Source organism: Anguilla rostrata, chromosome 3 (assembly GCF_018555375.3).
Source record: "Anguilla rostrata isolate EN2019 chromosome 3, ASM1855537v3, whole genome shotgun sequence".
NCBI lineage: Eukaryota > Metazoa > Chordata > Actinopteri > Anguilliformes > Anguillidae > Anguilla > Anguilla rostrata.
The window spans coordinates 52,399,730-52,460,677 of record NC_057935.1 but is presented as its reverse complement, the minus strand read 5'-3'; the positions used below and the strand labels follow the sequence as shown (position 1 = coordinate 52,460,677).

The 60,948-nt window shown below is 41.8% G+C and overlaps 1 protein-coding gene across 1 annotated transcript; it reads left to right on the top strand.

Moving 5' to 3' along the window:
- Window positions 1-263: 263 nt before the first annotated feature.
- Window positions 264-47,897, top strand: tsc22d3 (TSC22 domain family, member 3). The gene is made up of 3 exons (XM_064328157.1): window positions 264-1,003; window positions 45,503-45,554; window positions 46,279-47,897. The coding sequence occupies exons 1-3, from the start codon at window positions 693-695 to the stop codon at window positions 46,528-46,530; spliced, it is 615 nt and encodes a 204-aa protein (XP_064184227.1). The 5' UTR covers window positions 264-692; the 3' UTR covers window positions 46,531-47,897.
- The last annotated feature ends 13,051 nt before the right edge of the window (window positions 47,898-60,948 follow it).

The following is a 60,948-nucleotide window of genomic DNA, read 5'->3' as shown; positions in this document are numbered from 1 at the left end:
CTCGATCCCTCCCCTCGGTGTGAGGTAGAGGCTCGGAGAACGGGGATAGAGGAGAAAAAAGGAGGGCCCGCCCTGTCAACTAGACCAAACCTCTTACCAATCACAGGGGTTTCCCCACCTCCTCTCTGTCTGCCTGCCACTCTCCCTCCCTCCCTCCCTCCCTCCCTCTCTCTCTCTCTCTCTCTCTCCCTCCCTGTGCATGCACACACAGACAGAGGGAAAAAAAGGGCTGGGCTAAAAAATTGATAAGCTGCTTCCGACTTCCCCGTCAAACGGCTGCTGTACCGCTGTACAGAGCTACGCACACTGCTGCTGCTCCCCACACACAAAACAGAGACAAAGACACTAAGAAGAACTCACGAGAGAGAGAGAGAGAGAGAAAGAGTCAGAGAGAAAGAGCGAGAGCGAGAGAGAGGCGGGTGGATGGCTTGAAGGTGGGTGTCACTGCGGGTGCGGGACGCTGGTGTTTCCTACAAAGCGCGGAACAGCACCTGGACAGTGGCCACAGGCAGACACACGCGTGCTCTCACACGCGCGCTCCCACACACGCACACGCAAGCACGAGAGGACGGGCAGGAGTGCCGGAACATACTCCGGAGGCTTAGTGGAGCCAGAAGCCTGCCCGCTCTGCAATCAGCCTCGCGCACTTCGCCACCTGTTTCTCCACAGTGCAGGCTCGGAGCGGACCCCCCATGTCGGACGAGGAGTGCCGGTCTCCCATTGGCCTGGACTGCTGCAGCTGCTGCCTGGACCTGGCAAACGGCTGCGACGCAGTGCCCGGCCGCCCGGGCCTCAACGCCATGGGCAGCCCCACCGTCACCCACTTTCGGCAGCTCCGGGACCAGCTGATGTTCCCGAACCTCAACACGGACAAGCTGAACAACATCATGCGGCAGGACTCCCTGGAGTCGGTGGTGCGGGACCCCTGCTTCCTACTCAACGAGGGCATCTGCAACAGCAACATCGACCAGACCATGCTGTCCATTCTGCTCTTCTTCCACAGGTAAAGACTCACCTGCAACCGAGTGCAGAGGCTTCAATTCCTCTCTCCTACCTCTGTGTAGCCTTTGTGTGTAGTACTGTGGTGTTCTTTACCTGTTCCTTTCGGTAAGCTAGGTCAGGTATCCATGTCTTAAATACAATAGCAATAGTGAGGTACTTTACTGAATAAACTCACTCTTTTAAAATGCACCAAAGTAAATTTTTGAATCCCTTTTTGGCTGAAATATAAACTGTTTTAGAGCTGAAATAATACTGAGCATTATACTGTGTACAGTTTCAACTGCTTTCCCTGACTCACTCAAAACATTGAATTGTCAGAATATTTCTGTTCCAAATTAAAGTTAAAGTAGATATGACTGAAACTAGTTATAAAGGAGTTTTCACTTTTGAAAAAGTTTAAAGTGAGTTGGTCTGTTGTAGTCAGTGATTGGAATAATCACCCTTCATTAAAGCTGAATGACAGCTAGCTCTAAAGATTCCATGACCAGCCTATTAGTTGGTTTACAAGTTTTTGTTTAAATATATGAGTGTGAATCAATGTTTCATTTTGAGTTAAATACTACATGTTTGTTTACAACAAGATGACCAGAAAAAAAAAAAAAAACTTACAAACAGTATGGTTTCATTACTGGTGCACTCATATTGATTAAAAAAACAACAACTCTAACTGCTGTCACCAATTCATAGCAAATTAAATGCAAATTAAATCTATTTTCATCATAACACTGTTCCTTTCACTAAAACTGATTTGATTCCAGATTGACTAAAATAGATTTACTAACAGCAGTATCTTTCAGACTACAAAATATAAGTGCTAAGGTTCATATTTGTCATGGGATACCAATCATAGTGTCTCACTGTGAGACGGTAAGGCCTTATGATGAGTTGGGAATGTCTCTTATGAAATTGTTGTACTGGTAGGTAGCTATCAATCCTTTAATTAATTGCAACATAGGACTTGTGTTTCATGCCACATATAAAATTCACGCCATTATACAAAAGGAGCAGCATGTGGTGTTAGTGATTACTTCTGGCAGATCACTTTTATTAGCAAGCACTGCACCTTGGAACTATGCATGCCTGAGAACTGATTGCTGTTCTGTTAACCTTGCATAGATATAGGTTAAAAATTCATGGCACACATGTTTACCGTGCAACACGTAACATTTCACATCAAAGGTCCTTTTTAGCCTCATTCCCACAGCTGTTCTTGTCATGACATCACTGGTTTCTGATTATGTCATCTTAACCCCCGCCACCCAACCACCACAGACCACCATGTCATCTCACATTCAACATATATAATCGAGTGAAATTGCAGCACCTGATTTTAACCTTGAAACCACGGCCTGGAGCACAGAGAATTTATTTGAGTCCGAACTATCACACACAATATTTGTGTTATTATGTATTGCCTTTTTATTTTCTATTATTTTGATGTACTTCTCACTGTAGCTTAATTTTATTTAGGTTTTGTTTGTACTGTTATTTTTTTGTTTTGTTTAGTTTTGGTTTTTTGTGCTGCCACTTTGTAATTATGCATCCAGTGTACACTGTAGTTTAACTTTTTATGCACTAAAAATAAAAAAAGACAAGAAGGCTCTTTTTCCTGTGGTAAAAGCGAAAGCGTCCGATCTCCTAAACAAAAGTAATTTGACCCATCAATTCAGTTTATTCTCTGGTGAGCTGTTTTTATGACGGAATGTTCTGATTATATCGATAGCTTTGCTGGTGATAAGGGTGCCGAACGTTCGATTGCACTGCACTGTTATCAGTGGCTGCAGCCATTTCTTTACAGCTGCTTAAGCTGCTGCCATGCATCTTGTTCTGCACAGGTACAGGGAGACAATCTCCAGCCGCTTGAGTTAAAATGTAATCCTGCTTATCCTGCTTTGCGCACTTCCATACGTGGCACCGGCAGGTAACAGTCTAGATTTTGATTATTCGTGTCATAATATGGATCTCTTCTTTCTAGGAAAAGGCAGAGGATTATAGCCACTTCAATGTTGGCTACAATGTTTATGTGCCACATTAAAATTTGCAGTTGTCTTATGACAGCTTTTTTGACTTCCAGGAATGAACTGAGTGTCTACATTTCGTTATCACGCAATAAAATTTTACTGTCATTGAGGTGAAAGTAGCTAAATATTCTTTAAGTGGTTTGATAGATGGAAATCCTGAATGTCCTGAATTTCTAAATCAATGTTAAGCTCTTTATGACATTGTCGGCTTAGTGCAACTAGGGAACAGTTTGTAATAGCTATCAAAATCAATGATGCAGTTTAAAGATGACCACCCTGAGAATGAAAGAGAAAATAATTACTAGCGTCTGTCCTCTCTCACCACAGTTGCACCATAAAAAATATCAGGTGTGGATATTCTTTACTGAGAAAACAGTGTTCAGCATTGTATATTAGCTGTGTCGTGGATATTGGTAAAATGCTGATTCATGGCTGTGTCAGTGCAGGCTGACAGCTCTGCAGGGTGACACCACAGGGTTGGGAGGGTTGTAGTCGGTAGGACTGCCTCCATCTCAACGCACAGAACTGACTGTGCCTGCAGGCGTACTCAGATGCAATCCCTGTACAGAAAAGGGTTAAAAGATATGAGGATTTTTAGCATGCGCTTTTGAGGAACTCGTTTTGCTTGTCTCCTACGTTGAGAGAAGACATTGTGGCGCTTGGACAGTGCGTTCCAAATGGGGGGGGGGGGGGGGGGGGGACAGAAATTACACCAGTTCAACAACAAAAAAAGAAGCTTGGATCTGGTAAAGTATGAAACGTTTATGTTTCATCCATTGGTTTCTCTCAAACCTGAGCAAAATTCATTTTTTTATAATTCAGTATTTGAAATTCGGTATTCAAGAGAGCAAGGAAGGATTGAAAATGGTGGTTTGTGCGACCAGTGTTAGCACAGGAGTGACACTGACCTCAGGCATTTAGCTGTGAGATGGCAATTCGTGACTGTGCCCACATTATATAACATATCACATTTCGTTTAGCATTCCCTGCAATGGCCGCCCGCCCCCTCCCCTGCATTTTATTCGTGCTCCGTGTTACAGACGACAGTCTGTCCTCTCCAGGTCCACCACCTCTCATTTCTGCAACGAGAACACTGTGTGTTTGTTTTTCTTTGTGGCAAAATGGGTGTGGCTGGCTAATAATATAAAAAGTAGAACAGGGAGTATTGGAGCTTGCTGGCAACATGTAGCCACTGTTGTCATTTCAGCCCTTCAACACCCCATAGGAACTCAGTGACTTCTGGCACAAATCAGGCCTGTGGTTCAGTGTGATGAAATATCTTGCAGCTATTTTGTTTTGATGGCTAATCATGGTGCTAATGATCCAGACACGTTATTCTCTCCTTTTGTTTGCTGCTGGACGGATAAACTTGTTGCAGTAGCTTGAGGGTGTCGACTGTTTGGCAGTCGCCCGGCCAAATTCCGTCCCTTCATCTCTGGCCCAGGTTTTTGTGTACACCGTCTGCCCATAACATTTTTTTTTAGGTCTGTCTGAGAAGGCGATTAAACACAATCTATTTACGTCTGCTCAGGCAAGGACGTTACACTTCAGTGTGAGGATCTATTTTCATTTTGTAACCCTCCTCCCCCACCCCCTTTAATAAAAGCAGTAGTAGATTAAATGAGTTAGTTTCTCAAGAAAGGAACTGGAAAAATGACAGAATGAAGATTTTTTTTTACATGGTGCTGGATTGAAAAAAATATAATTTTGTTCGTGTGACAACAGGATACAGGAGCATTTACAGCCCTGAATACATGTTAACTTTTCCAAACTTTTAGAAGCACATTTCTTGTCAATTAAATGTGGAACAATACAATAGTTGCCTCGGGTGGTGAGGCTAACTGCCAAACAGACAAACTGCTAATAACACATCGTGAAACCCCACAGGAGAGGACCCAGCCTAGTGAAGGATACCTACGATATAAAGTATGTACACTGCAACAATATGCAGGGATTAAATTAGCGATTTTTTATTAAGGACACTCACTCAGTCACATGTGGTACGTGAACTGCTTGATTTTACTAAGCAAAACGGCCCTTTTTTGGCTAAGTCACATGTGAAGCATTTTGTTCAAACCTAAAAGTAGACGGTAGTTGTACAGTAAATCAGGTAACGGTATTAAATTGTTGCGTATTGACATGGCAGGCAATTTAACTTTTTTGCCATAGATCACATGTACTAATTGCATTGTGATTAGTTTTGATTGCCTCCTGGGTATGCATACCATGCTGTCATTGATATTTATCCACAGTTGTGTCATGCACTGCAGTGATTGATGACTTGTGGGGCGTGTATTCACGGCTGCGCTGTAGAATGTCACACATCTTAAACTTCAGATTCATTTGCAGTCAGATTTTGGAATGAACAAAGTGTTTTTTTACAACGGTGTTTTAACTGTTGATGCTTTTTTGTCAAATCCTGCACATCAAAGTCATGTCAACTAATACATTGGCAGTAAAAGCCTTCATCTCCATTGTGTGGCGGAACTGTCACATAGGCGTTCTGAAGGAGAGTTTCCTTCATCTCAAGTAATCTCATGTTCTGAAAGCAAATTTCCTCCACGCCACCACATCAAAAGCCAGATGTTTCCATTAGAAATTAGCTTTTCCTCCATGCAGATCAAAACACTGACCCTTCTCAAATGTAATGGGAAACTTATGTAAGTCGTCTTCAAGACGTTGAGCACTGAACTGCAGAGGATCGTTCTGAATTATGCTTATCAGAATAGTGCATTTTTTCAAACAGTAATATTCATTATTATACCATTGCAAATGAACCCCTAATAATATAAGAATATAGCTGTGAAGAGTGTATGTGATCAGAGTGTTGTTAAAGCTATTGTGTGAAGTTATGTGAAGCTGAGGATAAAAGACATGATTCGATTCTAATGCACATATTCACCTGATTCGATTCTAATGCACGGCAGAGGTAGTGTGAATCTAATGTCAAATATACTGTATGACTCTCCTCTCCCCAGTGGAGCTCACACCCGCCCATTTCCCTGCACTTGGCAGACTTTCAGCTCGTTTCACAAACAAATGTTGAAGCTGGAACAATTTGTCCCCGTTTCTCTTTTGTGAATTGTGGATGGCTTTAATGTTAAATATTGGTTCAGAGGCCAGACAGAGAGGGCCCGGGCAGAGATTTGCAAATGCATGCAAACACGCCGCGTGCACAAGTATGCCGAATGTGTGAGGAAAAGGCCTTCCCGGGAATCCTCTGCGCAGGGGGGGGCACGGACAGGCGAGCGGGACTCCAGGGAGCCGACTGCTGCAGTGAGGAGGGTGTTTTTCGGGCGCTGGTACGCCGTGTTATTTTCAGCCACCATTGTGAAACTGCACCGCCTGTCTAGGTGAGGCGTGCAGGCAGGGCGTTTCCCCTTTGGGTGCCGGAGACCGTCTGTTTATAAATATTCAAGCATTCAGCCAGTATGCGCCCTCGCTATCTTTCCAAAACATTCCTTAGTCCCTGCTGATAATATATATTTTATTTTGCAACGGAAACCACGGGTGGGCTGATTGCATAATTCTTCCGGGGTCAAGGAAGGCAGCTGGTAATTTCCCTTCTCTTTGAAATTTGTCCTTGAAATGGGGTCACCGGTCGCCTGGATAGCTGTGAGGATATGGCTGGCTTCTAGGAGCTTGTGATCTGAACCCCGGTTCTGGCAGCCAGGAGAATGCCTTTTACCCTATATGATATCCGGCAGTTTTGGCAAAGAATTTGTGGGACTCTTCGCCTCTCAGTCCACCTGGTGGGAGGTGTGCCTGCTCAGCTTGATCCTGCTTGTGGTGTCACACCCTTCAGCCATGTTGTTCACTTTGCTGGGATTTAGGCAACATCTCCCATGCCCTGAGGGTTACAGTGCAAGAACACTGGGCAAGGCGAACAGCTGCCAAGGCAAGACCTTTCATGTTGGGCTGTGACAATAAAAATAGAGCACTGCACTATGGTGTACAGCCTTGCTGCTCAGGATGAACATGGAAGGGGCACTAGTCCAGCAGGTTTACAAACTCCTTCATAAACAGATTAGATTTCAACAAAATTATTGAACATTATTTATGGAGTTTGAATATTATTTAAGATAGATATGTGTGCTTTGAATAAGAGTCATGTCAACACAGAGATTTTCCTTGTTTTTATGGTCTGTATGGGTTATGCTGCCAATACCTTCTTCATTTATTATAAAGGATTTTTTTAATGACAATTTTTACATGGATTAAGAGCCCTGGCTCAAAAATGGTTAAGAATATTCTTGGTTGTATCAGCAAATTTTGTCGTAAATACGTAAAATGTTTAATAGATTAGTAATTTAGTGAAGCCAGTTATGTGGCAGTAGTTTAAGTGTATACATAAATATATTTATATTCCTTTTCTCATATTTGATCTCAGCAATTAGAAGCTAAAGATTTGCAATACGGGGGCTTGTCATTGGATTCCTCAGCCATTTTCAAATGGTGTTACAAAACAAGATTCCTATGATTTAGTGCAAATATCCAGAGTTTAGGCCGTTATACATTATACATGGTCGTTTGAAACTTTTCAAATTGAACCTACTAGAGAAAGAATGAATGTGTTCTGACTCTGTGCTGAAATTTACACAAAAATGTATCTGGGACTCTTACAGTAGCTTTTTATATAGCATGCCTAAATAATCATTCAGGTCAAGATCAAACTTGAAAGATTCTTCAGTGACTTTTTGGCATCATAACTCCTCCACACATTGATATCTAGAATCTGTGCCTTCTGCCCAGCACTGCACTGATGTCTAGTATGTTATGCATAGACTAAAAAATGTACTTAATTAAACAGAATTGTCTCTCTAGCAAAGAGACAATTCCACCTTTGAACTGAATTGAATTCTTTTTTTACCAATCAAGCCGCCTACATTTTTATTACTTTTTTAGTTCATTAGGATCACAACCGAGTGTAGCCGTTGGTACATACATAACTGAATTATAAGTATCAAATGGATAAACCTACAGCATCCAGTTAAGTACCATATTAGGTACAAGAGGGTAACTGAAAATTTTTTGTGAAGTAGAAAATGGGTTTGAGGACATAGGCTTCAATGCAGCACAGGTAACTGCGGGTCTTGTGAAGCTATGAAAAATGTTAAGTATGCTATGCTTTTAACACAAGGTGTTGCAGCTACCATTTTCTTTTTTCTTACATACACAAATGTAAAACATTCAGAGCTTTCTGAAATGAGAACATGTATGTGTTGTATAAAACTGTTGTATAGCTGTTGTCTTAATTAGTTAATATTCGTCAAAAGTTTAAATATTGATTTATGCAAACAATTCGCTGAACGGAAGGATTCTGTGCTCCTGTGTTGGTTCTGAGACACAGTGTGACTAATGCAGTGCAGGCGTGACCCAATGTTTCCCAGCCTTAAACAACACCCTGACTAATCTGGTCTGACATGGGCAATGAGGCTGCCTGTTAAACAACAGAACAGCACAGGTTCCGACAGATGCAAATATTTTTTGTATATATCATAGGATAAAAGCCCTATATCTGGAAGTACATAAGAAAAAGAGGAGTTTTAATTGACAGCAGTACGGCCAAAATTTATAAGTGCTATTATTATTATTATTATTATTATTATTATTATTTGAAACACCATTACTTTAATGGAAGACATTACTGTGTTGTGCAAATGAATTAAGTTTTTCTTGCCTCATTCCCAGAGCTGGCTGGTGGCTGGATCTTTGTTGTGCGCGAGGTTCCACTGTTCCCTGACGGGCACAGTCAGTGTGGGTGTTGGGCCCATTGGGTGTTGGCATTCTAAAAGTGGATGCCTGGGGCCATGCCTCAGCTTTCAGGCTGGCCTGAAGACTTAGAAGCATGGTGCCACCCTACTGACACCCAACTCACAGCTATATAGTGACGCAGGCACAAATGCGTGCTATAAACTTCACTAAGAAGGCATTTGTCATCGGGTGTCACTGCCACTGCAAGCACTTTATATGATACATTTAAACTGCCAGGAATTTTAAGAGGATATCTTCACTCGGGGTGCAGCTGCGAGTGTCCAATCAGGGATTCAAGCTCCATAACCACTGCCCCTTACCACCATCACGTACATAAATATGTGCTCTTTATAAATCTGTCTATCTGTCTACCAACACATTTTCTTACAGAAACAACAGTTTTAAAGGTAGGGAAGGCAGTGCATGTGTAGCTACAGTAGGCAGTGACACTTAGGAAGGTGCAAGAATGTGTTGGCGTATTGTTCTATGCGGAGATCAATGCAAACAATTTGCACAATAACGTTTCCTCTGTGGTTCAAAGGCCAGATAGCATGAGACAAATTGATAAAGGAAAGACAATAGCCCCTCTAATAAGTCATGATAAAATACTGTCCATAATTTATCCTGAATATTGGATGTGAATTTGGTTAGAATTCTTATTAAAGGTAGCCTCAGAATAAGGGCTATATATATTGATAAAAAAACATAAATGACAAGCTATTCTATTCTGAAAGGCAGATATGTTATCGAATAAACAGGGAGATAGTTGTTTCACAAAAATATACTTACACAGGAAAACTGCAACCCAGTATAAATGCTTCTCAGATGTTCTAATGCCTCCAAGTTATATAAATTTTAAAACTACTCTTCAGCTCAGCTCAGCTCAGTGAGTAACTCTGGATCAGATCAAAGTAAAAATTCAGAGAAGGTTATGCCTTGTAGAGGCATATTTGAGTAACCTTGAGGGGATATCACATGTGTATTTATATACCATTGGGTAATATTTCTTTTCATTGTCAACAAAAAAACTCTTTCACTTTGTGCTTTTATAGTTGGCACTGGACTTTGTTGCATAACGGCATGTTGTGGGCAAAGGGTGAAGGTTGGAGATCTTACCCATGGTATTATCTGGTCTATCTCAGGCAATGGCTTCTATTAAGATTGTAAAGCCTGCACTAGACACGCTCTCTTCCCGGAACAGACCATCATTTGCATGGTTCTATCCCCTTTTATATGAGGGTCAAACAAGCCAATCCAAGCAACAGCGGATTTACCCGTTTGTCGGAGCACAGTTCATCAGTAAGCATTATAAAGGGCAGCGTTATCACACATGAGACAAATGCTGTGGATGCTTGTAATAGTAAACTACATATGTTTTTTTATTGTTGTTGAGGTTGCTCTTTTTATTTTTGGAATTGAGCTATTGTTGAAACAATACACATTTTATTTAATTTTATGTTACATTTTTAACTGTGGAACACAAAATGTGTTCATCATGTAATAAGTGGAAGGGGGCATTCTTCCCATTGAAATCCAGACCAAACCGATCTGCTGAACCTTCTCGCTGTGATATAGCCTACTTTAGCAACCAGGTCCTGTGGCCAATAGGAGCACTGGAGTGTCCCCAAGCCTTCTCCCTCTCCTGCCACAGCCCCACAAGGGCTGACTTTTTCTCCGAAGTGAGGCAGTGCTTCAGCATCTCCTGGGGTGATTCTGCTCATGCAAGGCTGGGCGTGACCTCTCCTCTTGCTTCAGCACAGTTTGGGGTGAATGTTCCCCTCCCCCTTGGCTGTGCCTGGCGTTGTACGTGCTGGTGGAAGGAGAGGAAGGAGACAGGCCAGTGTGGGCTTATCTCTATCTCGCTCAGCGGCTTGTAGAAACATGGTGACCTCAGCATACCCTTGCTGGGAGTCTGTTTTTTTTTTCACTCGCCGGACCCTGTCAGCTGCAAACGTGCATTAATCCCGCTATTGTGTTACACAGCAGGGCGGGGATCTTACCTGCTGGCTTTTGTGTCTTCCAAGACTTAATCGCCATAGCACCCTTGAATGTGCGTATAAAAATAATAAAATTCCCAGAAGTGGCTATTCGCTCTATGAGTGAATTACAGGGAACTGGAATCTTAGTCATTATTTGTATAGTTTAGTATAGTTGAGCCCTGTACTTCATTATTGCTCAGTGCTCTACTTATTCTCAGGTGCATCACACCCATTTTAGAAAATGTCCCACCCATTTTAGGTGGAGCAATGTCATGTTGTGTTCATTGGTCATGTGGAATCATACCACTTTGCTGTTTAAAATGTTTTTTTTTTTTTTTTTTTGCGTGTGTGTGTGGAAGGTTATACCAGTAGATATTTAGAGGCATTTGCAGATCACACACAAGGCATCGTGCCTTAATGAGATTGTTTACATGTTGATCAAGAGAACAGCTTTGGAATCCTGTGTCCTATATGCAACCACATCTACATTCACAAACAGGATGACCACACTGTACCATGACATTTAGAAGATGAAAATGTCTTCAAGATGAAGGTGATTACATTGTCCTTGAGTTGTTCTGTAAAGAATGTAGCATAAGTTTGCTTCAGTAAACAAAAGTGAACTGCACAAAGGCTGCTGGGAAAAACAGTATTATGAACTGCTTTACTCCTCAGATTTTTGCATTTTAAAATCTTTCTTGAGAAATAAAATTCTATATTACTTTAATGCTACTCATTTTATTAAAAAAAAAACATTAAATAGATCTAGAAAGCCAGGGCATGTATTTGGGATGTGCTCCTTGATATGTTTGTATCTTGGCCATGCTGTATAATAGGACACTCTCTAGATAGTAGGCTTCCCCATTTAAATACTTTGAGTCCAAACACCCTAAAACATTGTTATGTAACACAACTTTTAAAAATCAGAGAACTTTCTAGAGTACACAATGACCAACACATTTAAAAACATTAGAAAGCATCCAACTCAAGTTGGCCTTTAGTGTCCTGGATGTTTAATTACTGTACTGCACTAGCTTCAAAATTCCATTTTCTTCCCACCACTTGAAAGCAGCAAGCAGAGATGTAAAAAAAAAATGTTTTAACTCCTTCAAAGATTTGTTCTCATAAAGGCAAGGGGTTGCCTCCAGATGTGCTGGCACATGTCCGGTCTGTGGTTCCAGGCACCGGAGTAAAAGCTTTCACTGGCAGAAAACCTGTGCTCTCTGTACTCTCCCTGTATTCTCTACCCAGACGAGCCCACTGAAAGCAATCACGGTAATCATAACAAAACCATGGGAAAATGTGTATCTGAGTAAATCAATGTATACAGTTTTAAATGTATAAATTCTAATATATGATGTATAAGTTTATGCACACATGCAGAGACATGCGCACTTGTGCATGCACACACATATACGCACACACTGTATATTGATACACACACATGCATACATATTAATATGCATAATTTTGAAAAAGGCATTACAATGCAAGGGTGTTGGCATCACAGGTGACAAGGTACACAGTTAAATGTTCAGAGTTAAAATGAACTCTTACATTGGTCTCAGTTTGACTCTGTTAGATTTGAATTAACACGGGAGATTTTACTGCGCAGGGAGACAGGGAGAAGGAGCACCAGTCCAGCCGTTTAACTCAGAGGACGGAGGACGGACTGAAAGGGTCCATGTGGGACACTTCAACAGCCTGAAGCTGTTTTGATAAGAAGAGGGTGAGCTTAGGCAACGAGCAGTCAGGCCTCAGCACAATCAGGCGTTGCTTAAGAGCTTTCAACACCCTGCTAAGCCATGCCCCTATCTGCTGCATGTCCACACTTCTCTGCAAGCACAGCATGGGGAGATAAAACTTTCACTTTCGTCCCTCATCTGTGAACAGATTTTCTAGAGCACTCTGCTTCTGTGTGGTTGGAATTTCTAATGTGCTGGAAGGCAATATCTGTGAGAGATGCCCAGAAAATCTTTTCCTGTTATATAAACAAAAGCTGAAAGCTTAAAAGCAATATCGCTGCACTTGCAGTTTTGGATTTTTAAAATCTACCCTGATGAGGCCCAAAAACCTCTGAAAGTTAACCCCTTCTCACTCGGCGTCCACTTTTCTCATCTGTCACCACACCCTCCAGAAGTCTAACACAGAATGCAATACCAAAGCTTATGGGACGCTGCAGGTGTGCCTTTCTCTGGGCAGCAGGGAACTTCTGGCAATATCCCTAGGAAGGCCTTTTCAGGAAGACCATAGGTTGACCTGGAGTCGATGTTGCCCACATGTCTACAGCCTTCCTGTCAGCTCTGTGTAAACTGACATTACCTGCCAGAGCGTGCTGAAGTTTAGTTGAGGTGCTTCTTAAAAGCCACAGCAGCACTCCAATTTGGCCTCTAAAAACTCAGCTCTGGGAGCAAAAAAGGTTTATTTCTTCTGCTATTTGTACCTATTCCATGTGGAGGAGAGAGTGCTGAGAGCTGTTAGCCAGGACTTTCTGCTCATTTGAGATTTTTTCTGGGTTGTGTCCAGCCGAAAGCTGACAGAGTGGACAAGTGAAAATAGCCAACAAGATGCATCCTGTCTGAGACTCTGCGGCCCATTGTATAACAGGGGTGTGGCAATAAGGGTTAACTGAGGAAACACAGGAACTGGGGCCAGTGCTGACTTTGGCCTGGGTGTTTTTCTGTGTGATAGTGATGCCAAAAAAAGCAATGCCAAATGGACAATATGCAATTAATGGGTTGATTTTTCCTTATCATGTGAAGTCTGATGTGCAGAGAATGAATGCTAGCACATGAGCCACAGTTATGAGAGAGTGAGTGATCAGCCAATCCACATGGAATGGGGAGCTACTAGGCTACTGCTAGCAGAACAAAACAAAACCCAGGGTTCACTGATCATTTTAAAAGGTGAGATTCCTGCCCTCTGCATTTCAGGCTTGTCAAGTGGTTGTGTGGCACGCATACATGGCTCCTCTGGGTCGACACTGTGGCACTTACTGCAGTGCTACATACTTTCCGCACAGACGTCAAGGAGTGACTCATCACAGAGACGGTCATTTGCTTGTGTGCAATGGAATGTAAATAGCAGGAGACATAACCAGTGGAACATTGCCGCTTGTGCAGCTCAAAATGCACTCAGACAGGCTGGGACGGCGGGAGGGGTGGCCCTGTGAAATCCACGAAAGCAGGGCACGAAATGCGAAACCTGATATTCTCCGGTTGCACAGAGAGCCTGGCACAATCACGCCAGGCCTGTCCTGCGCCTGGCCACCCCAGGGTGGCAGCCCCCCCCCCAGTCCTGAATGGCTTACTGCCAGGCTCGATGTGCCCAGGCCTTTGCGTGCTGACTCTTGAGTCCCATCTCACTGTGGCCCTCTGAAAAGAGGATATTTGCCAGGGACCGAGCAGTAGGACGGGGCGGGATATTTTTTTGGGGTCGGCTAAGGTAGCGCACAGTACTGTAAGTCAGAAAACCAGTTTCCATACATCAATAACACTAGTGCTCTAAGCGTTGCAGGTGATGTTTAGCGGCTGTACAAACACACTCCTCATTTGGTTGCATAGCGGCCATTTCTGATACCGGGTCCGTGTGTAAAACACACATAGATATATCACAGATGAGTTGGCTGGTGAGGCAGTACTTTGCATTTCCCATTATTAAAGAGCAGTTTGCATATCTCGCTCAGCATTTTAAAACAGGTCCTGAAGCTTCTCTGACCCAGCCAAGATTTCAGAAAGCCCTCAGGCACTGGCAGCACCATCAGCCCTACAGTAGCTGGCACTAGATGTGTAATTCATTGTGAGATGTTATTCTCTAATAGAGCCGCGTTGTGGGATGCTCATGCAAACGTGCGTGCGCCGTGGGGGGAATGCAGTCCATGCCCTGCAAGTGAACCACCGTCCTGTGGTCGAGACCCAAACACATCTGCCCCACAGTCCCCATGCCTCTGGGTTCATTTTCCATGTCACACTGTGTGTTTTATCTGAAACCCGACCCGACTGAAACCAATTCTGCTGTCCCAGGCCAAAATGAAATGGTCATTTTACTGAGATTCACAGCCAGCAAGCATTATGAACAACTCAAACATGTAATCATAATGAATACATGATTGTGGTATCAAAATGACTGTAAATTATTATATAAGTCAGTCAAAAGGAATGCATAATATTTTTTAGTTTGCAGATGCTCTTAACAAGCTAATTCAGCTTCCATTATTAATTCTATATAGCCATATATTTATTGAATTGCATCATATACAGTACACTGAATATTTACTTCAGGTTATCTTATTCAAGTGTACAACATCAATGTCCAACATGAGAATTTCTTAAGCAACCATGTGATTACTGTAATGAAAGCAAACATTATATGCTATGCTCTCCTTTAGGATATCAGTGATAGAACATTACATTTAAGACCTGTGGCTGTGGCATGTGGATGAGGTTATGCAGTGATTCAGTTTTGAACACGAATGGTGGTATTCTGTGAACATTAATGATGGATACAAGTTGATTGCATCTGTCCAGTTACCGAACCCTTGAGGAATTTTGAGGGCACAGAGATTACCTTCAGCTTAAAATAAAAGGTTTGTAAATAGAGCCTGATCTGCTAGACCGTGTGTCCTTAGTTGTGATGTTTCTGTTTGGGCCGTGTTGTTTGTGAGCTACTTTCAGCCACAAAGATATTGGACTCCTGTTTCTGCATGAAGATAATTTCAAAACAGATCTTACTTCAATCAGTAGACGATAGAATCCATCCTAGTAAGCCAAGCAGTGTGAAGGGGTGTTGATATCAAGAGCCAGAGTAAATATGATAGCCATCTATGGCTTGATTTAATCTTTGACATTTGACATTTATTTTTCTTCTCTTGAACTTCCTTCTTTTGCAGTTACTCCTTCAAGGTAACCATGAGTGATATTAGTCTAAAAATTATTTTCCATTGCTTATAATTCACTCAAGGCTGTGTAAGGACAGGGGCCATTTCCCCAATGTGGCCCGTTCGCGGAGTCTTCTTCATCCCTATTGTATGCTCCTGGCATGGATCTACATTACATTGCAAGCATTTAGCAAACACTCTTATCCAAAGAGGCTCACAAAACTTTTTGCATTTGCATCCATTTATACAGCTGGATATATACTGAAGCAATGCAGGTTAAGTACCTTGCTCAAGGGTACAATGGCAGTGTCCTGCACGGAAATCTAACCTGTGATCTTTAGGTTACAAGACCAGTTCCTTAACCCTTTATCGATTTCATGTGCCATAGCCAAAATCAAAGATACAATTTAACCAGAACATCAATGTATTAACTCTGTCATTACAGTATTTCCTGATCCAAAGAATGATTACAAAACAAGCCAAAACGTGAAGTCCGTTCACTTGTTTTGATCTCTTCCACTTTTCGTACCACTGCAGCTTTGTTTCACTTCCAACCTAGATAAATAATGGCCATGCAAATCAAACCTAGAGAGCATTCAAGGACACTGCATTCTGACCTCTGTGCCATGTGTTTGCACGTTCAGGTACAGTACACAAGGCTTGGATCACATTTTCTATTGACTGGGTGATGGGCAGTGAGCAGTAATTATTGTCAATCTTCGATCAGATGTCATTGCAGTCCTATTTACATAACTCCTTCCAAGTCCTTTATCTCTATTGGCTGAGGACTTGAGAGTGACCCTCACCCTATGTGGCTTTCCATGGTACAACATCTGTGGCAACTGGTCTGCCTCTATCCTGACAAGTAAATTAAACCAAATGTCCTGACTGATGGCTGAAATGAGTTAGAGGTTTTCTTACACCATCTCTCACTAGAAGAGTGAGTGAAATGGCAACAATACATTTTCCCTCATTTAAGATCCTACTTTTGTAATATACTGGATTGAATCTGTTGGTACAGTTTTTGTGTCTATATGGAAATTTGTAGAGGCTCAGAGGATTGATTCATCTGGAAAAAAAATAGGAAGTGTTTACTTGTTCTCTTTTCAAAGTGTAATAATTGGGATTTGGTTTCTTGCACTTTCTGTGTTGTGCCTTGTTCTGTGTAGATGACGGAAGGATTTAATGTGTTGTTTCCTGCTTCCTTCAGGGAGCTGTAATGAAACTCATCATTCATTGTGTTTCAGTCCACATGCAATTATCCATCACCCACAAGGACTTGCATGTGTTCAATTTATTTGATGCATGTGAATGGGTCTGGTATAGGAACAATGCTGGGTCATGCAAGGCTCAGGGCCTATACCTACAGCTTAAGAAACATTCTCAGAAAATCATGGAGGGCTCATTTTAATTCAGGCAGACAATACCTTTCAAGTTTACCACGGTTTCCATGGGGATCGCGCTAAGAGGTGGCAGAGTCCCCATACAGGCCCTTTGTGTGTTTTCAGATTAGTATTCAGCAGATAAGACCTTACTGTCTCGATGACACTGAGGGAAACATTACAGTTCCTACATACTGTACCTGGGATATTGCTGGGCCAAGCTCACAAAGTTAAAGCCTGCTCAATAAGCTGATCCCATGATAAGAGGCTAAAGAGTTCTCCAGACGTCAGCATTTTTCTCTCATACCACAGCTTGTGATACACTACATAAATGGTGGGGGTGGGGGAGGGGGGGGCGTGTATATTCCCCTTGGCTTCACATTGCTGTGTCCTGTCCTGTGTGATTACTAATGCCTGCTGTTCATATTTTCTCAGCTATAACACTGAAAAACCTTTTGAAGAGGGTTTGCAAAGGGCACCGTCTTGTTAATGCTTTCTGCATAATGCATGGAAAGGCATGGTAGCAGTGTAAAGGAGAAGATAAAGCGAGTAAATCATTACAACTTCTTACATTAAGCATTTTGCACGTACACTTGATGCGCTTTCTCCTTTGAGTTGAGTGAATATAGGTGGTAGTGTTCTCAAAATGTGTTAAACTATAACACATTGGGGAAATATGTAACAACTAACAAATCAAAAACAAAGGAAGAAAATTAAAACTCAATTACAGTACATGTCATCATATGTCTGTCTATTACCCCTGTTTTCATCCACTGCAAAAAACAAAACGGATATCCCAGAGGAATTGTTTTCTGCCGTTTACCTAAAGAACTGGGAGTACAGCCAAGTCCACTATCAGGGGAAGTGCAGCAGAATAACAGCTGTGAGAGTACTCCCCCTCCCCGCCTGTCTGCCGTTGCTTTTTCTTCCGTTTCTCTTCCTCCTTTCCCTGCGAATCTGTCGCTTCAGCTGCTTCGGTTTTTGTTCGCCACTGTCGCCCCGCTTTCGTAACGCATCAATCTTGAAGCAGCAGCTGCAATTATGGGACATTTTTGTAAACTGTGCTCTAAAAAAACACTTGTTTGTTCTCGCGGTATCCAACAACTTTCTGTGTAAACGTATGACTTTCACTGGCAACCCTTTAATCATCTTGTTTGTTGAGGCTGAAGTGCGAGTATAAGAATCTTCTAATTATGTCCATGCCATGGCGCAGTGTACTGATGCTAAAGTCATTTAGCCATCTGAAAATGAGAGCTCCCTTTCTTGTGCATTTCCCGTGACTGAAGAGCAGTATTTATGAAGGGGTTGTAATGCATTCTGATTGCTGCCTGCAGGTGTCTTACAAAAAAGTGCGCTTCATGGTGAGTGGACAGGATACCAACATCCTTGTTAGTTTTTTTGACCTTAGAAAAGCTTGCAAAAGCACATTTTGAAAATTGAGTGGCATATGTTTTGTACTTAGTGACATAACCACTAAATACTTTCCCCCCCTTCTGCAGGCTAATGTAGATTTATGCTGGAGAGTTCACATGCTTGTAGGACTGCACTACTGAGTCTTGAGCAGAGCAAGCCTTTCAGGGAGGGGGTCAGCAATATCTTGAAAAGCAGGGAATCTGTGCCAATCAGAATAAGGCCTAATAATAGAACCTTCCTGTGTCAGCTTCTGTCTTGTCCTTAGGGTCGTTGGAGAGCGGTGTGGATGTGCGAGGGGGGTGGGGGTGGGGGTGGGGGTGGGGGGGTCAGACAGAGTTTCATCCTGTTCTGTATCCATTCCAGATTGATGGTTTCTAGGTAGTCCCCTGTCCCTGGTTTTGTTTTACACATGACTTTTTCAACTCTGTTTGGCAGAACGCCGCACATTTTTCAGACTGACTCCGCATTGGCCAGTTGCTTCTGTGGCACTGGCTGTTGTTCTAATGGGACACAGGGTGTGGTGCCAGGGCAGGCTGATAGCTGGTGGATATGGACATCCACTTGAAGCCTCAATTTTGAGACCAGCAGAGAATGGGCTCCCCCTCTATCGCTTAGGGCATCCTTATAGGGCATCTCTCTGGGTTTCTCGAGGGAATGTTTTACCTGGCTTGCTGGTTTTTGGGGGGTTTTGGCTCTATTTTTCTGCATTGTACTATTTCATTGTTCCTTGTAAAGTGCCTTTATCCCCCATTGGGATAGTAACATACCACAGAGTAAACAGGGATGAGACAGATGATGATTTCAGAAGCCAGCTCACCTTGGTTCACCCCTGCAGGTAATTTCTGATGGCTGGATAACCTGGCTCCTTCAAACCTCACCTCAGACACAAATAGTGCAGTGCCAGACAGACGAGCACAAAAGGCATGCAGACGGGCACCACTCTTCAGACAGGCTCATTAGACAGGTGCATTACAGAACAACTCGCCTGTCTGGCTGGGAGGGTTTGGTAACTGCTGCATTCACAGGTGTCACGCACTGGCCGTGGGAGGGGTTGATGTGTGAGTTTTGGCACGCCGCCTCCTTATATAACTTTTCCTCAAGCCCTTTCGAGCCGCTAGTGGCTGTGTGAGAGGATCTGTTTTCTGGCTCACGCTGCTGGGCTTTCTAATCTCTGGGGAAGGGGGGGAGGGGGGGTGGTCTGATTGCGTGGTGCTCTATGTCGTCTCGTGCTATTTGCCAGGCACTTCTGCCAGGCAGTGTTTCTTAGGCTTGTAAGAGAGCTGTAATTAAAGTGTTGACAAGAAGATTATCAACTCTACCACCCTGCACAGCTTATTTACTGGTTTAACTGGATCTGAGCTTAAATGGAGACTCAAAAAGCTTGCTATTCTTGCTGCATACTAGTAGAGTAGCTTCTATAATGGTCCAAGTATGACACAGGGTATGTAAATTGTTAAATTTAGCAAATGATTTCCTTTTAAATTGATAGCATCTGTGCAGCACTCTGGTTGGGAGTGTGGTTTTTTAGGTGGGTTTCCCCATGGTGTGTTTCTTACTGAGCTGAAAAAGAAAATGCCTGCATTTGATGGAAATCCTCTGATGAGAAGGTCTAGCTCCCACTTATGTAAACATTTCTGCATTTTGTTTGAATTTGAATTATTGAGCCAGTACCTCTCTGGTGGTGGTCAGGATGACCATCATATTGGTAGTGCCACTGTCATGTCCCCTCCCCCCTTCCCTCTACTCAGAACACTGCTTTTTAAATGCATTTATGTAACCGCACGTTTTGAGCATGCTATTTTGAGCCCTGGCTTGACGACGGATGTCAAAAATCAATTTAACACATTCCCACAGAGAGTATTGGTAATCCGCGAACGGTTTAGCAAAGGCCACCCTCCAGACAGTATTCATTCCTACTGACACATAGCAGAGAAAACAAACACCGGGAAGGGGTTCAGAAGTCAGTGGTCTCTGAAGCGGTCGCAGGGAGGCCATCTGTTTCAGATGAAAGGCGGTGTCGCCTTTGACTTCTCGTCCGTGTGAAGGTGGGATTCGTGCTGGTTGTGGATTTATCAGATCACAGCTGGTTTTGATAATATGATTTTGTTTGATTTACTAATGTCTGTCCTGTGCTCTGACTCCCACCGAATAGAAAGTAAAGTAGCCACAGCCCGCGATGGCAAAGCTTCAATCGGATCTGCTGGAACCATTACCTATCTCTTCATAGGAGCCCCCAAACTTCTTAATTTGCATAAATGGTATGGTTCAGTATGTGGCACAGTAACCTGTGTATAATCTGTGAATTATGAAGGTGCTTACTTACTACATAAAAAGAGCTCTATAGCCTTTTATGACTTGCCCTAGGTGCATACTAGTCAGTGCAAGGAAAGACATATGCATTTAGATTTGTAAGTTCTTTTTAATTCCTGGTGAACTTTTCAACTGAATTGTGGTTTTTAGTCTGTGTCTAGTCTTGTGTGGGGCACATGTATAAGATATGCATTCCGATGGGTTCAAAAAAACAGGAATAAATTCCAGCGGTGTTATTCTTTGCCAAAAAAATGTTTCATTTGTTATCTTCAAATGTGTTCAGCATCAGGTCAGCTAACAGTGAAAGCAGCAATCTGACAATCAGTCATTAAGAGTTGCTAAAGTTCATTAATGTATGTGTGTTGAGCAATCAGTGTTTTGGCATCAACAGTATCTATTGTGGGCTAACGTTTCTTCACAGGATATTTGCAATATATTGCAGATGGGGAAATGCAGTGAGCTCCATAATGTTTGGGACAAATACATTTGCTCTTGATTTTGCTCTGTACTGGACAATTTTAGATTTGTAATCAAACAATTCAAATGTGCTTAAAGTGCATATTCTCAGCTTTTATTGAAGGGTACATAGTCCCTCCATTTCAAGGTACCATAACATTTTGGAAAAATGGCTCCACATGTGTTTCTGATAAGACAGGTGTGTCCAATTACTTCCTCAGTGCAGGTATAAGAGTGCTTTGAGTATACTCATGATTCTAGAATAATCAGTTATTGCAAAGGGCCTGGTAAGCCAAAGAAGACCTCTACAGTTAATGACAAATTAATTCTCACCATAATGAAAAAAAAAACCCAAACACCTGTTCAACAGATCAGCAACATTTTTAAGAGGAAGGAAGGGATGTATCAGTAACTACTGTCCACGGACAACTTCATAAATAGAACTACAGAGGCTACAGACCGCTAGTTAGCCTCAAAACAGGATGGTCAGGTTACCGTTTGCTAAGAAGTACCTAAAAGAGCCTGCAGAGTTCTAGAAAAAGATCTCGTGGACAGATGAGACCAAGATTGACTTGTGTCAGAGTGATGACCAGAGCAAAGTCTGGAGGCCAAAAGGAACTGCCCAAGATCCAAAGCACCACCCCTATCTGTGAAAAATGGTGGCAGGTTTTAGTATGTATGGCTGCCACTGGTACTGGCTCACTGGTCTTCATTGATGATGCAACTACAGATAACATCAGCAGAATTAATCCTGAAGTGTACAGAAGCATCTAATTTGCTCAGGTTCAACCAAATGCCTCCAAATTCATTGGGCTGTGCTTAATCTGTGATCACAAACATACTGCTAAAGCAAAAATAGAGTTTTTCAAAGCCAAAAACTGGAAAATTCTTGACTGGCCAAGTCATTCAGCCAATCTGAATCCAATCTAATATTTGTTTAATGTGCTGACTTGAGACAACTAGCTCCCGAAACAAGCAGAAGCTGAAGATGGCTGCAGTACAGGCCTGGCTATGGTAAATGGTAAATGGACTGCATTTATATAGCGCTTTTATCCAAAGCGCTTTACAATTGATGCCTCTCATTCGCCAGAGCAGTTAGAGGTTAGGGGTTAGGTGTCTTGCTCAAGGACACTTCGACATGCCCAGGACGAGGTTTGAACCGGCAACTCTCCGACTGCCAGACAATCGGTCTTACCTCCTGAGCTATATCGCCCCAGGCTAGCATCACCAGAGAAGATACTCAGCACCTGGTGATGTCTACGGGTCACAGACTTCAAGCAGTCATTGCATGCGACAAGGTGCTGAACATGGCATAAATATTAAATAAAAGCTTAGAATATGTACTTTAACCATATATGAATTGTTTGATTACATATCTAAAATTGTGGAGTACATAGCCAAATCAAGAAAAAAAGTATTTGTATCAAACATTATGGACGTCACTGTATATTTTTCAACCAAACCACATATAAGAGGATAATAACAATCCTCTTGTTAGATAATGCTAGAGTTACTGATAATGATAGAGTTACTGTATTCCAAACATGAGTAGAGCTGACATCAGTAGATCTGAATTTGTTTGACAAAAAGTAATGGTTTTAATTTAGATTATTCAAGAGCCACTACTGTCCATTCACTGCTCAAGTTTTCTGTTAAAAATAATGTGACCTATATTATCCAACACAGACAGAAAGCTCCCAATGCCAAATAGTCCTACAAAACAAGCACAAACAGTCCTTGAGTGAAAATGTTTCCCTGAGGAACTCCTCTAGTCCTTGATTGCCTTAACGTGCATCTCAAACAGCTGGATGGCTGAATCTCCCCTCTACTCAGAAACAATGACTTCGTTTATGTCTGGTTTGAAATTTTACCAGGATTTCCTCCAGGAATATAACAAATGAGCCAAGGTCGGTTGCATAATTATTGAGAGGTATTTCCTTGGACAAAAAATAATAAATAATGACATGTACACGGCCTCCTAATGTAAATGCACTGTAAGGTTTGACTCTCTGTTGTAATCCTGAAGTCTCAGCTCTGCAATCTCTCTGTACTGGTCTGGCTGTCCGGCCCTGAACTTTCAGTCGAATTGCCCCCCACCCTGCCCCCCTCACCTTCCCATCACAACTCCATCAACATCCTTTGAAAACCCCAGCCACCCCTACCCTCAGTCCATGTGCACTGATACTGTGATGAGATCACAATTTGAGCAGTATGCACACGTGATGTTAAAATTGGCCGTGCCCAAAAATGATTTACCATTCACAGCATATGCAAATTCAATTAAATGTGATGTTGAAGTAATCTGTTGATTTGTTCTTTCACACATTGATAGAGCATTAGTAAGGCAACATTTGACATTTTTGTTCATTTGATTTCCAACATGAATGAAAAATAAACTGAGAACAAAGACAAATGTTTTATACATTGAATCAATAACATGCTTGTCATAAAGCACAATACAGTATGTGATGTATTTATCATGTTACATAAAAATATATTTTGACATCTCTCAGAATCTCATTTGAAATCGATGCCAATTTCTGCATTTACCAATTTTCTGATCAGCTTGCAGTTACCATTCTCTTTATTGGGTGTTTGGAACCAACACCTGTCCACTTTATCAAAGTCTAATTTATATTTGCGACACATTGTTCACATAGAAATGGTGCCAATCAGTTATGAATAGATTTTTTGGCCAATGTAAGCTGCCATTAATCCTCTGTGGGGTGAAAAATCTCAATTGCATGCTCATTTTCAATGGCACACATTGAGCTGGGTGAAGCAGCCCTCTGTAACAGGAGAAAAGTGACCTTTGGAAGAGGTGAAAAACACAAGCAACAGCAGCCACATCATCCCAGGCAGCAGCACCATGGCACTGCATAACGCGTCTGTCCTTGAAATGGCCTGAGTGCACGTGTATGTATGTGTGTGTGTGTGTGTGTGTGTGTGTGTGTGTGTGGTGTGCCCGCGTGCGTGTGTGTTTGCACAAGAATGTTTGTGTGTGTATGTGTGTGTGATGTGCCCGCATGTGTGTGTGCACAAGCATGTGTGTGAGTGTGTGTGTGTGCACATGTATGTGCACACGCTTTCATGTGTGTGTGTGTGTGTGTGCAGTGTGTGTGTGCACGTGTCTGTACACACGCTTTCATGCATGTGTGTTCATGCAATTTTATGAGTGTGTATGTACCCTTCTGCTTCTGTGTGTGCATGCAAGTGTATTTTTGCATATATTGTGCACTCTAATGTACTAACACTGAACCACCCTTCAACTGAGAGAAATATTTAGTACTCACTAACTTTGATATATTTATTTATTTATAACACACCACTGCTTGGTATCTGAGGCCTTGAAATAAATGTTATTTATAAAAGAACAAATTTGTCTGACCTACACACCATACACATGACCTGCACAAACATGTCGATATAAAATTTTTATAGGCATCTATTAAATATTAGTAGAATGCTGGCAAGTCCAAAATGCCCAGCGAAGGACGTGGTGGAATGCAGGTCCTTTACCTTACCTGACCCCTTCAAAGTCATGTGTCCTGTTATGCCACCTGGAATTTGGCCAGAATCCCTACAGCTATTTGGGAGCAAATGGAGGTATGGGTAAAGCTACTGATTCCACCTCTGATATCGTGATGAGGGCAATCTCAGCCCTGCCTATGAGGATGAACTGTAGAATGAAAATGACTGTATAACTTTCACATCCTCAGTGGGCCTCATCTGTAAACTAAGCAATGTACGTACTGGAGTGTGGATCTCATATAATGACAGGTGAAATAACAGAAATTGGATTAAAGTGTATGGTAAGGAAGCAGTAATACTCAGTATTCATTTTTAGAAAAACATGACTGTTGATTAACCTGTTTTGAAACCCCTATTTAATATCCCTGGCTAAAACCTAGCATGACTCCATGATACCTTTATGCATTTGCCTTTGTTGACATTTATACGTACCTTAACATACTTTGGAGTGTCAGCAGTGACTTTTTAAAAAAGAAATTAATGAGTTAGCAGGCTTTTACTCTAATTATCTTTGTGTTGTTATCAACTTCTTTTTTGCATGGCCATGCGCAATTAAGGGACATTTAGAATGCATTGGATTGAATTACTATCTAGTCACGGAGCTCTGCCACTACATTGCAACAGAGCCATGGGTGCGGTTTGCTTGTGTTCCATCTGCTAGGACAGGGCTGCCCAACCCTATTCCTGGAAATCTACCATCCTGTAGGTGTTCACTGCATCCTTAACAATGCATACCTTTTTCACCACTTGGATATTTTATTACATTGCTAATTAGTAGAATCAAGTGTTCCAAATTAGCATTGGAATGAAAACCTACAGAACCTTCCCCACAGAACTCTTTAGTAATCATACCTATTTATCGCAATACTCTCATAGGAACATTCTGTGTCTTTCATTGAAATGCTACAGGGATCTGACTCATAGTATTATTGGGTCAATCTTCCTGTTGCAGTTTGATTCAAGCAAGAGGAAGCACAGCTCTGCTGTGTGATTTTCTGTGTGTTTACTGCACAGCTCTTGGGGCAGGTGCAGTAAATCAAAAGCTGAGTGAAAATGACATCCACTGGGGGCCGTGTGCTGCAAAGTGCCGCTTGACTTTTTATTGCCGAGATCATCTTTGTTTTAAATGAAGGTGATACGGTGCACCTGACACGGCCGCTGTGTACCAGGGAGACTCTTTGAAAAGCATATGAGAGATTATGCACTGGGACTCAAGACGTTTTATCATATCATTTAACTACCGTTTTATGCTGCAGCTGAGAATGGTAATGGTCAGTTTGTTCTCTCCCTATTTTTCATCTGCTCCTGGGAGGCCTTCTTTTTTCCACATGAAGCTAGACATTTTTTCCAATAGCACCTTTGCATACTAACATTAAATATCATGGTCAAAATTATTTTTGACCATATTTATTTATTTTTTTGATCATTTTATTCTCATATTGGATTCAATCCCACAGATGTTCTGGTCCATTACAGGCTTGAGTCGTCATTTATTACTCTTTGATATATTTTTGTGTCCATTTTCTCAGTTTGAATGCAATGTAGATTTTTGTAAATATTGCAATTTATTAATCATTTATATGACTCAGACACTTGGTACGTATCATATTAGAACGTGTACTAATATTATGCTCGTGAATTAATTAAATCCACATGCGCCTTTTGTGAAGATCAAAGAAATGTCTTTGAACATTGCAAATTAATCAGGGGCCACGGGAAAGGTATATCCAATAATAATAATAAAAAAACAGTTAATTCTATTAAGTTTTGCTGTTATCTCACAATATCAAATTTAACTTGCAAGTTGAACTTGGAAGTTGAACTCAAATGGTTCAAGGCAGTAGGTTTCCTCGAACCATTTGCATAACCTTTGGTTTTACAGTGTACTGAAAGCATTTATGGCGTACTAAGGTTTGTGCCTCTGGTGTTTTTTAAACATACCAATAATTACAGAGATAATATATTATGTTGATATACTGTGCCAATGTGTGGGAGTATTTTTTTTATTATTTGGAATCATTTTCAATGGGTGACAGGACCATAATACTATGAAGAGTTATATATTTGGAGAGCATCTTTGTGGATAAAATTACTAGCTGATTTGATGCAGCCTAATATCCAAAGGATAATTGTTTGAGTTGCATGCTTGGCAGCTTGAAAGTTTGTTAAGTATTGTTTTTCTTGTTCAGCTGCATGGTCTACCAGACACAAGGAAGTGAAAGCAGCTTTTTTTTTAGATAAATGTAATTTTTATTTTTCTGTAAAAATGAGCAAATGCTCAGTTTCAGCACAGTTTTGTGATTATGAACATTTGTGAAATGAGGCCCTTGACCCTAACCACACGCGCACTCAGCTTATTTAGCACACCGTGCATTGGCACAATCCTGTGGTGCATTGGAACGTCTTCAAAGGAGATTTTATTTTCTTCATAAAATTGATTGCAGAGGACCTGTCGGGAGCCAGAATTCTAAGAATGGGCGCGACTTTGCCATGCTGGACTGTTTTCAGGTACACGTAAACAAGGCTATGACGCAAATCGTCAAGGTACACTACAACTGAATGTTCAGTTGGAAAATGAAAGAAAACAGTTGTGCTGATTTGTACCGCAGATGAGGAAACGACATATTTTGCAGGTCACGATTGTTTTTATGGTGCCCCGGTCATCCACAGTATGCCCCGGTGCTGCAGTGTGTTGCATTGGGTGGAATACGATTTTTAACTGCACCAACTTGAAAAGCTCTCACTTTTTTATACTAGATAATTCCTCACAAGTTATGAACAATTTGTTCATTAAAAGAGATTTTCATCGAAGGGAAACATATTTTATCCATATAAATGCACATGCTTTTATATAAAAACACATTGTGTAATTCAGCAGTAATTGTTTGAATGGGATCAAGGAAGTAAAATTACCACTCACAGACATGCATTAAGGAACAAGGCCTGGCATCGGGCCTGACCTGCAGGGTGCCTCCATGGCAACGTGCAGTCTGCCAGTGCACACTATGTACAGTGGGCGGGGCATTTGCTGGCCTTGCTGATCTGATCCTGTCTGTCAGACATACTTTCGCTTCCTCCTAAACCTCCCTCAGCACTATTATTGGGACCTGTATACGCAGTGACAGGGCCACGGTTCTGCAAACAAGTTGAGCGAAACCAATCGTGTGGCCAACTAAACATGGGCCAGAATTAATCATGAGATCATACTGCCGTCTCCCACCAAAAAGCAACAACTTCATGAGCACTCATGACTGACTGCATTCTGGTTACTCCAAGGTCTGAGCTCGTTGGAGATGCTGGTTTCTTGAACCTAGATTTCCGCAAGTACATGGCACTGCTGGAAAGGCTCATGGAAAGGAAATGTAAGGTGTGTCATAAAAAACCGCACCAGGTTTTCCTGAATCTTGCTGTGTGTGTGTGGAGTGATCGTGGGAAATCAGATGTGTTCTTGAGTGGTTCAGAGAGATGTGAACCTGCGGGTGCCTTTGGGTCACCATGTGACCTGCTCAGGCCTGGACTGGTCAGAAGCCTGGGGTTCGTAGACCCGGCTGTGCTTCTCAGAAGTAAGGACGGGGCCGGGATAATCTCCAAAACAAACCTCCCTGGTGTGTTCTCAAAACAACTTTATTAAATCAAATCTGTGTTCTCCTTCCAGCTTCGTTTGCAACATTTAGTCAATGACAACAATGAAAGTGTAAATCACAGAACAAATCTGATGTTAATTGGTTGCTAGTGGGGCCAGTGCTGTGGTGTTCTCTCTCTGTGGCCCCCTGTATGGTTTTTTTGTGTTCTTGGCTATGAGCTTAGCGGAAGGCCTGCTGTTCGTGGTGTCCGGTGAGGATTACAGTCAGCACAAGAACGCTCAGTGCAGATAGACTATGCCCTTATATAAAGGCAATATATCATTTATAATCCTGGAACGGAAGAGCAATGTGAACCCCAGCAGCCTGCCCCTCCCACACCCGAGCCCCCAACCGACCACCCCCCATCCCCATCCCCATCCCCATCCCCATCCCCACTCCATACCCCTCTGCAGATGGAGTCCGTTACATAACCCTGTCGTGACAGCGAGAGAGAGTCCGCTTCTTCAGGAAGGCTGTGTTCCCCCACACTTGCACCCACGGGAGCCCATTGTGTGAAGGGAGGCATCGATTAAAGCGGGCCCTGACTGGCTGCGTGCGGGTAATCCGCTCCGACAGTTTCTGGTGGCCGTGAGGAAAAAAAACAATGCATTATTAACCAGGCCCGCTTGCGGAAACCGCGGGTCGGCCCACCACTACAGCGATGTGGCCACATCTGGACCTGTCCGTCGACACGTCAGCCTTGCAGGGATTGGATAGTGAGCCACTGCTGTCGGTACACACTGTACTGTAGGCATTCCAGCTGGGTCCTGGAAAGTCCGCTACATATGCGGGTTTCATTGTGTGCGCTGCTCAGATTTTTTTTGTGTGGGGGGGGGGATTCACAGTAAAATGCATTGAGCCAGTCAGGGGTTCAGCGCGAAGCTCAGAGGTGCTGTTCTGTGCTATTACGATCGCTGCGTTTCATAACATGAACATAGCAGAAATGCAATCTGGTCTTGTGGTATTGTGTGCATTCTGACATGCTGACAAACAAAGATAGACTGACAAACTAAGCTGAGAGGAATGAAAGGGGTGCCTTACATTGGGAAATGCCTCTGCAAATGCCTTCCACTGCTGCTCAGATACAACAAATAGGCTGCTACAGGAGTCCCATTAAAAATAAATAAATTAAAATAAATAGATACAGAGCCTGAAAATTGGACTAAGCTGCACACAACAGTCTTTTGTGGGCCATCATCACTGACCATAAGGAATTCCTAATTGGTCAGAACACAGCCACGTTGGATTGTGGCCATGACTGAATTGTGGGTCAGTGCAATCATCACATTTCTGCAGTCAGAGAGGGTAATGAGATTTGAATAATTGGTTAAACTGGACTCCTGTACTGGTTTCTGAATTGACCGACAAATCGTGCTGGGTGGCTGCCCTTGATACAAATAAATTCAACTTCACGAATGGGAAAACAGTTGTTTGGTGTCATTTTCTTTCCCGCAGTAGCCAGGCGAATATTTCTTTTTCATTTTAACCGTCCCAGCTAAGCCGTTTTTTTTTTAAAGCAGCGTGACATGGGTGCTCGCATGCTGGAGCTGCATGCATGCCTGTAATTCTTGCGACTCCTTGCAGTGTTCCAAGAGCTGACGCATACTAATCAATGTCAACTTGATACAGCTGACACCAGAGCTGTCCGTCCGTCCCTGTCACGTTACCCCGCAGGACGCAGTTTAAGGATGTGCGCCGCACCTATCGAATGCAAGGGAATGCCCGTCCCCTAGGGTGGAACGCGGCTTTCCGTGACAGCTTCTCCTCTTGCGAGGGGGGGCGGGGGGGAACAGCCCCGTGTCAGTATTCCCCAGCGACGAGCACGTGGGAGGATGGCTTATGTAAGACGACGAAGAAGGCGGTTTTCGGAACTGAAAAGCATTGTGAAAGGGGGAAAAATGGTTCACTGTGTGCAATTCTCATTGCTAGGGCAGATGCTGGCGTGTGACTTTTCAGCGAGCCCTGTTCCGGCAGCCCACCTCATGAAGACGCCCATTGAGCGGGCCGGCCGCGCGGAGGTGAACTGAATGCGCTCGGAGAGGCGCGGACGCACGCCTCTGACCCCCGCGACCTTTTGTTCTCCCGCGCTCGCCGCTTTCCACAGGCGCTCTTGTTTAGCGCCCCGCAAAGCCGATTCCTCGGGAGAGAGCGGGGGGGTTCGCGTCCGGGCCTTTCAGAACTAACCTCGGCGGGACGAAACCCTCGTAAAAAAAAAAAAATGAGCGCATTTTTTTTAGTTTCAGGATAAAAGGTAACCAGTGGGTGCGCTGCAATTTGCGCTCCCGCTCGACGGTCCGTGTCCATGGGAACGGACAAGAACACACAGCGCGGTTCTGAGGCTCATTCATGCTGCAATTGGAGGGCGCTCCTGCTGGAGGACTGTGCGAGCTTCCCCCCCGAGCGGCACTTCGTAGCCTAATCAGCCTCCCGCCTCAGCTGCAGTTTGGCTGCTGCGTGTGGGCGGGCTCTTTCACGGTGACGCACTGGCTGCACGCCCCCCAGTATCGCCACTGGCTTGGCGCTCCCCGCGCGCGCCTGCCCAGTTTATGTAAGCCCGTGAAATCGGCGCTCTACTTGTGCAGTGGCGCGTGAAACACGCTACTTTAGCATGAATAACGTGCCGGTCTGGAACATAGATTATGCATGCGCACAATGGCCAGCGCTGTGGTGGAGAAGAGCTGTGTAGCACAGGGAATCTTTCAGCCAGCGATAATTCCTACTACAGTGTGACCGTAAAGACCTACCTCGTCAATGCTTTGCACTGCCACGGTGTCTTTGTTGGAGTGTTGCATGTACGGTAACTAATTCACTTGTGATAAATGTGATTATTTAGACTCAAGGGATTATTTTAAATTTATTTTCATTTTAACCTTTATTTTCCCAGACAGGCCAGTTCAGAACAAATTCTTTTTGACAATGACGACCTGGCCCCACACACACACACACACACACACATACACACACACACATAAACACCCACGCACACATGCACCCACACACACCCATAGAATGAGACACACAAAGACACAGTGTACCATCATGACAAACAATTAACGGATCAAACGAGCGGTAAGCAGGCAGGCAGACATGCACCTAGCGCCAGCGGCGGCAGCAGGAAAAAACAGCAGCAAGAAACAGAACACAAAGAGAAAAAAAGAGTTGAATTGTGCTTGCTAACTCAGATAAATGCTTTAAATAATATATTTTCTTCTCAAATAATATGAAATATTTCAGATATATTTTCAAAGCACATTTTCAGGAATTTTAAATATGTCACAGTATTGGCAAAATGACTGATTTGCTGGTGCTTTTTTCTAACACAATGATTCATTCATTAATCATTTGGCATGTGCTAATGGAATGTGTTATATGTGGATTTACCCAGCAGCAATCCTCTTACTTTGTAATGCACAATGTGCAGTTGGTTGGGTTTGCATTAGTAAGGCACTGGTGTGCTATCATCCATGACACAGTGCGTGAGCAGGTCAAAAAAAAAATGAAGCTACTGATTTTTGTACAAGAACACAAAATACAACATGCATTAAAATTTCAGATTCAGCAAAGGATATTCCAACATTACACTCTACAGTGTACAAATTAGTAGGCTTGGGGTTGTTTAATGCAAAACCTCCACTGAGGAAGACAGGGACACACCCATGCATACACAGCTCAACCCAGCTCTCCTACGAGGCTCCACACTGTTCATGCTAACACAGTCACAGCCTATAGCACCCAGTCTGAAACAATCCCAGGTCATTTTTGTCAGTAAAAAGAAAGCAGGTCAGTCACAGAAAAGAGCTTTCACTCAACTGTACTTTTCTGTACCATAATAAAAGGACATCACAATTTTGAGAAGCTTCCTTGTACCACATTACAGCCTGTAATGTGTATTGGATAAACGTGTAAAACATTAACCATTTTTACTGAGGTGGAGGTCTTGAGTCACATGGCAGACATGGGGGCACCTGACATAAAAAGCCCTCGCTCTTGTGTGTCTCTGAATTGGGCCCAACCCCGTCTCACATCCCTACATCCTGCACTGTCTGGCGCCCCGTTCTAAGCCGTCTGTGAAGAATCTGTTGGCAGACACGGTTGGGCAATGTCGGGGCAGATCTTTACCCAAGGGCGGGTCCTCGCTGTGGTAATCCTTCAGGGCACGCACAACACCTGGCAACATGATTAAGCACTGCTTTAGTACGGTAACTGTTTGTATAGTGCATTATATAACAGTCTTTTTGCCTTTGTGTTCCAATAGCAGGGACCTGGACTTGGCTGAGAGCTTTAAATTGCTCTGGCAACCTGCTGATTGCAACGGGAAAGCAATTGTTCGGGCACCTATGCACAAAAAGTGTCAGCCGTGCTCTTTGTTTTACATCACAGAAGCAGTAATATCTAGATGTAATTAATAACACACACACATAATGGGCACATTAGTGAACACGCCCTTGATTATGCGGTCTTAATGAAGCTTTTGGGTTGCAGTCACATCATTGTATTCTCTGGTCATTCCCTGGTTATCAAAAGATATTAGTTCAGTAAAGGTGTGCTGAACAGATTGTCAGCAAACAACTAGCCTTGTTGCCACAACAAACCAGGGCGGAATGGATATTCTTGCTGGTTTTAGAGTGTTTTTGTTTTATGTGCAGTTATAATAGCTGTAATAATACATTGCATTTCTGTGGCACCTTTAATTGATTTCAGTGTGCCTCAGAGTTGGGAGAGGGAGATATTGTGCATTGCTCACCTCAAGCTACCACCAATGTGTCGTGCTTACCTGGGTGAGTCAGGGCAGACATTTTGTATTGGAATGCTCACCAGACATCACCTGAGGTGTAATGGAGGGAGGATCTAAGCGTTTAAGCTTGAGGGTGATTAGATTACTGCCAAGAACTGGATTTGGAATTTGACAAGGTCACTGTTCCACTACTGCATGCTGTTCATAGGATTCCCTTGATGATGCTGTAAATGCGACAGAGCAATCTGTACTTTCACTGAGATTTGGCACACGTATGGCTCAGGATCACTCTCAGGGGACGAGTGCTATCATACATATAGACATTCCCTGCAAGCACCAAGAGAGGATAGGAAATCATCAGTGTCTTTTTTTAGCTCTGCCATTGATCTGTCTGCACATCTGGTAGTACAGCCTTCAGGAAGACAAATAGGTTTGTTAACCACGTGGCTAATTTGAGATGATGACCTTCTCAATCAGAAAGAAACAGTTGGTGGAGTTCCATTATGCTCTCCAGTCTTAAATAATATTATGTCAAATGAAAACCATTATTATTAGTATTATTTCATTATTTATCATAATTTTTATCACACATTATTGCTGTGGCTTCTAAAATCAAAAACGTTCTCTCACATTGGCCAAGTAAGTCAGTTCATAACTTAGAGTTAAAGAGCAACAGTAGTGCAGATAATGAACACAGGGAATGGTCCCAATGCACCTTACAGTCCAAATCTCAAATGTTTTCCATTTGAAATGTACACTTGATTTAATCCTATAATTTAAGATAAATTCAACAAAAGTGTGTATTATTAAAATTTGTATTATTTAAAAAAAAAATATGAACAAAGCCCAATGACAACATGTACAGAACTTGTTGTTTGCCAACCATTACACCTTTTGCACAGTGAAGAGAAAGTTTTAAAGATATTGTATTTCACTTAAATGTACAGTAGATTTTAAACCAGGGCTGCCCAACCTTGTTTTTCATTTCAACCCTAATTCCACATACCTGATTCTACTGCTTAGCAGCTCAACAAGATCCCTAGCTGTTGAATGAAGTGTGCTTTGTATGGTTGGAGTGAGAACCTATAGGACGGTAGATCTCCAGAAAGCCCTGTGTTAGACAAACCCAGTTTCGTACTGTAATAGATTGCTCACTGAAAGGTGACCCTTATGGTATTTGCATTCATGGGAAAGCCAGACAACCTGATGTTCTGGAAATTAATTACATACCTTCCACCTCAGATGGAATGCAGGACAAAGATCAATTTGAGATATTCATACCTATTGAAGGGGTTAAGTCTACAGATTTCTGTTCATACATACCTTAAGTAACTTTCTTTCTAGCACAGCCAGCTTCTGCCAGCAAAAATGCCTTCATATAAAATAAAATATTGATATTGAAAAAAACGAATTCTCCTTAAAAGAAAGTTGCACAACATAGTATAAATAACTTGTTTCATGTTTAATTAGTTACGGCTAGTCCGCTAGCTTTGAGTAATTGTTCCTTTCCTGATAAAATAACATTCTATCCTCAGTTTTCTTACACAACACCACAGGGATCCTTGTGATCCTCTGGCACTTCTCAGAAAATTTTAATGATTGTCATTCCTGACTGTGCTCGTTCCAGACCCCTTCAACCTGATTTATAGGTAGGTTAATTAAAATCGTAACTATAGACTGTAAAAGACCTGCAGGGATATCCCATTGAACAGCCTGACAGGAGCTGTAATGAGTGTTATTTAACGGAACAAAAACATGAACGTGCTATGTTTAAACAACAAACAATCAGAATTTACTGTTTTGGAATTTTGAGATAGGTATCCTAATGTTAATTTTGTAAACTTTAAAATGACACTACAGTTAGAATTCAGGACAAGGACAATGATGATTGCAAAAATAGGTCACACTGGCTGGTAGTGTTGTTTATATCTATGTGTACATTTTAGGCATTTAGCTAATGCTGTCACTCAGAACGACAATTGGTGGAATTAGAGTGGTGTGGTGTGAGCTACTTGTACCAGGGCATGAAACCAAAAAAGGTTGCTGATTTAAGCCCTTGGTGAGGATCTTTAGTTGCAAAACAAAAGTGCATGGTTACCAGTAATCTACAATGTAAACAGAACATTGTGAAAACACCCAAGAAAGCATTATGCACATTACACAGTGACTGACGGGCCCCCTCTTCTGTATCATCTGAAGGCATATTTCACTCACCTCTTCACTTTGTTTGGGGCTGGGTAACAATCCAAAGCTTGCAAACACAATTTAATGAGCACACTTTGAAAGGGTACAGTTCTCTAGACACCAATGCTTTTGGGCAATTTCAGAAAAAAATGTTAATTTTGCATTCAAGACATGGCACAGGATATAGCAGTTGTTTCTCTTGTTTGGTTGCAGGCTTGTAAGTTACCTTAGAAGATCTTTTAACAGTAGAAAGTCATTTATTTAAGTTGTTAAATAACATCCCACAAATAATTGTATGTTTCTACATTTCTGAACCATATTCCCTCAGCTCTACTTAGAAGAGGACAAGAAAATATAATATAAAAACACATATAAATCACATGTAAGATTACGACATTAAGCACAATAGCTATTTTTCTATATTGCAACATTTAAGTTTTTGGAACCAGGTGCCATATGTGCCTCCTGTGTGCACACACAGGAAAGGTCTATAGGTCTATTAAGGGGGTGGGTGTGTGGTGAAGATAACCTGGTCAGTATTGCAGCTAGAAGCCCTTGGTCACACAAGCTGCTGCTGTGTCTGGGAGCCAGTCCTGTTTCCAGAGTGATTCTGGCCATTTATCTTCCTGAGCACAAGGGAGAGAGGGAGGGAAAGAGATGGGCGGGGGGGGGGGGGGGGGGGGGGGGTGGTAGTGGACAGTGAAAGCATCCCAGTTTCCCGAACCTCCTCCCCTTTGGCACGGACGGGACGGGATAGGAGCCACTGTCTGACCTCCCCACTTTACCAGCCTGGCCAGACTGCTCTTACCCACAGCACTGCGCTCCGGCAAGTAGCTCTCCCAACCCTGGCATCCCACAGCCCGAAAACGAAAACCAAGTGCGCTATGAGCTACCAGCCTCCGTACTCCCCCAGTTTATTCAAGAGGAGGGACCGGTAAGTGCTGTACAGCCCAGGTCAGACAGTAAGGTTTTGTCATCACACCGATGTGCAGCGGGTGATGATTTGTGCATAGAGACATGGTGAAGTGAATTGTAGTACATGGAAGGCAAGCCTGAATTTATATTCATTAGGTGACAATGACGGATATTTTGTGAATGCAACTTGCCGCATTCTACTGAAATTTCCTTAGTAGGGAAGTCAGTTCCCATTGTAACTAACATACTTTGGGGTGTAAGCTGTAAAAAGTTAAGTTAGACTTTAGGATAATAAAGGCATGTCTTTTCCTCAAACTGCAAGTTAAAAAGAGTCAGAAAAGAGTTTCAGTGTCAAACTTGGGCAGTGCATAAATACGTCAAAGATCAGATCAGTTCTTACTTGTTTAATGTATGAACAGGATCTTTTATATTTGCTTATTGTTTTGTAGTTTGGATCTGTCTCAGTTATTTTATTATTGTGTTTTATAGGGATGTTGAAAGGGTGTGCCAAAGTACATTCTTGAAGCTTTGTTTCATTGTTGACTCTCAGAGGGGGATTTAGACACATGTAATGATCTGTATATGTATATAATGAAATTGTCAGGTAAAAGCCTCTTAAAGCGCAGATAAATGTCTTGACGATATAATACGTCAAATGGATTAGCACAGCAGCTTTAAATGTAGCCTGTCTATTATGATGAGGGCAGGGCAAGGCAGACAGTATTATATTTCAATGAAAACATACATGATACCCGTGGTGCAGCAGAGCACTCAGACTTATGAAGTACAGAAAAATCCTATCCATGCTGGAAGGTGGTTTTATACAGATGGGAAATAAATATTTACTGTACCTGTCGTAAATCTCTAGAAATTGCAGGACTTACTTGTATTTTCTCTCATACAACTCTCATGCGTTTTGTCATTTGTGACTAAAAACAGCACAGCAAAAATTCCATACACATTATCATATCCTAATTTTAACACTTGTGTTATTTTTTTCTGGCCTGAAACTGCGTAATAGTGTTCTTTCTGTACGGGTCATGAAAAGAAGCTCAATCATAATGCTTGTCTCTTGTGGACTGCAGTTGAATTGTGTGCAAATGGTAACTGTGGATTGTATGAGAGCAGAGGGAGTCAGAGACGTCTCCTGCAGCCTCTGCGGGAGGCATCTATGTGTAGATTCAATCTCTACTATCTGCTCTAAATGCAGCCCGAGCCTTTGTAATGTTTGCAAAACAACAGCCGTTAGCAAAGCCAAACACACGCACACGCACACACACACGTATGCACACACGCACCTCTGGACGACAAACACAACTCTGATCTCACTTGGAGTGCACAATAATTGTTATCTCGCTCAGGGTCTTACAGGATATGTTTTCTAAGGAAGTAGTCTGTCATCCACGTGGGCATCTAATGTCTCCTAAGGTCTGGATAGTTTTGAGTTTCCTCCTTAAACCTGCGGAGAACTGTTCACAATGCCCAGCGTTCTTTCCTGGCTCTTCTGCATGGAAAGATGAGAATAAAGAAGAGAGGAGAGGCTGGCTGTAAACAGTGCTGCGCCTGGGAGCTGGCCATGTCTCCTGGGAGTTTGAGGACACCTGATGATTGCTGGACTGAACCAGGCCCAGGAGCAGAGCTTGGCCCCGGTACACACAAAGCCAGCCTTTATCATAAATCACAATCCAACAAGACCCTTTTGTGCGGGATGATGTCCTGCCAGCTCCTGTGACAGGCTCTTCTCTGTTGGACCGAGCGCGATGGAGCCAGGCGCTGACGTTCCGAGGATTGTTAATCCAACCCCGACTCCGTGAACTTCACGCTGTTCCTCTCTCCTATTGCACAATCCCGGACTAAAATGTGTAGAGCTGAAACAAACAGCTGAACTTTAAAAAATAGAGGTAGAGGGTTCCCTCCCCCGCTTTCTGGGTGACGGACAGTAGACCTATGGTGCTCTCAATGGTGTGAACACTGCTAACCAGAGGCTTCCACACACAAGTTCTCGACAGGCTCCTACATATCAATCTACCCATTATCCATTCATATGACTGAATACATTACCATAGTCTTACTCAAGAGTGCAACTGCAGTGTACAACAAGACCACACTGTATTGAGAGTGGCCCTGTATTATAATCTCTGGGCCACACTGTACTGACAGAGAATATAATAATAATAATAATAAAATACATGGAATTAAAAAAACTAAGAATAAAAGAAATGAAATAAAAGCAATAAAAGATTAAATTCATATGAATGCAGATAATTAAGTGGGCAACAAAACATAATAATGTTTAATTCTGTTGCCTGCGTGGGTCATATGGTCTTACGGGAAGGCGATTAACCTTTGCCCATTTAACTGACTGAGTCCTGCTGGCTATTACATTAAGAGAATGGTGATGGGGGACCCCTAGTCCTTCCACCGCCTTGACACAAAATTGAATTGAGCAGCTGTACTGCATGGCATGAAATCAAGGTGGACAAGTACTACAGACGCTAATATGAGTTCAGTGCTTTCCCGTTAGAGTAAATCTCATTAGTGTAGAGCTACACACAGCCTGTTTCTTTTTGCATTGTTTCATGGAGACGTTTACATAACATGCTAAATCGGCACTTTCAGAAAACCGAACCAAACACCAAACTCATTTTGACACATCAAAGATATTAGCTAATATCACGGATAAGGCCCATTTCTACTCCGATTCTAGGTATTCTGTAAAGAGGGCAGAGAGGACTGCCCTTTAACCGTAGGAGTATTTTTTCCCACCTTCGGCAAGAATCTCCCTTTTTTGTTAACAGACACAGTTTTGGTGTGGGCAACATTATTTGTTTGTGTCAATCATCAAACGGTGCCAGATGTGAGAAGAAAAGGAATATGCAAGATTTGTAGTGATCCTACTTATAAATTGTCCTGTGATTCTATTAGTGATTATAAATTGCACTATGATTCCTTTTGCTTGCTTCCTCTGGTGGAAGATCATTGCACATTATAAGAACATTTCACACCATACCATACATACACTATAATTCAAATCAATTCACAGCCTGGCTTAGACCCCAGAATACAGAGACAGGCAAATATTTTTGTGCGTGCGACTATAACCTCAGTGTTTAGGACATGTTTATTTTTGGAATGAAAGAACAAAATGGAATGGTGTTGGAAGGCATTAGGAGAATCTGAGCCAGCTGGATCTGCAAAATGGCCAGTGCCTCTAGTCTAGGAACATCATAGCTTATGGCACAAGACACTGGTGTTTATCTGGGTCATTTCCATTTCAGTTTGGTCAATTCAGGAAATTAATTGAAATTCAATTAATAATTTGAAAATATCTTCATAGAATATTATTATATTAATTTATGAATTCAGTTTCAATTAATTTACTGAACTGACAGCGTTGACCCTAACCCTAGTGCTGCTGTACTGTTTGTCCTTAGCCGAAGAACACTCTAAAAACCCAAATCCAATCCCAGGCAAAGGTTGAGGCTGTAACTTTAATTATATGACAGACTATATATTCGGACCACCATTGAGCAGAAAAGGTATTTCTAAGTAACAAATCAAGCTGATTACTCTCAACATGACCAGATTGTTGGGACGTGTCTAGTAGCTTATAGGGAATTGGAAAGTGAACAGGAGATGATTGAACACGTATATCAATATTCTACATGTAGAATCCTGAAGTGACTTGCATTTCAGAGCCATTTGGAGTTGTACAGTGTACAAGGAGTGTGCTGACTTTATGTATCTTTTGGGGTTAGAGACGCTATTTGAACTTCCAATGGAAGCAGTTCATTTCAGTATTTCAGTAAGAAAAGAGAAGTGCAGACCGCAATGGTATCATAGTTGTGTAATGACTTCAAGTCTTTGGATTGATGCTCAAAAAAATAGCATACTTTTGTACAGACACAAAAAATCTTCCTTCAAACAGCAAATGCCTGAAGGGCACTGATTTAAATGCAAGCTGCATTTTAGATTATACCACAGGATGTTCTGGCTAAACACAGAATGCTAACCCAAAATAATCTATTGTTCTTTAGTATTCATTTTGTTTTCAACATGTAGATGCAGTAGGACCACCTGTTGGACAGTGCTGAGGGATATAATATGTCTGTCTTGAATGAAATGAAAGTGATTTTTTTTTTTTAATTCATGGGCCATCTCTTGGAATTTTGTATTCAGATGGTGTTACTGGGGTCATAGCTAAACACAGGTAGACAGTGAGAACAAGTCAGGGCAAGTAAATGCATAAGGTTCGCAAACAACACTACATGAAAGCAATGCATGGTTTAATGCTTTTAGCACCCATCTACCAGGACTTGTAGGAGACAATAGAGATGGTCAAGGGCTCACTATTTTCATAGAAACACCTTGGTATTATGCTGTAAAAGCCAGCTGAGCCCTCTGCTAGGTGTGGTCCAAGAGGCATGTCAATTCACTGAGCTTCTCATAAGAATGCCTAATCAAAAGTTGTTTTTTTAAAGTCAAATTTCAACTTTCGTCAATCGAGGCAATTTTCTGATGCCAAAAGATCTATTTCGCAAGAACAGTGTACCAGTTTGTGAGTACTAGTACACTTTATGATTGCGATTGCAACACTTTTATTTTAGCCTTGTTCACGTTTTCCTCTTTTTCTTCTTTGTTACACTTGTGTGTGGTAACATTTTCTGTGGCATTCGTTTATCCATTAGTATGGGTTGTAAACATGTTAGGCAATTTCTTAATCTGTAGACCATTATCTCTATCTCTGTGCCAAAATCTTCATGTCATTCTGGATGAGAATTCCTGGTAAATGAATACATCAAAATATCCTCAATCAAGCAGCAATAAAATAAACACAGTGTTCCACTTTCTGGTGAAGGCACTATGCCTCTGTCTACTGTGCTGAGCCAGCTGCTGGCATAAATGCTATATGTGGTCATTTAGGGCCACAACCACAGATGGGCCACACAATGCAAGTTTTTAAATGTTATGTATTTTTTTGAAATACATTTTAATTGTGCAGTATTCAGAGGGCGTAAATAGCTTTTTCTATGCTATTGTTTTTGTGCTGATTCCCCGGTCTGCACGACTAGCTTCACCACCCCCCCCCCCCCCAAGCAAACCCCCCCCCCCCCGTTCACCCCCAACCCCCAACCCCCACCCGAAGCTTGTCTGAATCATTGTGTATTCGCGTTGTTGTAGAGAACAAGTGCAGCACCATGAACAGACCAGCCTGTCACTGTACCATTAGTCTAGTGAATCTCAGTTCATGCCAAATGACATGTAGCAAAGCAGATCAACCACATTTAATGTCCGTTTTGTCACTCAGCTTGGTATATAACACATATCCCTTTCTGTAATAGTAATGTATTTATTCCTCTTTCCATGGTACTTGGCACTCAGCTCTTTGAAGTGCACTGGGAGATGCCATTGTGACTGCATTGCAGGGGTCTGACAGAGATGCTCACAACCCATGGAATAGCTACTTAGCAACAAGGCAGCTATTTCAGGGTGTGTATGAGTTCTGGTGCATCTGTTAGACGTAACACTCATGAATATTTAAAAAAAACAACAGCTACAAATAGTCCCTGCATTTACACGACACTTAGCAAGTGCAAACCTCAATATACATGGTGAGGGAAATGAAAAGAGTGCTTGCAGCAGTATGATAAAGCAAATATTCTCCTGCAATGCTGTTACATTACATTACCGCCATTTAGCAGATGCTCTTATCCAGAGCGACTTGTACAACTTTTGCATCAATTTATACTGCAGGATATATACTGAAGCAATGCAGGTTAAGTACCTTGCTCAAGGGTAGTGTCCAATGACAGTGTCCAACCTGGGAATCGAACCTGCGACTTTTAGGTTTCACATTATACTACACTGTCGCCCTGTTGCCTGCCTACTCTCCACAAATTCACAAAGCCTCACAGAAGACTGTTCCAAAGCATTGGGACTAGTACTGTAACTAGGGAAAGACCAACCTTAGGCAAGACTGGGAAATTTTTTCATATCACATACAACTTGTGACAGGACTTATGTGAATATAGATCACCTGTGCCTCAATGTGGAACTTAACATCATCTGTCAACAGTCACCAACTGACTATTTTATTTAATTGTTTTTTCTACTCTCATATATACTTTCAGCACCTAACTGTTTTCGAAAAAGAATCAACGCTCCAAAACTGCTCTGATGTCATATTTAAGCATGGCCTTCAAAGACGTTCTCTTTGTCTGCTGTTGTAAGCCCTTAAAGGAATGCTGTCAGAGTTACTGAACCAGTTTCTTTAGATGCATACGTACTCGATCACATTTTGACACATGTAGATTGATAGCCTAGTCAATCATTTCCTGTAACAATTATTGAGGTTAACACACTTAGTACTACACTGTAGTAATTTAATAAATGCATTTAGTCAAAATGACTCACAAAAGTGAATTTTACATGGTAATCAAACACCAGAAGAGATAGACACAGTTATAGCCATAAATGTTCCACCTTCAAGGTACTTGCCAAAAGACCTGCCGTATAAAGGGAGAGAGTGATACCAGTTATAAGACTATCATGGCTGGTTTGATAGCAAGACAAGAGGTCTTTACTCATGCATTTACGTACATTTTAAGTGGACATTTAGGTTGTGACATCCCAGTGAACATTTGTGGTGAAAAGTCAGTGAAAAGTTGATGAAACACCATCTAGGCATTCAAGTGAAAACCTGACTACAATAGATTAAAAGGTGAATGTTTTCTAGCTGACTAGGATGGCGCTAGACTATATCAGGGTAAAACCTGATCTATATTGGGGGTAAACATAGTTTATATTGTCAAAATATTTATCAAACTAGATTTCCACACCTCTAGACGTCTATATTCCGAAGGCTTTCGCTGACTGGAATTATTTAAATAGTTGTCTTTAAATGAGTTTAACTCATATAAGGTAAAAAATCATGGCAAAAGTATATTACACTTTTTTACTTTCTTTTTTGTTAATACATCACTGTAAACTGTGCTTGCTTTGAATGTGGATCAAACTTTTTTAACTGTAATGCATGTCATTTCATTACATTATCATTAACAATACAACGCAGGTATCGTTTTTTAGTATGCTAAGCAGTATATTTATATTTCTCTGTAAGAATGGTGTGTTTAGCCATTTGAATTTGTTCTCGAGTCTAAATTACAAGCACTAGCACATTTCTCCTGAACAGAACTGGATTAAAAACATGGATAGTAATAATATTATATTTCACCAGTAGAGGTCAGTATACGTTGATGAGAGCGGTGGAGGAAAAACACTGCGACTGGAAAACATTTAACAGGAAGCAGTTACTCTGAATAAATTAAGGGGTTTGTTGTTGTTGTAGATTTTTCTTTTGTTTGTTAGAAATAATAGCATGTAAAACATTTGATTATTATATCCATGATATAACACGTAGCCTACAACAACAACAAAAACAACAACAACAAAAGGAACAACGAATAATAATAATAATAATAATAATAATAATAATAATAATAATAATAATAATAATTTGTATTTTGGATGTATGGATTAATATTTTGCAATGAAAATATTAATCCATACATCAAAAATACAAATTATTATTATTATTAAAAACCGAACAGTCTACTGCAAACTGAATCGATAATCGTTCAGTTAAACTCTGAATGTTGCAAGGATCATTCGGAACAATCTGCAACATCACCAGGAAGATATAAATCGATAAACTTCATTGAAGATTGCGCGATTGTCAGCACCTGTACCCTAAGCATTGATGGAAATTACAGTGGCACTGCGGAGGCAGTTGAGTAGTCTGGTAAAATTCCAATGGCATAGAACAGAATGTACAATGACCATTAATTACATACTTGGAGTTGAGTGCAAATAAAGTATGCCATGTGTAACATACCAAAATATTGCTGTAGATGTCAACACCACTTTTCGAATCTAAGCATAATGTTGAATAAATATGTTCTCTATTAAAAAGAGAAAACATGACTTTCTTCAGCTGACGAGCCTATAAAATGCGTATTTAGCCCATTCGCGTTTATGCAAATCCTTACTGTTTTCTTGATAAATCGGTCTGGAGCCCACTGTAGCTCAACATTTCAACATTGCATTTACTGTTCTTCAGGGTTCAGAAAGCGGGCAGGGGAATAGTCAGAGACCGTAAAAAATAGGGAATAGTAGGCGGGAGCCTTATTTGAATAATTTATTTAAACGTCATTAGTACGTCATATGACGTAAGGAGTTCATATATATTCTCCGTTCTCCGAAATAGAATCATTCCTCTGGATAGCAACCGAAGTACGAAGTACTCACACTAAGCAACTCTCAATCCTAAAACGAAAGCAATCTGGGATTATATCTTGTTACACAACACATCGCAAAAGTGGCGAGAAGCATTATTCAAACGGGTCTCATACTTAATATGAGCACGGAAATGTTCAAATCTCCAATGGAAGTCGCAGTCTATCAACTGCACAACTATTCCATCTCTTTCTTTTCCTCGTTGCTAGGAGGAGATGTTGTATCTGTTAAACTCGACAACAGGTAAATATGTGGATTGTTTTGCACGACGGAAATGTTTGATCCATATCTGCAAATTCTAGCAAAATGGGCGATTTGGTTTTGAGGAATGTAATTTGTGGATGTTAGGTTAAAAAAAAGATTGGATTGGTGTAGGATAAACATTGTGTTTATATATATATATATATATATATATTATATATATATATTATATATATATATATATATATATAGCGCCTATGTATCGTTTGAGTTTAATTGTTTAGATGCTGAATGCATTCGACATGAACTGTAATCCAGTTGGCACTGAGAGTCTATACACTTGATTCCCCTTGCATTAGTAAAATACTGTTTATGTTGACTACTTTATGTGTTTTAGCTGCATTGTACGTAATGCTAACATTTAACATGCGAGTTAAATATTCGTCATGTTTCTGAATTACGCATCATGTAGCTACGTTATTAGGTTGAATAAGAACCAAATGTTTTTAGCCACGTCTGATGTAGTCGGCTTTCCTAGTGATTCAGGGATACCGGTTTGAACGAGTTCTTTCCTGTCTGAGAAAAGCCTACCTTTCGCGTTGGTGTTTTCCATATGCAGCCTACTGTAGACTGCTTCCAAGATTTATGTTGCGTAACACTAACATTTGCATCCGCTACTCTGCTACCAGTTTAGTTGTGAATCGGGTTGTTCTGACAAATCTAACAGCCATTAGTTGATGTATTTTTACTGTTAATATTGTTAGGGTTTTGTACAAAAATAGCAGATTCGATCCTTGACGATACCCTTTTCTCTTTACCCCTTAGTGCCTCTGGTGCTAGCGTTGTGGCGATTGACAACAAGATCGAGCAGGCAATGGTAAGTGAGAACCGTATTTTTCCAGCTATTCTGTTAAATGATAGTAGCAGTCACCGCTATGCCAAATAAAAAAAGGAAAGCTTATATGATATGATATACACATACCCATTAAGGCTGCCTCCCATCTTGTTGTTTTGAATAGGGCATATCCGTATTGATTGTTGGTTGTTGCCAACCCTCGAGAATATCTGGTTGTATTATCTTGTTGGTTTGAGGGTTCTGGATTATGCCTGCATTGACAAAAGTTCACAAGGTTGGTGCCCGAGTGTGCTGACCTTAGTGGCAATTACTGCACAGTAGAGAGCTGAGTGGCAGTGGTGGAAAAATTGCACGCACACCATAGTTTTTCAGGATGTCTAAAATTTGCAGAAATTGGCACTGGCCCCTTTTGTCACTGAAAAATTAGATATAAGTAAAGAAGAACATTTTAAGAATTTTCCAAGAAAATTTCAGAGTTGATTGGTGGGGGGTTTTGGTAAACCTGTAAAGCCTCTGCACCCTGCTATAACAGTCACAGTAAACAAATCCAAACACGTGTAGTACATATGGCTATCAATGTGCACCCTTATATGGGTATGTCACCCTGTCTTGGTCTGTGCATACTTTCAAAACCAAGCATGTCTGCAATGCGGTATAGTGTTTCCTACGGTGTGTGGATATGGGTGTTTACGTAACCAAGTCCTAATAGCCTTTCCCTCTTGTTTTTCTCTCCTCCGCATTGTAGGATCTTGTGAAGAACCACCTGATGTACGCGGTCCGGGAGGAGGTGGAGATTCTGAAAGAGCAAATCAAGGAGCTGGCGGAGAAGAACAACCAGCTGGAGCGGGAGAACAGCCTGCTGAAGAACCTGGCCAGCCCAGAGCAGCTGGAGAAGTTCCAGTCCCGTCTGCCCCCGGATGAGGCCCAGCTCGCGCAGAGCCAGCCGGTGGACTCGCCTGACCAGGACGGCCTGCGCAGCGCCGGCTCCGCCGTGTGAGTGGCTCTGTCTTGGGGCGGGCAGAGCCACAGGCCTCACCTGAGATAGGCCCAAAACCGTGTCGATACACATCTTCTACGAAGCTGGCTGTACAGACGAGAGAGAGAAAAAAAAACGAAAGCAAAGACTTTCATAACGGCCCAGCCTGTTTTCTGTGTAATCTTAAGATGAATGTGTAAAAGAGGGCACTCAACACGCCAGAGAATGGTCGTGTTTGGACAGGGGAGAACCCCCCCAGTACCAGGGGCTGACCCTCAGTCTTCTCAACCTCCCCCCCTGCTCCCCTCATGACGAAGGGGAGAGGGTCATGTGACAGGGCTGGCCCAGCGTCCTGACCCAGGGTGTGCCTGAATGGCACCGTCCAATGCTTGGCAGATGCGCGCCAAGTAAAAAAGAAAGCTCCAGAGACTTTGAGAAAGACAGAGAAAGGGGGAGGGAGGGAAGAACGTCCACCCTGTCTCTCACAAGAGCCCTGTGGATTTCTCGCTTCTGAAGCGCGGCAGTTTGGAAGTCCAAAAAAAAAGAAAAAGTTGCGTCCATACAGAACAGTTCCCTCCTCAGCCTTCATCTTTCTTTTTTTTTTTTTCTCTTAATTTTTGTTTTGTTTTAGTTTTTGCTTTTGATTCACAAAACCAAGAAAAGCGAAAACTCCTGGTATGGAGGATCCAGGGGCGGGACTCTTGAACAAGGCTGATCTGCTCACTGCGTCACTGATTACTGTGCGATTCATTATAGATCACGTTGCTTGTGTACTCTGCAGTCGGGGTCATGCTGCTTAAGGGGGAATCGATTAAAGTCCTGCTCTTTTACCTTTGTTTTGTGAAACAGAGCAAAGTTTTATATATATTTTTGATTTGTCGGTAGGAGCATTCTAACTGCCATGAGATGAATAATGCCGAAGAAATCCATACAAATTTGCATAGCTCTGTAAATTTGTACATAGCATAAAGTGAAGTATGTGGAATTGCATCAGTGGATAAATGCAACTGATGGATTTTTTCTTTTTTTTTGCGGCAAGTGCACTCCCAGTATAAGACTGATCTGCTGTTTTTATGCCATAGAACTGTTGACACCGAACTTGGACTCCTAAAAAAGCAAGAGAAAGGTGTCAGACTGTTATCCGCAAATAGGGACACATTTTCAACCTGAAAGATGTGTTTTTCTAGCTACCAAAGACTTGCATCATATACTCAGAAATCAACCTGGACCATGTGTTAAACTCACAGGGAGAAGTCTTGTTAGCAGTTGTAATTACAAAAACAAGGGGTATTGTTGCTGTATTGTGTCCATGAAGATAGGACTGCGGGTATTCACAAAGATGTATGGATACAAAATGCACATTGCAATAAACCTTATGTTTACACAAATTCTACTCTTCTCTCTTTTTTACTTGTCTGCTTGCATACATTTAGACATTTCAGTCCGCTAAGTTCTCTATTGGTTTTGTATTTTAGTGCGAATCAAGATTTGTTAAAATTATTTTCCTGTACAGCATTAGGTATTCCAATCATGATAAGTGAAGTTACAATATAGAGATGCCAGCTTTATCCAATAGACTTCATTTATTGTTAATGTTGCAATGAAACCGTGTGTCTCTGTGAAAGTGGAATACATAGTGGAGTACATAGAGCTAGATGAGACTCATGACTCCCACCATGTTAATAGAAGTGATATTTGCATTTGCCAGTAAGGGCATCTAGGATTCGTGCAGCTAGCTGTCCAATACATTTGTAATAATGTCCACTGCGGTGTTTCCATGGAAAAAATGTAGAGGAACTTCTTATACTTAAAACCATATACCCAGATTTAGCATTTGGCCTGTGTCACATGGTGTTACGACAAGTTGGAAATTCTACATGGTTTTTACATCCACTCAGAAAAATTCATAAATTTTCACCAGGGCTTCTTGACATATTCCAGTCAGTTTTGTCCGATATTTGCTCTGGGTCTACACAATGCAATCTGGATCTGGAAGCTTTTGTCAGTTTATACGTATTATACAATAAAGTCTAGATTTCCATTGGAAATGAAAATAACTGAAAGTCACAGGCCTTTGCCACTCATAGTTTTTCACTAGGCCTTTGTCACTAATAATATATAAGGTGCTAACTGCAATAGTGTGATAAAGTCCCAAATTTGTGTGTCTCCTGATCATGTATGCTGGTAGTTCTAGTCTCTCTGACCCAGTTATGGGGATGTTGGAACTAGGGTGATTACTCCATGAACAATAGAGATGTTTCTTTGAGCGAAAATTTGAACCATGTCTGTCTGGTTTTTTGGGTAATCTTCTGCCTCACCTACCTGCATTCCCAGTAGGTTTTATTTAAACAATAAAGATATCAAGTGTGGTGAGATTCAGTCAACTGCCAAATAAGTTTTTATTTTGTTTGTTTTGGCAATTGCTCAACTCAGCAAAATGTGTTTTCGAAGAAGAGGAAGAATAAAACACCTGACCCAAGATTTGCACTTATTTACAAGCCAGAGTAGAAGAAAATCCAGGAAAATTTGTTTGAATCCAGGCCTACAGCTTATGTATTACACAATATGAACATCATATCAAAAAATCACATTTCACATGTGCATTTTTGGCTTTCAATCATTGAATGGGTTCAACATACATTCAACATACAACTGGCTATGGCTAAATTCTAAACTGCAAATTATTAGCTTAAGAAAAAAAAAAACGTTTTGACTAATGTGAGCAGCCAGAAATGGCCCTATGCTTTGAATGGTCTGCTGGTTATGTTCAAGTGCCAATGAATAACATTTTTTCTGCCTTTGCAAGATTTTACTATCCATTTTCCCCATGATGTAAGGGTGCAACTCTGCTTACTGGGGAAATTGTTTTTTTTTTTGTTTTTTTTTACTTGTCAGCCCTAAGGATTTAGGATGTTATTCGTCAGCCATGATGTTGCAGTTTAACTCAAACTGCTATGACAAAAAATGGATGTCATAGAAATAGTGAGCTGCCAGTTTAAGAAATGTTACCTATTGTATGGAGAGTGATGTAAACATCCCGTTGCTGGTGTACCTTTGACCAGAAGGGGATTTTTCTTTAACTGAGGGAATACCCCACACACAGGTATGGCTCAAATCAGATGCAACTCCATGCTGGTTTTGTGCTGTTCATACTGTTTTGAAAACATAGTATGTCGGTATGACAATGAGGGAAGAAATGGGAATTAGGCTACTTTTATCTGCAGTCTGAATGTGGTTTTAATTGTTGTACAGTGCAAGGATGTAAATGGCATGGACTTCCTTTCTCAATTGTTCCTATTAATCAGTTAGTCAAGCAATTAATCAATCAATCCTTATATTCACATTTTTGGGCAACTGATTTTGCTGTAGTACAAAGTAGTTAATATTCATTGTAGACATAAACATGCAAACAGCATGCACAAATTGGCCAGAGTTTAATTACACAATTATAATTACACAATTATAAAAATAAAATGAATGTAATACAAAACAATAAAGTGTTAAAATATTGACAATTAGGACAAAACATGGTTAAAGGGCTGGTGAGTCTGGATTCTGAGTAAAGATTTCGACCTGACTATAAAGGCAAACTGGGCTGTGACACTCCTTAATTTCAAGAGTCTGTACCTTCTCCCTATAGAGAATCAGTCTACAGAAAAAGCTGAGGGAACTGAGAAAAATAAAGTGAGACCCAAGACTCTTTTTCCTCTCAGACAGGAAGTCTCTGGAAGTCTCGCTGGCAGACTGTGTGAAAGTGGAGCAGTGGCAGCGGGCTGGTCCCTGGAGCTCCGGTCCCGCCCAGCCAGGAGAGAGACGGCAGCTCGCTACGGGCCTAACAGGAGACCTTATTTGGTATAATGGGTAAACAAAGCACTTTGCTGCCCTCCTTTCCACCCGCCTGTGTTTGTCTGGCCCTGTCGTTAACTCTTAACAGCCCTCTTCCTCTCAATCCCATTGAGACATGCTCCTCTCTCTCCAGGTCTTTCCCCTTCGTCTGCTTTTTACAAGGGGGGAAAAATAAGTGGTGTGTGAATCAAAGCCCATGAACTAGCTATTCTGCTCTATTGTAGCTGTACAATTTTAGTAGCTTATCTCTTTATCTCTGCTATCGCAGTGACTGCACCAGTGGCTGCATTTTGTTTTTGGCTTCTCAAACTTATAAATTTGCACCTCATACAGTCCGGGGAACATGACCCTATGTTCTCTGTGCATACATTTTGATGGTCAAAGGTATGTTTTAAAATGAAAATAACTGATTTTAACACCCAGCAGCAGATCTATAAATCCGTCTTCCATTGCAGTTGTAGTCCTGTGAGTTTCTGAGATGCCAGTGAAGTGATGTTACCATATGCTGTGATATAGCATTGTGCCAATTAAACCTACAAATTAGTTCTCATGTAAGGTCCCTCAGGCAATGGTGATGTCATTTCCATTTTTAACTACAGACCTAAACTGAAACAGGAAGAGTCTGGAAAACCATACCATTTGTGTTTGTGCTCAGACCTTTGCATGTCAAAGTGAGATTAACCGTTTAGTAGCTCCTAGGGGGTTCATTGGTCACCTACTCCGTTTATTCTCAGTCAAAATATGTCATTTCTGTATGCTATTTTCTGTCTCTGATGGTTAAGATCATTCCCTTATAGAATATAGTGGAATATACGATTGCCACACTATTGCATGGGAATCACAAGCATTCTCAGATTCTTAGTACATAAACATACACTCTACTTTAATGGACTGTTTAAAACCCATTCTAGGGGAGCTTTCCAAAAGTGGTAGCTTGGCAGTTCATTGTGCATTTATTTTTATGGTGTGATATGGCTGTCAAAATGGCAGTTGCACAAACTTTAAAAGCCATTTGTGCAAGTGAAGTGAATAACAGTAAAATCATAACAATGCTAAATCAAAAAAGAGGCACACTGCTTAGACTTTGTTTGTAATAAAATGACTTATTGGTTGGTTTTAACTCGTACTGTGAGAACAGCTGAGTCGAGGCGTCTGAGAAGCTTTGAAATACATTCTCCCGCTTCCGAAGTGATTGCCATAATTTCAACCAGTGCAGTACAATCTTCCTGATACTGATAACTCCCTCTCTGAATCATTACATAGAACATGCCAGATGAAGCAAAAGACTATCCAGTTCTTTTTTCTTACTGTAAATGTACTACCAAAACAATTGGAACATTTTAACTCACTTTCAGACAACTGCATTTGAAAACCTTTTCCCGTTGCCAGATGAGGAGACACCAGTAGTGTTCTTTGATTCCGTGCATTAATCAGTCTGCATCGAATCACATGACCTCTCTTCATGTGATGGATGTGGTAACAGCCTTCTGGAAAGCGTAATTAAAATATTCTGCATATTTACATTTGTGAGATAAAACTGGTGGACTAAGGTTCCTTTTAAGACGTGTCCACTGTGCATTTAGACTGCAAACAGTGGAGAAGCAGAGCATTTTTACAGCTTTGGTTAAGCACCTCAAAGGCGGGGTAATGCTGACTCGGGGAATAAATGAGAAGTGGACACTTAATGCTGCACCGCTCCTGCCAACGGTGCAAAAGACTCAAAGGGGGGGAAATGGAGTAGAACAGGGAATATTGCCCTTGGTCTTAACGGCCATTTCCCCCGCGGCTGCTTTCCTTCACAAGTCTCTCGGAGGCTGCCAGGAAACGCAGCTGTTCGACCTCTTGCAGTTATGTAATCAGCAAACATCTGCTCCAATCACAAATGGCGTGGGCGGGTTTGTCTATGTGGCCCTTCCCTCAATATGGCTTTTTAGAGCGATGTTGGCGTGCAAAGAGATCGTTTCTCCTTTCTGCGGTCTCTGCATGCCTGTGTGTGTGAGAGAGAAAAGGACAGAGTGTACTTTTTGATTCATTTCCATCCCCCAACTTGGTCATGTGACTCAATAGTTGTGCGCATGCGCTTTGAATTAAATTGCAATTCCAGTCTCCTTGTGAAGAAATTCTTTAGATTTTCAGGTTTTCAAGAGAAAACTGAAAGCATATCATTTTAGTGCAGCTTTTGATTAAGGGAATTTAATTGGTTTTATTTTGATTTTATGGTGTTTACTGTTACTTACTTTGTTGTAAGTGTTTATTTGTTGTATGATTTCTGTGGTTGCTTTTTTATTTTTTGTTATTATTATTACTTGTTGTATCTGAACTGCTTGTGTAAAGAACATTGAGTTGCTTCCTGTAAAATTTGATTGTTTGATTTGATCTCACCTTCTGATTACACTAAATTTGTCAATCACTCAACTCATAATATTACCAAGCTAGAAAGAATGAACCTAGAGTTTAAAGCCATTTTTTAAAATGTGAAATAGCACGTAAGGCTCCATTGTGCCACGCCGTGTCCCCTCAAGCTCAGCCAAGCTGGACTATTTTTAGTGCCCTTCCGTGCTAAAGGGTAAAATTAGGACCGCGTCTCATACCTGAACCACCTGCACTGCAACACACTGCAGGAAGCGTTGTTGTGTTGATTTTTTCAGTTAACAAATAGACCCATAGTGTGAATATTTTTCTGAAATAACTTAATTGGAATAAGTATATAATTCATGGGCTGACTCAGACATTTTTCATTCAGATGCCAGCATGGAATGCCTAAGCAATGCTATTACATAACCAATTTATCATGTTTTATAGGTATACTGCATGCTGTGTAATGACTCCCACTGCTATTAATACGTACACCCCCTTACAGAGTGTAATATCAGAGGGGAACACTGCCGGCTCTAGCTTCACTCACAGGTTCATACATGCTTTTTTACATGACATAAGTTCTCATATTAGTTGTAATGCAATAAAGTATTTCCATGTAGGGGCTGCTGGATGCCGGTTAAGGCACTGTTTTAGTGCATGGACGGGCTCCATGGTCCATGATTTATTCCTGACCATGCCATTGCGGGCCGTGGCCAGTAGCACTGCAGGACATTGCCCAGCGTCTGGGAGGGATCAGTCGGCCAGAATCAGTCATTGCTCCCTAGCGACCCCTGCTGGTCGACCAAGGACCCACTCTGCTTGCTAAAGCTGTGCATGAACTGTCCTCTGACTCATGTCTGTGCAAGGTTGGCTTGTGGGAGGCTGTGGGAAAAGAAGCAGCTGGCCACATCACATGTTTTAGAGGAGGGTGCGTACTTGTCTACATGGGTGTGGCTGTATACGAGATTGTGAGATTGGTGATTGTTGAGACTCATGCAATGCTTTCTAATCAAGCCAGCATATGCAGTCAATCCTGCATTATCCTCTGTTCAGTTCCCTGCCATCACATGGTAAGGGTCAGAAATTCCCCCTCGGGGAAACGAAACCTCAGCCAAATTTTGCCGCGTTCTTTACAGCATGTCGTCCTTCCCGTCAGTGCATACCTGAGCGGAGGATATGCTAATCAACACAAATTCATCCCCTCTGTCTGGGAATTCAAAACCAAAAAACCCGCAGCTCTTGTTTGGGCTCACCAAACTGACTTTGAGCAACGCTCTATTGTGCACTATGGTGCCTTCAATTGGAAAGAGAAACGATAATTTAAAGAGATCTGGTGTGAAAATGAAAATGTAAAAACATTTCTGACTCTCTGACAGAGTGGTTTAACAGTATACTGATATACCTTATAGTCTGAGGAAAGTGGAGGGATATTACCCCTTGAACTCTGACCATATGGGCCCATGGTTACATAGCAACAGCTGAGCTGAGATTTTCTGAAACAGATAAACCTGTGCCCCTGACAGCACACTATGAAACGTGGCTAATTATCTAACAGAAAGTAGGATTGACAGGTGGATGAGGAAGAACATACTCAGTCTTCTGAAGCCTATTGGGTAAAAACATTAAGAGAAACAATGTCCTTTCATTTCCCTGGAGAAATACTTAACCCCTGATTATGCTGGAAATCATGGTTCAAAGGTAAAACCCTGGGATGAACACAAAGGCCACACATTTTCATGCCATTTTTTTTACAGCATAGTCTGTGTGTGTGGTTGTGTGTGTGTTTACACGTGTGTGGAAATCTTTGAGTGTTGTGCACTACATTATAGAAAGTGGATTACAAAAGAACACTTGTCTTTAGTCACACTACCCCCAAGGGATATTTTTCTCATGCCTTTTGGTTTTAGAGTACAAATCAAGGAACTCATGTAACTAAAAATAGTTGAGAAGTTGCATATAAAAAGCAGTTTTTTTTTGCTGCTTTTATAGGTTGGAGAAAGACAGTAGACAGAATCCCAAAGGCAGCAAGTTTACAGTAGTGACCACAGGGAATTAGAACAGTCTTACGTCTGTCTCCAGAATATTTACTCCACCCCGTGAGTGTCATTAAGCTTCTGAAGCCAAGCCAGTTAATTTTAAGAATGCTCTACCCCTCCACGTTGTTGTCTCATGTGAATTGAGCACTCAGAGAGGGCCAAAAAACATTTTTTGAGAGTGAATGTATGCCTCATTGCCTCAAAAAAAACAAGAAAATATCTTTAATGAATTTAATTTGTTTGTTGTAAAGCTTGATACAGCTAGAAGGTATGCACAAGTGATCACCTGAGCCTAACAAATGCCACCGGAGATCTATTATATATGCTCCAGGTGTGTTTTTGCCATTTGGAAACCCCGGTTGGCGGTTATTATGCGTGAGTGTGCGTGTGAATGTGTACTTATGTGTACTCAAAAACACATATACGTATGTGTGTTTGCCTGTATGTGTGTGTGAGTACATATGTGCTCAATGTCATCCGTGAAACCTCAAAGTCCGCACTGTTCTAGAACATCTCCTCAGGGAAGGAAGCACCTGTATGAGTTGATTTTCCAAACTGTGGCCTGCACAAATGTGTCTTCACTGGGGAAAAAACAGTTCAGTGGCAGGTTAGACTTGGTGGTAGGTGAAATGGAATTGTGCTGATGTAACAGCTACAAGGTCTGTCCAAGGGATGGCATCAGCCTCAGGGACATGTCCTGCATTTTAACATTCATGATTGAGGTGGGTTTGGAACCCGGGTGATCTGGGAATCTCCTTCTGAGAAGTTGTGTGTGTATGCATTTACGCTTTTATAAAAGCACGTGTTTCTGTGTGTTTTGTACCTCTGTTAAACCAGTCCAGACTGTGCTAGTACATCGCTTCAAAAACAAGTCTTGGAGAATCAAAGGGCACCCAGCGTGTGGCTTGGGTATTTGAGGTAAGAACTAAAGTTCTCGGTACCACCACGGGACACACTCAGCAAGGGCTCGTCTAAATCAAGACTCCTAATCTCTCTGCAGTGACATGTGTCAAACGGGCCCTTTAGAATGGGGCCCCACGGTTACATAACCAGGTCCCTGCTGTGAGAGGCCAGTGTCTCCCCCTCCAATTAGTGTTCAGCTGCCTTTGTATTACTGGCAGACTAATTGCAGACACAAAGAGGTAAAAACAATACGCAAATTACACCATTATTATGAAATCAGATATCTTTTCAACATGAAGAGATGACATTGGCAATGGCAATGAAACTGGCTACTTTCAGGATTCATTTATTTTAACATTAATGTATGTGTAAATGAATCATTCGTGTTCATTAACATTGCTCTCTGTTCATTTGAATCATGATGAATGTAGCCTTGAGGAACAGTTTTGAACAGGCACGGTGGCTCATAGAGTCATGAGTTCAGGTGTCGATCAAATTAAGACAAATATGTGTAAGAAAGGAAAGGCACATCATTTGAGATATAATTTGATACAGGCATTGCATGCCACCCTGCTGAGTGTTAGAGCATAATGATGCTATAGATGCATGAAAATACTTCATGAAATATAATGCGGATGCAGTGTATGATGATTTGTGGGAGAGCCCTTCAACTGATTTGGTTCAATGCAAATTTGCATTGAGCCAACATGGACGGCAGAATGTTGGTGGGAAGAGTCTTTGATGTACTGCTGAGGTGCAGACTGTCAGAAGAGAGGTAGGTCATGACCCATCTGAGCCCAAACAGAGTATATGCGACAATCACAAGGGGTTTCAGGGGTTTCTGCTGAAACAGAAGGATAGACAGAACAGATTGTATTTAATTATTGTAGTATGAAAACAATGGTAAAACGTTACAATCATACAACCAATCATAACCTGTGCCTCAGTATTAGGAAGACATGATATGTTTGGGTGCATAAAACTCATCCAAAACTCCATGTCCTAAACTGAGCTGGAGTGTCCTGAAAAATGCCAAAATGATAACCACTTTTTGGCCTTGGAGTTAGTCCAATCCCATTGTTCCTGGGGCAGACTGGTTTGGGCATGTTTAACTTGGGCTTGGTCCAGCTGTTTTGCAGCAGGTAGATCCAAGCCTTGTGGGACACAGTGAAATGATCCTGAACCTGAAGTGGACTGTGTTTTCAACAAAACAAACAAAGCTCATATAGTTGATAGAGGTTGATACTGTGAATATAAAGGAGGTATCAACCATATCAACCTCATTCATACAAGGATGCTGGATTAAGGTGATATTGTTCAATTATACACATTGAACAATAACAGCAGGTTACTCCCTCAGGGCTCCAGTACACACTGAGTACACAAATGCTTTGCAGATGCTCTATGTCTGTCTGTCTAGTTTATGTTGACACAGACTGGCCTAGGGGTATTATCTGAAATATTAATCAGCAGACAACAACATGGTTGTTATGAAATACACAACAAATTGCTGTCCCTCAGAAGAAAATTAAGCTTATAGCTTTCTAATTTTACTGGCAAATAAATACTGCTCCAATTAAGACACTTTGTGAACATGCGATAATTTATGTTGTAGGATAAAAATATTCATAGTAATACCTGACACTGGATACCAAGGGTGAAGTTTCAGTTGGTTATGTAATACATCAACATACCAGATTAAATATAACCTTCTTTGTTCAGTAATTTGTAAGTGATGGGGGAGAGTGTTTGAGTGTTTTTTTAAGTCACATCAGCCATGCCATAAGTCTGGCCTACGCCTTCAAATGAACCTTAGTTTCCATGCTCTTGTCTTGGCAACAGAGGGAGAGAAAGAACAACACCAAGGCCCAAGCATAACAAACTGTTACCTGCCTCATTTTTTTTGCGCTTTTTTTTTTCTGCTGACGGTCTGCTGTCAAAGCAAAGAGTTGGGAAACAGAGGAGTCCCTGTATTGGCGACTAATCTGTTTGAGCTGCCCTGTGAAAGGAATCGTCAAGCACAGCCTTTCTCTAACTGCAAAACATGCCGGGAGGCTTGAATGCAAGGGGATCCACATGGGACCAGAGCACGAGGATCCCGACGGCGCTTTCTGCAGACCTAGCTAGCCCGTGATTCATCTCATCTCATCAGTGGAGGTGTTTGTCTATGTGGGGAAATAAAAAAAGTTTTAAACACTCATGGAAACGCTGTGCAAAACATGACCTTTCCACAAACCCCAGCCTTCATTGTGAGCTACCAAGCCGATGTGGTAGATGACAGCAATGGGTTTGTGATTTGTGACTTGCACAAGTGTGCTATGTCAAAATTGGGATTTGTGTAAAGCAGTGCTGCTGAAGCAAGTGTTTTATAGTGACTTTAGGAATTACCTTCATATTAGCAGAGAATACAGGCCTGTCAAGTACTAAATCCCTCAGGAAGCATAACAAGCATGATAACTTTGGAGTAAAGTGGGGCTGTGTTGTTAACTTAATTTTGTAAACTTAGTAACACAAACAAGAACACAGAAGTGCAACATTTTAATGACAATAAAGGGTATTGGAGCTTCCAATATGATGTCCAGTTTTTAAGTTTTCACAGGAACGCACAATAAGGGCCTAAATACTCAAAGGTTTCATAACATTTCCGACAATAACAGTACCACTCACATTTCCAGGCGTCATTGACCATCTATTTTTGCTGTACTCTGACGCCAGCAAGGTGCTTGTGGTCAGCGGAAAAAATAATAACAATCTTAGGAAGTAAGTTCTGTTGGCAGCAGTTGAGCTGATTTTGAGGTTTGGTGGGAAGTAAAATTAATACTCACTCTCTTAATATTATGAACAATATCACGTTTCAACTAAACAGGACACTTAAATGCTGTGGTAGAGGAAATAATACTTTGCAATATCTACAAAGACCACCAGTACTGTGTTCATACAGCATATTACAATAGGAAACAATTCAATGTTTGTTTTTCCATATGGATAACATTTTTTTGCCCTCCACCCGTGCCCGCCTCTATCGAATATATATAGAATTAGAAACACCTTCTCATAATTACTATCTCAGACTTCCATGGTTCTTGTCCTCTTCCTGTGTCTCTTTTCCAGGAAGTGCATGCATATAAACAGTGCAGGAAGGTAAATTTGGGATGTGTGCTGTTATTAGCCCGTGAGATTCCACAGCAGAAATGGACAATAGACTGTACTGGATGACATTCTGTTTGCCTCACTATGATAATAAATGATAAATGTGACCTAATTATGATAACTGTGACCTAAAAAACTACTTATTGCAAAAAATGATATCTAATGTTAACAGACCGATTCGCATAATTACTGCTGTAGCTGCATGTTTTGAAAAACATAAGAGATAGTATGTCAGCCTTATCAACATAACAAAAATTATGCACACAAATTTGTACAAGTTAGGACAAACTGTTTAATGAATGTGGTCTGAAACCTATATATGGTAACAAAATTAAAGAAACATTACATTTAATGAAGCCGAGGCCAACAGCACATGAAAGCTAGACTCTGACCTTGTTTCCCCTCGCATTGTCATCTTCAGGAAAAGTGTATAAAATTGAGGATCAACAAAGAAATGCCTCTCAGCTTTGGGCCACAGAGTTTCTTATTTGGGGAAGAGGCTACAGTGGAACAGCACATGCAACATACAAACATCCTAAGAGGTGAGAAGCTTCGGGGAGTGATCTGTGCTTCCTGAAGCCTGGGGAAAAAATGTAACAGGGGAGACACCCAGACATCAGCTTGTTTGCATTTCTCGTTGCTAGGCGGTGATTTCTGTGAGTGTCGTCAGATATGGCTTCCCCAGTCACCATTTTCCAGTCAGCAGTTAGGATGTGCTCTCTCTATGCAGCTCAGAGCTATTCTTAGACCAGGCATCCCCACCGGGTACCCTTGTCCATCTAGAATTTATAAACAGGGATTTCCAGACCATCTGACCGACCTAATGCTGTTAAAATGGAGCCTAATGAAATGACAATCCCACTGTACGTCCATTATGTCTGTATCACTGTGAAGTTATCCTATGGGCCATGAGTTAGCCTATGGGCTAGATCTAGAAATACTATCCCTCCATACCTCAGGACAAGGTACTGTAAGGAACTGTGACGGTTCGGGTGCTGGGACCCAGGCGCAGAGTGGGAAAAAAAACACGAAACTCAAAAAGGGGAAAATTAACAAAGACTTTACTAACGGGTAAACAAACAGGGAACAAACAAGGCCACAAAGGGCAAAACCACAAACTCAAAAAATAACTAAAAGCAGAAAACAAGAGGGACTCACAATTACAGGCAGGGCAGAACACGGTCAGGGCAGAACACAGGCAGGCAGAGCACAAAGGAAGGTCAAACAAAACAGTCAGGAACAAAATACAGGCAGGTACATATAAGTCGTGAAACAAACACAAGCAGGGCAGAACACGGGAAGGCAGAGCACAAAGGAAGGTCAAACAAAATAGTCAGGAACAAAATACAGGCAGGTACATATAAATCATGAAACAAACACAAGCAGGGCAAAACACGGGAAGGCAGAGCACAAAGGAAGGTCAAACAAAACAGTCAGGAACAAAATACAGGCAGGTACATATAAGTCATGAAACAAACACTAGTCGGGAACAAACACAAGGCAGAACAAACGCAGGCAGGTAAATACAGTTTGCAACAGGATTGGAAACAAACACAAGCAGGCAGGAACATGTATGTCAGGTAACAAACACAAGGAACCAGCACCCGAGTCAAGGGAACAGAGAACTTAAATAGACAGGGGTAACAAGACACAGGTGAACTCAAAAAGCAATCAAACCAAAAGGAGGGGATAACAAGACACAGGTGAGAACAATGATAGAATAACGAGACAGACAATAATACAATTAACAGGGGGGAACAGGACACAAAACAGAAGTGCCGCCATCTGGCGGCCCAACAGGGAAAACGCAGACAGGAACACCGGAACATGACAGTACCCCCCCCCCAAGGGACGGCTCCTGACGTCCCAGGAGGCCGACCCGGGGAGGGAGCCAACAGAGGGTGGGGGCCGGAGACAGGACAAGACAAGAACAGGGACAGAACACGGGAACAGGACTCTGACAGGAACAGGGATTGGACCCAGAGCAGGAACAGGACTGGGGCAGGAACAAGACTGGACAGGACAAGACTCAGGGCTGGGCTGGACAGGACAGGAACAAGACAAGAACAAGACTCGGGGCTGGAGGGGAACTCGGGGCTGGACGGGAACTCGGGGCAGAAACAGGACTGGACAGGAACAGGACGGG

Bases quoted from the DNA above. Each gene is read 5' to 3' on its own strand.
- tsc22d3 (XM_064328157.1), top strand. From the start codon at position 693: ATGTCGGACGAGGAGTGCCGGTCTCCCATTGGCCTGGACTGCTGCAGC. The intron at 1,004-45,502 runs GTAAAGACTCAC...TTTACCCCTTAG, and splicing joins ATTCTGCTCTTCTTCCACAG to TGCCTCTGGTGCTAGCGTTG. The intron at 45,555-46,278 runs GTAAGTGAGAAC...TCCGCATTGTAG, and splicing joins ACAAGATCGAGCAGGCAATG to GATCTTGTGAAGAACCACCT.